Raw genomic sequence first — 72,089 nt, forward strand, 5'->3', positions numbered from 1 at the left:
AGTCACCAGCCCCAGGATTGGAAAGGGACCAAAGGCCTGGCTACACCACCATTTTTAACTACTTTGAAACATTCATTAATTGAAAGGTCAGCTTGCTTTCTTCTAGTCTAATGGTTTTACATTACTAGAGATCATGAAGCCTGAAAAAGCCCAGCCATGTTCATCCCTGTCAAATTAACATCAACTTGGCAGGATCGTATGTATGTGTATACAAATACATATATATACACCTGTATGCACACAGACACACACAGACACACACACATATATATGTATATATACCACAGCCCCATTCAGCAAACGAACATGATGTAGAAAAGAGATACCTATTAGCTGTGTGTAGTACCAAGGAATTCTGCCAAACCCTCCAGCACCTTTACTTTTGATTTTTCCTAATGCAGCCTGATTCACAAGCATCTATCACTCCCAGGCATCATAAATACTTCTTCACAAAATCGATGGTCTCTGATCTCCACAGCCACCACTGCCATCTTATTACCAGTTCAGAGGTAGACCCTTCAACAGGAACAAAACCTGTCCACTAGCTTTAGAAAATATACTGCAGACGGGAACGGGCAGCAGAGTTGCCTTAATGTGATATCCAAGGGTCGTCTGGCTTAGTGGAATCCTCAGCTGGCACAGAACCAGCAAAACTGCTTCCTTATTATATAAAAGGATTAATTTGTTTATCTTTAGCAATATAATTGTTGTTATACAAAATGAAGATTGTTCCTGTTCCCAGAGAGATTTCCCATGCTTTTTATGCATACATAAAAAAAAAAAAAACAAATTTTGCGATTATCAATTGACAAGAGGCGTGAAAGCTTGTTCATGAAAGAATTGAAAATACCAGAGCTGCTTTCAAAACTAGAAAGACAAATCAAACTTGCCTTAGTTAAAAAATTTACAATGTTTAAGATTAGTCATTTTAGAGAAATGTAGCATGTCAAATAAAAAATTAACATGATGAAAACAAAAATTAACATGATGAAAACATTAAAGGAAAAATATTGACAGCTGAAAAAATAAAAGGAAAATGTGAAGAGGTAAATGAGTGTATACCCAAAGGTTGCATGTGCAATTTTGCAATACATATACAAGGAGTAAAAAGTCAATGAGGATGAGCTGAAAAGTCCAAAATGTAATCACAAGTAAGGAAAAAGAATATATGAGGCATAAAACATCAGCTACAGAGCAGTACGGAGAAGATTAGAGAATGAAGTTGAGAGAGAGTGCAAAAAATGATAAGAAAATTAAGGGTAGAAAATGAAAAGCAGATTGCATGAGGGTTTGAGATAAATCAGAATTTTTTAAAGTACTTGGAGAAGAAGAGGTCAGCAAGGAGGAAAAGAGTAGGACCTCTCAGAAATGGGAAGTGTAATTTATTCACAGAAGAGGTAGTTACTGATATCAGTTTAAACAAATCTTACCAATTTTCAGAAAGAAGGATATGGAATGAATACTAGAAAAGAGTCATACATTTTGCATTTCTTGGGTTATAAAGAGAAAATAATGAAAAAACTTTTATCACTCAGTGGGAACTAATGAAGCAATTGTACACTGTGTTCAACTGGACTGTCTGGATCTGATTTAGAGTAGAGGTTTTTGGAACAGAGTCCATGGTTTGTACAGAACTAAGCACAATAACAACCTACTATAAATAAGTCATCAAGTTTGATCAAACTCTGGGAATAAATAAGATGCTGAAAAGTGTCAAAGTAGATAGGGGAAAACTTTCACTAGTATTAAAGCCTTTTGGGAATAATGTTTTAGTATCTGAAAACAGAAAGGTGTAAATAAATCCATAATCTATAATTTGACATATCATATATGTAATACATATAATAACATCTAAATATAAATTGCTAATTTTAAGTAATACTTGGTAAATTTAAGTAACACTTAGGGTATATGTCAGAAATTAATGAATCCAGTTATGCATGTGTAGGGATGAGATTAATAATACCATTATATATGTCTCAAAAAGCCTTATTAATCACTGCTTTGTGACACAGAGCCCAGAAAACATTATCAAGGTCAATGACAATAATTTATTTTAAAATATAAATAAATAATCTATTTTTTTTAGATTATTTTCATTATTATTAACTTCCTTAATATTAAAGACTTTACAAAAATATGGGGAATACCTTTATCTGCTACGAATTTCCATAATATGTTAGAAATTTGGCCTGAATGTAAAAAGAACCTCATTGCCTTTCAGGAGACAACATCGATAAGAGCAGTGAATGAAGAAGTCTACTCACTAACATTGATTAAGAGTGAACACCAAACAGCTGCTTCATTCAGCTGAGGAATTCAACTTTCTTTTTCCATATGTTTTTTGAAACAGCATGGAAAAATGATTTAGTATGACCAGAGAACAAGAAATAGCAATAATCTTGTCTAGGTACCTTTGCCAAACCAATAAATCCTTTTAGAAGGGATTTAACACCAGAAAGTCATCACAAGTAACTGGTAAAACGCTAAACCACCAATACCAAGGTAAGCCCAAGAACACTTCTGACATTCTGTATTGTATTTATGTTGTCTTTTTTTCTCATAGCATCCACAGAATTGGACAAGACCTACATGTAAATTATTTGTTTGTTGTTTCTGATACCTAAAGACCAGGGATAAAGAGATAAATAAAAGTGAATTTTAGCTATCACATAAAAAGTTTCATCATTTCTCCTTTGTTACATTCATCCTGAAAATATGAACTGACATAAATTAATCACAGGGGTTGATAATGTGTTTTTGTTTCTATATATCTTACTTCATCTGAAACCAGAAGATCCCATCGGCAATTTCTGAAGACACTTCTTCACTTCTAATTACTCCAACTTCTACTGAGTACACATTTCCTAACTGCTCCTAGGTTCTTCTATTCCAGTTCCTCTGAACCAACAGGGAAATATTTACCAAAAAGCAAATATAAAAAATTCTGAAAAAATAGATAATTCTAAATTTATGCAATTAACTAGGCCTTGGACAAATTATATTCTTCAGAAATGCTAAGCAAACTTAACTTTGTTCCAGTAGGCTGACTTTGGCAGAGTTACCCATGTATATAAAGAAATTATGACATCCTTGTGCCTTTTCTACATCAGTGGTTTTGAACTTTTATAATTCCTTCTCTTTCAACTCTCTATTCCCCTCCACCGATCCTTTACACCTTAAGGGCCACTCTGACCTCTCCTTACCACTGGGTCTCATATTCTTGTCCTTAGTATTTGTAATGGTGGTGCATCTCACCAAAGAGAAATGAAGCAGTGCTTTAGATCAGAGTGGTTTGGATCTTATGCATACTTTTTTTTTTTCCAGCTGATCTAAGTAAGAATAGTTCCTTTTGGAAAAATAACATTTTCAGAAAAGGTTTAATTGGTTACGTTACCAGTTTCAAACATTCTTAGATACAAAATTTAATTACTGAATTATAACATGAAAATAACGTGAAAGCAACAAGCTGCCTGAATAGCTGTAGTTTGTGGATATATCTGATCTATTTATATATTGACTGAATATATCAGAAGTGTCTCCCCAGAAGAAGATTTAGGGAATATATGTTCAGTGTGGTGGTGGAGTTATATTTGCAGGTTTGACAGCTGGATGAATGCAGCAGGGAAAAAGTATCAACATCTACTGTTTCTGATCTTTGCCCCACTTTCTTCATTTTTTCCGATTCCTTCACCTGTTAGCATTTTTGCCACATAGTAAGAACAAGCTGTGATTTCCATCACACGGACTCTAGTTTTTTGGTTTCCTCATATGCCTTTTTTTTATGCTCCTTCTTCCAATAATGTGAAGACACCTTTCCCAGTTCAGAAAAAAATAAGTCAAGATATTAAGGCTTACCCCCACTGAAATTCAGACCTCCGAATATATTTACTTTAAAATATATTCTAATATTTCTAACTTAAACATGTTAAGAATTTTTTTCTTAGCATTACCTTTCACACAAGATAGGATCAAATTCCACACTTACTTTGGTGATGTAATTCTTTTTACCTTAACAAAGCTATTTATTGCTCAGGGTATTCTGTCTGGCTTCCAGCTGCTGCTCCAAAAAGCCCAAATCTCCCACAGGAGAAAGCAAATATGTCAGCTCCATGTAGGTGTCTTACTTACTCTACAGCAGTCTAATGGCAAAAGACATTCTGGCTTAGACCTAGCACAGGATTAAGTTGTGTGTGCACCCATTCAGCTCTCTTCCACTCTAGGCTTTACCAGTTATACCAAGCCCACTGGCTCTTTCAACTGTGATGTGTTTTGAGACACCTGACAAGTGGAGACTGGCCCTCAGACTGAATCCCAGCTGCAGTCTCTTTAGATTTGTCATTTGGAAAGGAAAATGAAGGCTCGATCTCATATATGAGAAATCATCCTAAAAGGAAGAGTTCTTTTAGTTGTTCACTGGAAATAAATACAAAGCTTATATTATTCTTTTATCAATATTAATACACAGACAGCTTGTTCGTGATGTGTAAAGCAGACATTTATTTTAATTTTTTGAACAGTGGCAAAGTGTCTTGTAGGATGTAATAGTAAGGCCTCCTTCACAGAAGAAACTTTCTTTGACAAGACCCGGACAGATGATCTGCAGTTGTACATCTGGGATAATACAAAGGCGCAAGTGCTTATTCTACCACTGTGTTACCTGAGTTTGTATAACGATTCAAAGACATTTTGCATCCTAAAGCACATCCAGACTTCTTTATTTGGTGTTACAAGAAGACATACAACCTTTCTATTCAGTGAGGCAGTTCCTCACTTTCTGTGTTAAGTATTATCATACACTTTGCCTTTTTGCTCAATTATTTTAGTTTGCTAGCTTTTCATCTATTAGATGATTATTTCTAATGTCTAAATATTTTTTACGCATATATACAGGTACTGCCATTCATGTACTATGACAGATAGTTTCATTTACATTCACATAAATAGTTACTAAAATTATTGCTAGAAAATATATTTATTTGTGTGTATGTGCAGGTTTACATATATTGCAAAGATAATTAAAAAAACCCAAATACTTTAAATAAGATTTACTGGGGAATTTGTGGAAAAAAAATAATTCCTTGGTATATGATTTCCTTTTTTCTTCAGCTTGTGTTTGGTAAAAGTAAAAAGCTGAGACCAGGAAAAAGAGACTAGCCAGCAAGAACAGATACTTCTTGGAAGTGAGAAATGATAAATAGAAAGTGACAACTGTCAAATGATGAGTTAACCCTTCCAATGGAAATTAAAAACAGATAGTAAAATGTTTTGTAGCTATATTAACAAAAAGAGAAAAAATCATATTGCTCTGCAAGAAGAAGAGAACAGACATTAATGATGATCTGAGTAAAGTCCTCAGCTGAATGAATACTTTGCTCTGTTTCCAGTCTGGGTGATAACGTAGAACAGGTGGACATAAGGAATAAGAAAAGACGTGGATAAATTAGTATCTCCTTCCATCTGACTAGGAAAATCTTGACATACATGTTTATGGAACTGAATAATCCCTTTCCAAGAATACTGAAGGAGTTAGTACATGAAATTGCTAATTCAGAGGCAAGGATGCTTAATAAATCTATCATATCCAGTACCTGTGATGAGCAATATGAAATTGGATGTTTATCGTGAGGAGGAGCAAAGGCATCTTGGAGCTATAAAACGTGGAAAACAACTTGAACTTTACATCCAGTCATGGAACACATGTGGAAGAAAAGAGTTAGAATCATACAGGTAGAAGGCAAACGAGATTAAATGCAACAGTGGTGCACCTAAGGTAAATCATGTCACATTCACTGAACAATTTTCTTTGATAAACTTACTCTTGGAAAATGTGGTAGATGTAATCTACCTAGACTTCAGCAAAACAATTCATATGGTGCAATACAAGAAACTACAACTTAATCCAAAGAAGACAGGATTTAGAAGAACTCTTCAGTAGGTAAGAAACTGTCTAAACCAGCTATAACAGTTTGACAGGATAGTTTTGAAGTTATTACGTAGTTTTGTTCAGGATTCTGTGTTGGGAAAGATCTTTGGTAATGTTTCTCTAATAATTTTATGCAAAACTGGGGTTGTACTAACAACAAAAGGCAGAAAGGCCTCATCAATAGCAAACAGGAGATCAGTGAGGGAGAATGGGATGGGCAGGAGAACTTCAGCTGAATTTGAATGATATCAGAGAACCCATGCTGATGGTCTTACTGACTATTAAGGAGAAATCAGCTGAAGACATTGCAATCGATGGCCTCGCTGGACTTGTCAATGCAAGACAAAAGACATGCTCGGATTGAGGGACCAAGAGTTAAAAGATTATCAGACTAAAAGATCTTTGCTTTTTTAGTCAAGGAAAATTATTTTGACAGCCAAATATAAATCTACAAATATACCAGGAGGGTAAATATTAGAGAAGGAAAAGACAATATTGAGTCAACAGCAAATCTGATACATTTGTACAAACAGTTTTATATCAATTTCATGTAGTAGAAGGAGAATAGATTGGATGACAGAGGAGGTCTTAGGCACTATGTAAAACTCTTGTTCTAAACTTTTTTATTCCTTCATGGATGCAACTGTAAAGATATCCCAAATGAAATAAGTCATGATATCAACAAACTCCTCTATAACATAATAAATATTTAAACAAAAACCAGTCTTCTGGCTAAACATTTCTGTTAAAACATTTAAAACATACAATTAATTAATTATAAAATCACTACAAAAAGCATCTCTTTGCAGTTGTTGTTTTCTGACTTGGGGGGGTGAAAGAAAAAAAGAAAAAAAAGAAAATGAACAAGGGAAAATCCCCAAGAGTTAATCAGAAGGCAGGCTTTGTTTATTAGACTGATGATCAAATATCAGGTTACTGCATACACTTCCATCTCACAAAATTACAGCTTTTTAAATTATAATGGGTTAAATGTGATTATTTAAATGCAAGGAAAACAATTATTTAATAATAAATGAGTCCTCTGTTGTTACTGTGACATTGATTTTCTTCAGAGTTATGACAACGGAGTTCTCAAAGTAAGTGTTTTTTTCTTTAATCTTTAACTGTGTTATATTTTCAAATTTAAAGGCCGTCACCTCTCCAGTGACAGGAAATAAGAGGACACCATAAAATCTATGACAGAAAACCGTATTTGTATCTTATCTGATGTGGCAGAGTTATGCATGTACGTACCTGAGAATGGAAAGATGTGAGAAGGTAGGACTGAAAGAGGTGCTGATCTACTGGGAAGCCAAAAGAGCTGATGGATACAGTGTTCTTGACAAGTCACTTACAAGGAGTACTGTTATGTACGCAACACTACAGTAATATGTGACACTGTCCCTTAGCTGAAATATGTAACACCTGACTGTATGTCCCTGGAAGAGACTCCTTGGCTATAAATTCTAACGTTCTTCCAGCTATTACAGGCAGCTAAGTCACATAACAGCAATGCTGTTTTGTTATTTGCTATCAGTCATTCCAGAAGAAAGCACTTCCAGAATCTAGTTCACAAATGGTCTTCATATTTAGAGTGAAAATTTTTATGATAAAATTAAGTTGTAGTCTGCTAACATATTTGCTGTATGATAGTAGAAGTCTCAGGGCCTTGCTGGTGATATTGCTTAGGGATGCGTTCACCTGAATTTGAAGTCCCTGATTGCCACAGAATATGGCACACCAGTGGGCGTGCAAGGTATTAAGCAAGCAGAAATGTTGCTTCTGAGGATTCCTGTTATATCCAAGTTTTAAGCTTTATACTAGATTTGAAGGGGGAAAGGGACAAGAACAGGCTTGCTACAGAAAAGCCTAGCGGCGGCACACCAATGTGCAAGGGACAGTGTGCTCACGAGGTCTTTTGGTCTGCCATCTCAGTGAAGGCAGGGGATGGAGATCCATGTGGCAGTGAACACACAAGGTTACTGATGTGTTAGAAACCACGGGAGTGCCTGAGAATGGTCACACAGGAACTGAGGCTTCTCCCCCCAGAAACAGGGCAGGATCAACAGCCCAGCTGAAGTGCATCTACACCAATGCATGGAACATGGACAGCAAACAGTAGCAGCAGGAAGCCATTGTGCAGCAGGAAAACTATGATACAGTGGCCATCACACAAACATGGTGGGATGACTTGCACAAATGGACTGCTGCAATGGACAGCTATAAACTCTCCAGAAGGGACAAGCAAGGAAGGAGAAGTGGTGGGGTAGCCCTATATCTTAGGGAGCACTTTGATTGCCTAGAGCTTGATAATGGTGATGATAGGGTTGAGTGCTCATAGGTGAGAATCAGGGGGAAGGCCAACAAGGCAGATAATGGTGAGAGTCTGTTATAGACCACCCAACCACGATGAAAGGGCTGATGAAATATTCTATAAGCAGCTGTGGGAAGTCTCACGGTTGCTGGCCCTTGTTCTCATGTGGGACTTCAACCTACCAGATGCCTCCTGGAATTACAATACGGAAGAGAGGAAAAAGCCCAGGATGTTCCTGGAGTGTGTGGAAGATAACTTCCTGACACAGCTGGTGGGTGAGCCAACTAAGGAAGTTGCCCCACCGAACCCATTGTTCGCGAACAGGGAAGGACTTGTGGCTGATGTAATGGTAGGAGGATGCCTTGGGCATAGTGATCAGGAAATGATAGTTTTCATTTCCTGGAGAAAGAGGGGGGTTAGCAGAACTGCCACCTTGGACTTCCAGAGGGCAGACTTTGGCCTGTTTAGGAACATGGTTGATAGAGTCCCTTGGGAGGCAGTCCTGGAGGGCAAAGGACTCCAGGAAGGCTGGACACTCTTCAAAGAGGAAGTCTTAAAGGTGCAGGAGCAGGCTGTCCCCATGTGATGAAAGATTAGCCTGCAGGGAAGAAGAACAGTCTTGCTGAACAGAGACATTTGGCTGGAACTCAGGAAAAAAAGGAAAGTTTATGACCTTTGGAAGAAGAGGCAGGCTGCTCAGGATGACTACAAGGGTATCGTGCGGTTATGCAGAAAGAAAGTTTTAAGAGTCAAAGCCCAAGTAGAACTTAGCCTGCCTACTCCCATAAAAGACAATAAAAATGTCTTTATAAATACTTTAGCAACAAAAGGAGGGTGAAGGAGAATCTCCATCCTCTATAAGATGTGGGACAAAATTAGAGACAAAGGATGAGAAAAAGGCTCAGGTACTTAATGCCTTCTTTCCCTCAGTTTTTAACAGTAAGGGAAGTTGTTCTCTGGACACCCAGCCCCTTCACCTGGAAGACAGGGATGGGGAGCACAAGGAAATCCCCAAAACCCAAGGGGAAATGGTCAGTGACCTGCTACACCACATAGACACGCACAAGTCTATGAGGCTGGATGGGATACACCCAAGGGTGCTGAAGGAGCTAGTGGGTGTGCTTGCCAAGCCACTCTCCATCATCTGTCAGCAGTCCTGGCTAACTGGGGAGGTCCCAGATGACTGGAAGTTAGCTAATGTGAAACCCATATACAAGCAGGACCAGAAGGAGTATCCTGGGAGCTACAGGCCTGTCAGTCTGACCATGGTGCCGGGCAAGGTTATGGAGCAGCTCATTTTGAGTACCATCACATGGCATACACAGGACAACCAAGTGTTCAGGCCCAGCCAGCAGGGGCTGCTTATGATAGGCACATCCTGCTTGACCAATCTGACCTATGTCTATGGCACTGTTTCCCACAGGATCCTCCTGGAGAAACTGGCTGCTCGTGGTTTGGATGGGTGTCCTCTTTGCTGGGTAAGAACTTGGCTGGATGGCTGGGCCCAAAGAGTGCTGGTGAATGGAGTTAAATCCAGCTGGCAGCTGGTCACAAGTGGTGTCCCCCAAGGCTCAATATTGGGGCCAGTTCTGTTTAACATCTTTATCAATGATCTGGATGAGAGGATTGAGTGCTCCCTCAGTAACTTTGCAGATGACACCAAGCTGGGCAGGAGTGTCGATCTGGTTGAGGGTCGGAAGCATTTACAGAGGGATCTGGACAGATGGGATCGATGGGCTGAGGCCAACTGTATGAGGGTTAACAAGGCCAAGTGCCAGGTCCTGCTCTTGGGTCACAACCACCCCATGCAACACTACAGGCCTGGGGAAGAGTGGCTAGCAAACTGTCTGGCGGAAAAGGACCTTCGTGTGTTGGTTGACAGCCGTCTGAACATGAGCCAGCAGTGTGTCCAAGTGGCCAGGAATGCCAACAGCCTCCTGGTTTGTACTAGGAATAGTGTGGCCAGCAGGAGTAGGGAAGTTATCGTGCCCCTGTACTCAGCACTGGTGAGGTCATTCCTGGAGTACTGTGTTCAGGTTTGGGCCCCTCACTACAAGAAAGACACTGAGCTGCTGGAACGTGTCCAGAGAAGGGCAATGAAGCTGGTGAGGTGTCTAGAGAGCAAGTCTTATGAGGAGCGACTGAAGGAACTGGGGCTGTTTAGTCTGGAGACGAGGAGGCTGAGGGGGGACATTCTTGCTCTCTACAGCTACCTGAAAGGAGGTTGTAGTGAGGGAAGTGTTGGTCTCTTCTCCCAGGTAACTAGCGATAGGACAAGAGGCAATGGCCTCAAGTTGGTCAGGGGAGGTTTAGGTTACATATTAGGAAAAATTTCTTTACTGAAAGAGTGGTCAGACATTGCAATAGGCTGCCCAAGGAGGTGATGGAGTCCCCGTCCCTGGAGGTGTTTAAAAAATGTGTAGCTGTGGCACTTCAGGATATCGTTTAGTAGGCATGGTGGTGTTGGGTGAATGGCTGGACTTGATGATCTTAGAGGTCTTTTCCGACCTATGATTCTATGATTCTATAAAGATTGGCTGAGGGAACTGGGACTGTTTAGTCTGAAGAAAAGGCGGCTCAGGGGAGACCACACTACTCTCTACAGCTGTCAGAAAGGAGGTTATGGCAAGGTTGTCCTGGGTTTGGCCAGGACAGGGTTAATTTTCACCGGACTCCAGGAAGCGGCACAGCCAGGGGGTGGGGGCTGACCCCACCTGGCCAAACAGAGCCCGGTATTCCATACCATGTGACGTCATGCTGGGTTCCGGTGGGGGGGGGGGCGGCTCGGCGGGAACGCACTCGCGGCTTGGGGGGGTGCAGCGCCGGTCCTGTTTTCGGGAGAGCGGCTGTCTGGGTCGTTACAGTTCGTTGTTGTGTTTTCTCCTTATTTGTATCATTGTTGTTCCTGTTTCCCTCTGTTTGCTGTTCTGTTAAACTGCCCTTATCCCGACCCACCAGTTTCTGCCTTTTTCTTTCCATTCTCCTCCGCACGCCGGCGGGGGGAGGGGCGGCCGCGTGGTGCTTTTGTTGCCGGCGGCAGCCGAAACCGAAATATTAAATTGGCGCCCAGACGTGGAGCAGGGATAACGGCAGGGCTGAGCAGCGGGTGTTAAAACTGCTTTCATAGATTTTGTTAAAATTTATTATACGCATTTACTGTGTTAGTTAAAGTCGCCAGTAAAAATGTTTCTGACTTTGATCAAATATCTCTGCTACGTAAATCCTTACTTGCTGTATGTGTTTGCCGCCATGCTGTTTGTTACCTCGGGAAAGAAGATCAGGATGATGATTTTGCTGTACTATATGATATCGACTTATGATATGATAACATCACTATGCATGAAATTAGGCTTGTGTTTGCATGCGGCACTGCGGTCATTTCCGTACCTCGGGTCCTATGTCTTAGATTTTGTTAGTAATCAAACCCAATCTGTGGGGAAAATCGAAGGGGATACCTTCCCCCACTCTTTCGCCCCCCCTCTCTCCCTCAGGCTGGTCCTAAGGGCTTTTGAGAAGTTCGAGTACCTGTGGGATGCTCAGGCCAGCACTCTCCTTTTGTTCTGCCTCCTGAATGGGTTTCAGCTTTTGTTTAGGGTTGAACAAGTCGTTAAGAACATGGTGCAGAGACCTGCCCCGGGGCCGGATAGCTGTGAGTGGCTGGGTGTGTGGGACAGCATGGGCAGGTGTCTAGAGCAGTGGGCACCCCCGGTGTGTTTTAAACTCACCCCTGAGCAAATACAGAATCCGGACAAACTAGTAAAATATCTGCAAAAAGTGTGCTGCCACCCTGGGAACTCCAGAGAGACACAGATCACCTCAATGTGCTGGGGTCTGGCCCACGCTTACCGAGCTTCCGTGTTCAACACTGTTCAGCGCCTTAAAGGGGAAGGGGGGGGAAACGAAGCAGCAGGCACTGGCGCTGCCCCCCCAGCCGGCCCTGCAGCCCCTCCAGCCCAGCAGGCAGTCACAGCCCCCCCGACCGGCACCACGGCTGCTGCAGCCACAGCTGCAGGGTCTGCCTCGGTTTCCCCGGCGGGCACAGCAGCTGCTCCAGCCCCAGCTCCAGCTGCAGGCATCGCGGCTGAGCCCAATGACCAACCTGTGCCGGTAGCAGTCGCCCCCCTAAAACTAAAGAAAGACACAAAGAGAGCAGATCGCTCCAGGAGGGATGACGATGAGCCAGGGTCATCGCAGGAGATAGAGACAGAGGATCATCACCCGGTCCCTGTCCCTGGGCGAGCTGCGAGACATGCGGAAAGATTTCAGCCGCCACCCAGGCGAGCACATTGTCACCTGGCTGCTGCGGTGCTGGGATAATGGGGCCAGCAGCTTGGAATTAGAGGGCAAGGAAACCAAGCAGCTGGGATCCCTGGCCAGGGATGGGGGCATTGACAAGGCCATTGGGAAAAAGGAACAAGTCCTCAGCCTCTGGAGGAGACTTCTGTCAGGCGTGAGGGAGAGGTACCCCTTCAGTGACGATTTTGTATGTTATCCTGGCAAGTGGACCAATATGGAAAGGGGTATTCAGTACTTGAGGGAATTAGCTGTGCGGGAGCTGGTTTACTCTGACACAGACGATAAGCAGGTACCCACAGACCCAGATGAACTCCAGTGCTCACAATCCATGTGGAGGAAGTTTGTGCAGAGCGCACCCTCCTCACATGCCAACTCACTGGCAGTTGTAAACTGGAAAGGTAAAGATGCACCAACAGTGGATGAGGTGGCTGTCAGACTCCGCCAATACGAGGAAAGTCTCTCTTCCTCCCTTGTCTCAGCTGTGGAGAAACTGGTCAAGCGCCTAGACAGGAATATGTCCTACTCCCCACCTGTACGGGCCAGTGTCTCAGCTATTAGGGGCAGGCGTTTCTCTGCTCAGGAGAGGGAATACAGAGGCTATACACCCTGGGGCACCCTGTGGTTTTACCTGTGTCACCATGGAAAGGACATGAGGAAGTGGGATGGAAAACCCACCTCAAGTCTAGAGGCACGAGTCCGTGAGTTGCGAGGTAAAACAATCACAAAAGGGGATTCTGTTAGGAAAAATGCTGCTCCTGTTTCCAGAAGCCAGCTCTCCAGACCAGGTAGACAGTTTGACCTTGATTCTGATCCTCTGGAGGGGACCTCCAAGTCATTTTTACAGCAGGTGAGCAGCAAATTCTCTGACGAGGATTAGAGGGGCCCTGCCTCCAGCCAGGTGGAGGAAAGGGACAACCGTGTCTATTGGACGGTGTGGCACGTCAGATCCACAAGAGTATAAAGCTCTAGTGGACACTGGTGCACAATGTACTTTAATGCCATCAGAGTTCAAAGGGTCAGAGTCCATTTGCATTTCGGGAGTGACAGGGGGGTCCCAAGAGCTGAGTGTACTGGAGGCTGAAGTGAGCCTCACTGGGCAGGACTGGCAGAAGCACCCCATTGTAACTGGCCCCGAGGCTCCGTGCATCCTTGGGACAGACTATCTTAGGAGAGGCTATTTCAAGGACCCAAAGGGGTATCGGTGGGCTTTTGGCATAGCTGCTGTGGAGACGGAAGAAATTAAACAGCTGTCCATTTTGCCTGGTCTCTCGGAGGATCCTTCCGTTGTGGGGTTGCTGAGGGTTGAAGAACAACAGGTGCCAATCGTGACCACAACGGTGCACCGGCGACAGTATCGTACCAACCGAGACTCCCTTCTCCCCATTCATCAGCTGATCCGTCAACTGGAGAGTCAAGGAGTGATCAGCAAAACTCGCTCACCCTTTAATAGTCCCATATGGCCAGTGAGAAAATCTACTGGAGAGTGGAGACTGACAATAGACTACCGTGGCCTGAATGAAGTCACACCACCACTGAGTGCTGCCGTGCCAGACATGCTAGAACTTCAATATCAGCTGGAGTCAAAGGCAGCCAAGTGGTATGCGACAATTGACATCGCTAATGCATTCTTCTCCATCCCTTTGGCAGCAGAGTGCAGGCCACAGTTTGCTTTCACCTGGAGGGGCATCCAGTACACCTGGAATCGACTGCCCCAGGGGTGGAAACACAGTCCCACCATTTGCCATGGACTAATCCAGACTGCACTGGAAAAGGGTGAAGCTCCAGAACATCTGCAGTACATCGATGACATCATTGTACGGGGCGACACAGCAGAGGAGGTTTTTGAGAAAGGGGAGAAAATAATTCAGATCCTTCTGAAAGCCGGTTTCGCCATTAAGCGAAGTAAAGTCAAGGGACCTGCGCAAGAGATCCATTTTTTGGGAATAAAATGGCAGGATGGGCGCCGTCAAATCCCAATGGATGTCATCAACAAAATAGAAGCTATGTCTCCACCAACCAGCAAAAAGGAAGCACAGGCCTTCCTGGGTGTTGTGGGTTTTTGGAGGATACACATCCCAAATTACAGCCAGATTGTAAGTCCTCTGTACCACGTGACCCGGAAGAAGAATGATTTCGAATGGGGCCCTGAGCAACGACAGGCATTTGAACAGATTAAACGGGAGATAGTTCATGCCGTAGCCCTTGGTCCAGTCCGGTCAGGGCAAGATGTTAAAAACGTGCTCTACACCGCAGCCGGGGAGAATGGCCCAACCTGGAGTCTCTGGCAAAAAGCACCAGGGGAGACTCGAGGTCGACCCCTGGGGTTCTGGAGCCGGGGATACAAAGGATCCGAGGCCCGCTATACTCCCACTGAAAAAGAGATTCTGGCAGCATATGAAGGCGTTCAAGCTGCTTCAGAAGTGGTCATCACTGAAGCACAGCTCCTCCTAGCACCACGATTGCCGGTCCTGGGTTGGATGTTCAAAGAGAGGATCCCCTCTACGCATCATGCCACCGATGCTACGTGGAGTAAGTGGGTCGCTCTGATCACCCAGCGCTCCCGAATGGGAAACCCCAGTCGCCCAGGAATTCTGGAGGTCATCATGGACTGGCCAGAAGGCAAAGATTTTGGAGCATCGCCAGAGGAGGAGGTGACACGTGCTGAAGAGGCCCCACTGTATAACCAGCTGCCAGAAGATAAGAAACAGTATGCCCTGTTCACGGATGGGTCCTGTCGCATTGTGGGGAAGCAGCGGAGGTGGAAGGCTGCTGTATGGAGCCCTACATGACAAGTCGCAGAAACTGCCGAGGGAGAAGGTGAGTCCAGCCAGTTTGCAGAGGTGAAAGCCATCCAGCTGGCTTTAGACATTGCCAGTCGAGAGAAGTGGCCAGTGCTCTATCTTTACACTGACTCTTGGATGGTGGCCAATGCCTTGTCGGGGTGGCTGCAGCAATGGAAGAAGAACAACTGGCAGTGCAGAGGTAAACCTATGTGGGCTGCCCCATTGTGGCAAGATATTGCTGCCCGGCTGGAGCAGTTGGCTGTAAAAGTCCATCACGTGGACGCCCACGTCCCTAAGAGTCGGGCCACTGAAGAACATCAAAACAACCACCAGGTAGATCAGGCTGCTAAGATTGAAGTGGCTCAGGTGGATCTGGACTGGCAACATAAGGGTGAACTCTTTATAGCTCGGTGGGCCCATGACACCTCGGGCCACCACGGAAGAGATGCGACATACAGATGGGCTCGTGACCGAGGGGTGGACTTGACCATGGACACTATTGCACAGGTTATCCATGAATGTGAGACATGCACTGCAATCAAGCAAGCCAAGCGGGTAAAGCCTCAGTGGTATGGAGGACGATGGCTAAAATATAAATATGGGGAGGCTTGGCAGATTGACTATATCACACTGCCACAGACCCGCCAAGGCAAGCGCTATGTACTCACAATGGTGGAGGCCACCACCGGATGGCTGGAAACCTACCCTGTGCCCCATGCCACCACCCGGAATACCATCCTGGGCCTGGAAAAACAAGTCCTGTGGCGACATGGCACTCCCGAAAGAATCGAGTCAGACAATGGGACTCACTTTCGCAATAGCCTCATAGACACCTGGGCCAAAGAACACAGTATTGAGTGGGTGTATCACATCCCCTACCATGCACCAGCCTCTGGAAAGATCGAACGTTACAATGGGCTGCTAAAAACCACTTTGAGGGCAATGGGGGGTGGGACTTTCAAAAATTGGGATACTCATTTAGCAAAGGCCACCTGGTTGGTTAACACCAGAGGGTCCACCAACCGGGCTGGTCCTGCCCAGTCAAAACCTCAGCACCCAGTAGAAGGGGATAAAGTCCCTGTAGTGCACATGCGGAACATGTTAGGGAAGACGGTTTGGGTTAGTCCTGCCTCGGGCAAAGGCAAGCCCGTCCGCGGGATTGCCTTTGCTCAAGGACCTGGGTGTACCTGGTGGGTAATGCGGAAGGATGGGGAAGTCCGATGTGTACCTCATGGGGATTTAATTTTGGGCGAGAATAGTCCATAAATAAATTGTATAAAGTTAATTGTTAAATAACCCTGTCACTGTCTGTTATCACTGTTATAATTGTTATATTTTGTACCAGTAGTAGCATAGTAAGAATTCTCCAGATTAAAGAAGGATGGACTTTTTCGATGAAAACCTAGCAGAGCACAGCGATGATGGAACTGGACCTGGTTTTTCAACAACTGGCATCCAGCAACTTCATCAAGATCAACATCTTCTGCAGACTGTGGGCACGGGCTGCACCAGATGCATCAGCCATGAGCTCCGGATGCAGCAAGTGACCGCCCATCACCACACATCACCTCTCCTGCCACGGAAGACCATTACGACAGATGGAGCCCGAAGTCATGGATTAAATGAACTCAATGGACACTTTAAAGTGATGATCCATAGACTAAGGGAATGATATCTGGAGACAGGAGCAGTGGTGGTGATCAACTGGACAATGGGGGACCTGGGCATGACGTAGATGGTATGGAATAAGGGGTGGATAATGTCCTGGGTTTGGCCAGGACAGGGTTAATTTTCACCGGACTCCAGGAAGCGGCACAGCCAGGGGGTGGGGGCTGACCCCACCTGGCCAAACAGAGCCCGGTATTCCATACCATGTGACGTCACGCTGGGTTCCGGTGGGGGGGGGCAGCGCGGCGGGAACGCACTCGCGGCTTGCGGGGGTGCAGCGCCGGTCCTGTTTTCGGGAGAGCGGCTGTCTGGGTCGTTATGGTTCGTTGTTGTGTTTTCTCCTTATTTGTATCGTTGTTGTTCCTGTTTCCCTCTGTTTGCTGTTCTGTTAAACTGCCCTTATCCCGACCCACCAGTTTCTACCTTTTTCTTTCCATTCTCCTCCGCACGCCGGTGGGGGGAGGGGCGGCCGCGTGGTGCTTTTGTTGCCGGCGGCAGCCGAAACCGAAACAAAGGTGGATGTTGGTCTATTCTCCCACGTAACAGGCAATAGGACAAGGGCAAACAGCCTTGAGTTGCACCAGGGGAGGTTTAAATGGGATATCAGGAAATTTTTTTTTCACTGAAAGAGTTCCATTGTGAAGCGATGGAACAGGCTGCCCAGGGAAGTGGTTGAGTCCCTGTCCCTGGAGGTATTTAAAAGACGTGTAGATATGGAGCTTATGGAGATGATTTAGTGGTGGAATTGACAGTGTTATGTTAATGGTTGGACTCGATGATCTTGAAGGTCTCCTCCAACCTAAATGATTCTATGATTCTAAGTTACAAAGATGTAGCTGAAGGTACTCTCACGAAGCAAAAAACCTTCAAATGATAGGAAACATACTGGCCTATCACTGATAGATGCTATTTAACTGAAGTCTGCACAAGATGCCAGCAGACCCCATATTTCTTGACAATTTTGCTTCTAAAATAAGGAATACTTTCTTCCTCTTACTTCAGTTCAAATTTGCCCCTTCACCAGGCTGGCTCTAATATTTTTACCCAATTAGTTCTCAGTTGAAAATCTACATCTATAAATTTTGCCTCCACTGACCAGCTGAGGCATCCAGAGCAGCAACAGGAGACTAAGATTTTCTAAGTGAGTCAGACTTTTGATTGAATTTTTAGTTTGGTTACTGCTAAGACAGACAAGAAGCTACAAGGATAGATATTTCTGTTTCAGTTTTTATTACTATTATTTTTTATAAATATGTATTTTAATTTATTGGAAATGACATACAGATTTTATTTTAGTAGCGTTTTGGAAAAAATACTGATAGAATTAATTTCTACTTAAATATTCCTGTCTGGTTTCAAAAAAGAAACAAAAAAAGCAACCCATCATTTTCCTCAGTGTTGATTCATTCACAGTGTACCATAAGAGGAACATATGACTCAATATAATTGATCTAAATTAATACTGAAATTAACAAAGTTGGTGCTATTATAATTAAACTAGGTGTTTTGGTTTGGCCTGGGTAAATGCCAGGTGCCCACCAAAACCACTCTATCACTCCCCCTCCTCATCTGGGCAGGGGAGAGGAAATATGATGAAAGGCTGATGGGTTGAGACAAGGACAGAAAGAGATCACTCACCAATAACTGTCATGGACAAAACAGACTGAACTTGGGGAGAAAAGGGAGTTTAATTTATCACCAATCAAATCAGAGTAGGACAGTGAGAAATAAAACTAGATCTTAAAACACTTTCCCCCCGCCCCTCCATTCTTCCCATGCCCAGCTTCACTCCTGTTTCTCCATCTACTCACACCCAAGCGGCACAGCTGGACGGAAAATGGGGGTTATGGTCAGTTCATCACACGTTGTTTCTGCCGCTCCTTCCTCCTCAGGGGGAGGACTCCTCACACTCTTCCTCTGCTCCAGTGTGATGTCCCTGACACGGGAGATAGTTCTCCACAAACTTCTCCAACATGAGTCCTTCCCACGGCTGCAGCTCTTCACGAACCACCCCAGCATGGGTGACTTCCATGGGGTGCAGTCCTTCAGGAACAGGCTGCTCCAGCGTGGGTCCCCCAAGGGATCACAAGCCCTGCCAGCAAACCTGCTCTGGCATGGGCTCCTCTCTCCACAGGTCCGCAGGTCCTGGCAGGAACCTACTCCAGAACGGGCTTCCCACAGGGTCACAGCTTCCTTCAGGCATCCACCTGCTCCGGCATGGGGTCTCTTCCATGGGCTACAGTGGATATCTGCTCCACCATGGACCTCCATGGGCTGTAGGGGAACAACATGCCTCACCCTTTATCACGAGCTGCAAAGGAAGGCTCTCTGCTCCAGTGTCTCAAGCACCTCCTCCCCCCTCCTTCTTCACTGACCTTGGTGTCTGCAGAGTTCTTTCTTTCACATCTTCTCACTCCTCTCCTTACTGCCATCTCACGGCAGTTTTTTCTTCCCCTTCTTAAATATGTTATCGCAGAGGCGCTACCACCGTTGCTGATTGGCTTGGACTTGGCCAGTAGCAGGTCCATCTAAGAAACGGCTGGCATTGGCTTTATCAGACATGGGGGAAGCTTCTCACAGCTTCTCACAGAAGCCACGTCTATAGCTTCCCCACTACCAAAACCTTGCCACGCAAACTCATAACACTAGGATAGATAAGAATGACTGGGAACTAGATTGATGACTGCTAACATTGTGTATTTTATATCAACCTGTATTAGACAAGAAAATCTACTAGTAAGCTTGCCAGACACAAAGAGAACTGGTGAGGGTTTGGGGGTTTTTGTTTGTTCATTTTCTTTCGCTTTGTTTTTCAAAATGCAGGCTGTTTGTAGGACCAAACACCCATGAAGATAGTGGATGAATGTATCTCTCTGAAAGAAAAGATTATGGTCCAAAGGAACGTCAAATAATCTTAACGTATCCAACAATCTTAATTTAAAACCATCCCTGATGGGTTAATGTTATAGTGTGTGCCAAAGACAGCATGTATAAAAACTAAATGAAACTGGTTTGGTACTGTAAGAACAAAAACTGTTAAGGCATTCAGGGTATCGCACCAACGTTGATGGTGTGATTTACTGCTAGATAAAGTAAACAGGTTACAGATACAATTGCTTTAGATACCCATGTGCCACATACAGTGTCCTCTCTGAAAAACTAAATCAGAGAAGTGAGAAAAAGCTCTATTAAAATATTGGGGTTGGGTTTTGTTAACATTCTAGAAAAAAACCCTTTAGATTTACTACAGAAATAACCTTTTGGATTTTGAGGTACAGCACAGTCAGTAAAGAAGCTGGAGAAAGCTGTCAAGGGACAGAAATAGAAATATCCACCAAAATTAAGAACAAATTAGTGCTCTCATTGTAGAATCATAGAATCATTCAGGTTGGAAAAGACCTCTAAGATCATCAAGTCCAACTGTCAACCCAACACCACCATGCCTACTAAACTATGTCCCGAAGTGCCACATCTACAACTTTTTTGAACATCTCCAGGGATGGTGACTCCACCACTTCCCTGGGCAGTCTATTCCAATGCTTGACCACTCTTTCAGCAAAGAAATTTTTCCTAATATCCAATTTAAACCTCCCCTGATGCAACTTGAGGCCATTTCCTCTCGTCCTATCACCAGTTACTTGGGAGAATAGACCAATACCTACCTCGCTACAACCTCCTTTCAGACAGGCTCCTTCCAGGGCAGATCCCTCTACAGAGCCTTCCTACCCTCCAGCAGATCAACACTCCTGCCCAACTTGGTGTCATCTGCAAAGTTACTGAGGGAGCACTCAATCCCCTCATCCAGATCATTGATAAAGATGTTAAACAAGACTGGACCCAAAACTGAGCCCTGGGGGACACCATTTGTGACCAGCTGCCAGCTGAATTTAACACCATTCACCATAACTCCCTGTGCTAGGCCATTTAGCCAGTTCTTTATCCTGCAGAGAGGACACCCATCCAAACCAAGGGCAGCTAGTTTCTCCAGGAGGATACTGTGGGGAACAGTGTCAAAGGCCTTACTAAAGTCCAGATAGATAACACCCACAGCCTCTCACTCATCCACTAAACAGGTCACCAGGTCATAGCAGGAGATCAGGTTGGTCAAGCAGGACCTGCCTTTCATGGACCCATGCTGGCTGGGGCTGATCCCCTGCTTGTCCTTCACATGCCCGGTGAGTGCACTCAAGATCCATAATCTTCACTCCATAATCTTCCCCAGCACCGAGGTCAGGCTGACAGGCCTGTAGTTCCCAGGATACTCCTTCCGGCCCTTCTTGCAAATGGGTGTTACACTGGTGATCCTCCAGCCATCTGGGACCTCCCCCGCTAGGCAGGACTGCTGATAGATGATGGAGAGTGGCTTGGCCAGCTCCTCCGCCAGTTCCCTCAACACTCTTGGGTGGATCCCTTCTGGCCCTATAGACTTGTAAGTGTTCAGGTGGCATAGCAGATCATTAACTGCTTCTTCCTGGATTATGGGAGGTTTATTCTGCTCTCCTTCCCTAACTTCCAGCACTGGTGGCTGACTACCCTGGGAATAACCAGTCTGACTGTTAAAGGCTGAGGCAAAGCAGGCATTAAATATCTCAGACTTTTCCTCATCCTTGTTGGCAATATTCTGCCCCCCTCCCCCCGCATGCAGTAAGGCATGGAGATTTCTTGGCCCTCTTTTTTTTGTTGATGTATTCGTAAAAACATTTTTTGTTGTCCCTTACAACAGTGGCCAGCCAGTACTACTGACAAAGAAGTTGAGTATGAGCCAGACTTTTGAAGGAATCCTTCAGCAAGAATAAATTCACTATCACATTCACCTGAAATTGCTTCAGTGAAATTTCCCAAACAGAAAACATGGAAAAAGAATTGTGATGATCAGCCCAAGCCCTGTTCTTTGATGAGATAATTATGACAGAAGTGGAATCTGTACCCCTCTATTTTTTGCAGTAACATTCTAGAAAAACAAGTTCTAATGCTAGGCATACAGCCTGACAAAACTTACTGTTCAGCTTAGTCTCTGAAGTAGAAAAACTCCCTTTGACAACTAGGGCAATAAGAACAGCAAATATTTTTTTTTATTCTATTTGGAGGATTGAGTTCTTGATCAAAAACATGCAATTATTAGAGCAAGGGCACACGTCAGAGAGATCAACTCTGTTTACTTTCACATAAACCAAAAAAAAAAAACCCAAATAAATCACCATTTACATATAAGAAAATGTTCTTACCAGCTGTTGGATTATAAACAGTACTAGTCCTGAGCATTCATCCTAAAAACAGATGGTTTAATGGCATTAACACTTTTGTAAAACCAAGCAGCAATTTCATAATGGCTGAAATATTACATGCTACTTTTCAACTAGAGTGTATCATTCTCTATGTATTTTAAGTTACAACAGACCCAACTTGATGAAGTATGTAATTTGAAATTCTTAAGTTTGTAATTTGAATGATTACTTTGTCTCACTGTAAGCTGCTTAGGCTTTTTCATTTATAAAGCTGAAACATTTGGCTACACAAACATGGCATCAACATAACTTGTCATACAATCCGTTGTTTTTTAATCATCTTCTACTGATAATCTAAATGATGATTAGTCTTGTCTCAGTGATTTCTTTGCTCTTCTAATACACATTTGCATTAATCCCTACTACATATTTTGATTTATTCTTATTATTTTTTTAGAACTAGACCATATTAAAATACTTTTTAAAAACAAAAATGATTAGAAAATAACATTTTAAATGTACATGAAATTGTGAAAAAGATTTTGGGAATGCCAGATGTTACACTTAGTGGAGAAAGGCATATCTAAATGTCAAGTGAGGCCTAATCACATTAGCTGGAAGGGCTGAAATTAAAATCTTTGAAGGCTATAGAAGATTATATATTATAAATATTATGTTTTTACTGTACTATGTATACAATATATATAGTATCAGCTTGTCTCAACATGTACGGAAATTTCTTACTGTTTCCTCACCGTGCTGCTATCTTAAAGTTCTAGGACTTTCCAGAAATAATTCTGAGCGTTTTCTATTGTTTGACATTATGAGGTTGCTCAGCCTGGAGAGAAGACGACTCCAGGTAGACTGTATAGCCACCTTCCAGTACGTGAAGGAGGTCTAACAGAAAGCTGGAGAGGGACTTATTACAAAAGCATGTAGTGATAGGACGAGGACTAATGGCTTTAAACTGAAAGAGAGAAGGTTTAGATTAGACATAAGAAAGAAATTCCTTCCTATGAGGGTGGTGAGGCATTGGCACGGGTTGCCCAGAGAGGTTGTGGCTGCCCCCTCCGTGGAAGTGTTCAAGTCCAGGTTGGATGGGGCTTTGAGCAAACTGGTCCAGTGGAAGGCATCACTGCCCGTGGCAGGGGGTGTGGACTAGATGACCTTGAAGGTCCCTTCGCACCCAAAAACCATTCTACGACTTTGTGATCTCATGATTCTATGAGGAGGGACTGGCAAGGTTTTTCAGTGGCACTCCTCAAATGGCAGTAAAAATTGTCAGGAAATCTAACTAAGCGAGAGGCTCCAGGGTCTCAAAATAATTTAGAATATGCAAGCTTACTACTGGAGAAAAGAGAGTCAAATTATATGTCAGATAAAACTTGATGAAAACATGTCAGTGTGCAGCAGGTGCTAGCAAAGAATACTCTATGCCTCCCAAAAAATACATAACTTTAAACTAGGTCATTATGCACATGCTACATTTCAAGCTTGCCACAGAAAAAGAGTTAAGTGAGTCTTGTCTAGTTTGGCTAGCACGACTTTACTGGAACAGTCATAATGTGAATTATATGAAGAAATACTCTGTCTAGACAGAGATCTGCAGAGCTGCTGATCCAAGAAACTCCGTCTCTCTATGGACTCTCTCTATAGGGGCAGTATATCTGGACAAAACAGCTTTAAACACTCAAGTTACACTCATAAAGTCAAGTTACTCTCAGAGATAACAACAGTATTTGAAAGAATACAAAGGGCATGCAGGAGGACAGAAGCATACACAGAAACAGAGATTCATAACAAGAGTGAATGCAATACCTATAGTTCACCTGTAGGCCCCCTAGAAAATTAGCCTCTTTGGATTCTGGATTCAGCCAAGAACCAACAGTTCAGCTCATCTCTAAGCATTCAGATAACTTGATTATATGCATAGCCACCTTCACAGACTAATATTGTCAATCATCAGCACAATGGGGAAAAAACCCAAACCAACTAAAAACAAAACGAGTCTAAAATCGGTACATTTGCAAAAATGGAGAGACAAACATTTTTCTCTCTGAAGACCAAGATAGTGTGAAGCTTGAACTATGAGAAAGATAATGGAGAAAGTGGGCAATTTTATGCTGGAACTCCACAGGATGATGCAAAGCCAGTAAGCTTTGAGCTAGTTTTCAAAGAACAGGACTGAAGTCAGTTCACTTGTGACTGAAACAGATTTATACAGTCAATGACAGAAAAGATAAGATTAGGTGCAAAGCTGGTGAGGAGACTGTTGTGGTCATTAGAGATTAGAAAGCGAAGGTCAGAGGATTTATTTCAAAGAGGAATGTTCCAGAATAGATAATGAGACACGCAGTAAGAAATACAGGTATATTGCCGACTGCAGAAGCAGGAAATAAAGTGAAGGATCAGAAGAAATAGTTAGAAAGGGAGAGCAAGAAGGAGTATTTCATTTCTGAATGACTGTTTAGAAGAGCAAAGTCTTATTTAGGAGAGAAGACTGCAAATAAATCAGTGGAAAAGCACGCAAAGAGGTCAAATAAGGGATTTTAAAGGACTTCCTTAAAAGTTGTTTTTCCTAAAAATTGACCAACCTTGACAGTATTTTCATTTTCAAATTTTTTAGTCAATCCGCTAGAAGTAAATGGGTTGAAGTTCTGATTCTTACGAGTATAATCACAGGCACATAAAGATATGGAGGTGCTTGGTAGCTCCACTACTGGGCTGTGTTCTGAAATGGGTTTAAAATAAGCACACTTTCCCATTTTTTCCTACAAACTAAGCAGTTGATTGGTTTTTAAAAAGAGAGTAGCTTTTATGTCTTTAACTTTCCATACATACACTTTTTCTGGATTTCCTCAATTTCCTTTTGTTTTTTCTTTAAATAAGACATCTTTGAATGTGTGTCCTGGTTGACATCTGTATCTTCTAGTCATACCTGTCAGGGATAGTTTTCTTTAAGACAGGTGTCTCTTACACAAATATAAAATACTGAGAAAAAAAGTATAATGGGGAGCTTTGTTCCATTTTTAAAAACAGAGATTTAGAGTAATTTTCTAATCATTATTAATGCTTTAAATGTAAATACATACATACTGCCAAAAAATCTGATCAATGTCACTGGAAAAGAGGTGAATATGCCCATGTAGCTGGTAGACAAACAAGAACACTGAGTGATGAGGTGGGGAGGAGGAGGGGAATGAATGGCTGGAAGTTGGTCTATTCGTGTAGCGGCCATCTATGGAGCCAGCAGAAGAGCCAAAGGCACCCACAAACTTCACTCATAAGGCCAGAAGGTTTTGCAGAAGGATCCTGTCAGGAGCTCTGTTATTCTGGAACATTGTATCCTGTGCCAGATGCATATTTATACTTACCTACTAAGAGGTGCAATGTTCTTCATGTCATTTTTTACCCATATAAATTCACCCCCAATTCTTTCTTCCAATTAAGTGTGAGAAAACTGCTAGAATAAAAACCACTGGAGGAGAGGGGCATCTTCCTGCCAAGCTGACAAAATGCCTTCAATAATGACAAAGAAAGGGGAAATTCCTCTTTTCCACCTCCTTACCTTTCCTTCAAATAAACCGATTTCTCAGATACATTTGCCGTACTTCTGGAAGCTTTCTTTTCAAGCATCTTTTCCATACAGCAACTGAGATTTTCATTCCAGTTCTTTAAGCAAACTGTGGTAGAATACTACAATGCTCCTTTCACAGATCTTGCTGTTTTTTAGCAAGGGATAGACAACTTCTGTATTGTGTCCTCTGAAGCATACCAGTCTAGAGAGTCTTTGGAATTTATGAGTCAAACTTGGACATCCTGAAACTTCAGATATTCTCCCAATAAATTTTATTAGCAGGATGATTGCAGTCACTTTAGAAAAGTAAGAAAAGACATCAATCTATGCTGAATTTCCTTCCATTTTTTTCACCACATTCTTAACACTCCCGTTACAGCCAACTACCATAAAAGCCTAAACTTAAAATAGGCTAGATTTACAGTCACTGCTTTCATAAACTATAGAAACTAGTACAAAAATACCTCCATAAGCAGAAATCAAAAGCAGATTCAGAAGAAAAGAATCCATGAAGCTAACACAAATGCCTAGAACACATATCTGAGGAATGCTATGGCTTCAAACTTTTACTAGTGATAGAATAATCATGTAGAGTCTGGTGGTCATTCTTATTAATACATTAGCAGACAGTTCTTAAAGAAGGACTAGATAATAGTTGCACATCTCTTACATGCTAAGGAGGTACAAAATGGCCTTAATGTAAATTGGGATCTGTCCTGGGTTGTATGACCACCGATCCTTTAATTTTAGAGTTTTGGACAGATGAATGTAATATTCCATAGATAAATGGCCAGCAGTGACTTCGTAAGACTGCCAGTTAGAGTGTTCTTCCCCTGTGGAGTCCTCCCAGGGCAATGACCCTAATCTAAGAAAACATGTAAGTAGAGACTTAATTGTAATGTCAACAGAATTAGTCATGTGCTTAAAGTTAACCACATGCTTAAGGGTTCTGCTGACCAAGCATTGTATCAACTTATTGCTACTGCTCTTTAAAAGCAGTGGTCAGAATCTCTGGTTAAACCTACGCATGTACTGAGATTTTCTGGCTCCTGATCGGTCAAACAAAAGCACAGGAAAGCCTGTATGACTAACCAAATGCAGGTGATCTCTTGCTCTATAATTATTCCTAATCATTCCATTCCATTAAGTTCTTCATAAAACCCACCTCTTCCAGTTCAGTCACTGACACTTTGCATGTTTAGGTAACACCCAGGGTTCTCTTAGAAAGCAAAAAAAATTCAGCTGAATGTAACCTAAGTGCATACTAAAGTTTTAATTCAGCTGTTCTGTAGAAAGAAAAATCACAAAGGCAAAAAAATATTTAAAAAATTTAGATGTCTAGTCTTCCTGCTAAAAAAGATGAATTTTAAATCAGAATCATGTCCTCCAGATTTAGGTGTTTTAATAGAAATTAAAAGCTATTAGCAGGCAGGGCTGAGAATAATAAAGATTCCTATCATATGTTGTGGTGGAACAATCAGTACAAAGGTAAGTTACTGAGTCATAACAAAGACCATAGTATGACACTGGTAAGAAAGATAAAATATCCCAGGAAGCCAAAAAATGAATCAAGAAACAAAGATAAACGCTGTCATAGAAACTGCTCCTTTCAACTACTAAAAGTCCATAACATCTTTTGGACTACGTGTCTTCATTGGCTATGAAAAAAAAAAAAAATCTTACAAACTTAAAAAATTTCTAGAAACTATTCGAAGTGTGACATTTAAATATATCCCTTCACAAGACTTTGTGGCATACTCAATTATGGAAAAAACTCTTTAAAAACTTCTAACTTCTACTGCAAACAGGAACATGCACAGGCCATATCTTAGGAATATTACCAATAAAAGATTTACAGAATGATTACTGATAACCCACAAATTAGCAAAATACCTATTTAGTGTAGCAGCATGGGGGGGTGTGGAGAAAACCAAAACGTTAGTTATCCCAGGATGACGGAAAATTTTAAGGATTTAATTCTGCATATTAATGGCTAAACCAGAACACAGTATGACTCTAAAAAGTACATACTAGTCTCAGTCTGACTCTTGGAACTGTGCAAAGAGAAAAATACCTTAACACAGGACTAAGTATAATACTGAAGTGTGAAGATATTAATATACTTTCTATTACTGTTACTAAATGCATTTATTCAACATGTTTTATTTGGTTTCTGCTTAAATTATATTGATTGCAATAAGCATCATATTGTGCAATTCTTATCCCTGTATCATCACTAAATAATATAAGAGCAGCCCTGGGGTGCTCTACTCTTACATTATCTATTTTTTATTTTCTACATAAAAAATAAGAACAGAAATAATTTCCTTTTAACCTGTGTGTTTTATGCATTCATAGCAGGTATAATGGGGATTTTTTAAAACAAATATTATTTCTTAAGGTGCATCAGGCCAAGATGCTTAGAATTCAACTATATAAAAATAAGCTTCAGCACATAAAGAATATTCACTTATTCTTGGTATAAACTTTAGTAAAAGAAAACAATTTTCCATAGACAATATACCATCTGTCTCTAAACCATGTGAAAAGAAAAGCTTTTAAAATCCAGCCGCTGCTAATGTGACATGTTGAAACATTAATCACCCCCTAAGGCCAATATAATTGTAGCTCCATGTTAATTACCTAACAATTAACAGCAGTAATTTCCAAGGGGCAATCAATGAATTAGCCTGTGATTTTCCCACAGACTTCAGTCCCACACTGCCAGCCTGAATGCATTTCAAACTCTGAACCATGGTTCATCAATGACACTTCTGGTGTATGAAATAAAAAATCATTTGCACCCTCACTAATTAGGCTCGATTATATCCCTATGTGTATTACAAACTCTATTCACTTGCACAAAATCTCTGCCACAGGCATTTTTCTCCATTTAAAAATTCGTTTTCTATTAAATTAGAAGGTCACCTAGCAGGAAAATGTACTAATCAAGATTTTATCACTAACGAATTAAAGGGTTTTAATAAGCAATTTTAATTAAGTTATCCTAACAAGTGATAATGGCTATCTCCAACCTATCTGAATGTTCATGCAAATAGAGGTGTAGTATATGTAAAGTATGTATTCATAAACATGAAAAACATACTTTATATATGCATAAAAAGAATTACAAATTCAAATATTCCATGAAAATGTCCCTATGCTTCTTTTTCCCTACTATTTATTACATTTCTATACAAAATTTTACCTAAACTAAGGTTTCTGTCTGCGAGTTCCTTTAAGAGTCTTGTGACTTGCCCACCTAATCCTGTGGCAGACTCAAGTACAGCTTGGTTGAGTAGGATGTTATCACCTCCTACTGTTCAGACATAAACCTGCTCTTGATAGGAGTCAGTGTTAATCTGCTGATTATTAACCATTAATATAAATAGACCAAGTTGTTATCTGTTTAATTTGCTATTGATATATTAACTTTTATTCTTTTAACACTAAAAAATTAAACACTGGGTTTACATCAAGTATTATCATGATTTCCTTTAAGTATGTTTATGTTTTGTGAGAGTGAAGAAGGACAAATTTTGCAGCTAATCTGTTCAAGAAGCCAGAGTGGAAGGTATGAATACATTACACTTTCCCTCATTAGACTTAATCAGAATTCCAGTAGTATCACCTTTGTTTGTGCAGGGAACAAAAAGGTGAATCCAATGTGCTAAATTTGCATCTTTGGTTTCGAGAAAGATAGTTCCAATATTGCAACTGTATTTTATACAGTGACCTGTATTCCATGAAAGACAATGCACTCAAGTACAAAGCATCATCTACCCCATTTTCTCTCCCAATTACCTTCCCCCTCCCAGCCCTTCAGGAAAGGATGGTTCACTAGGGCAAACAGAAACTACTCACCTTCATGGTCCTCAGATGGTTCATTTAGGGGTTGGAGCTCTAAACCAGTGCAAATCCATGTCTGTTCTACAACAAATATGAAATGGGTGGTAGATAACACTTTCCATCTCAGTAGGCATATTTTAGGTTGTGGATAGCCACTCCTGGATTATCATCTTTTTTGGCAGATGCAGTACAAGGTTTCTCCAAGCAAGCAGAGATGTGTGTGCGGAGTAGCTCACACTAGTAGTAGTACTAGTGTTCCAGATTGACTGTCTAATGGTCCTTCAGCTGCTTTCTCTCTTTCCCTCTTCTCCCCAGATGCCATCTTTACTCATCTAGTCAAAGGGAGTGAGAGGAGCCCTCCCCCTGCTAAACCTAGTCAGCAGGTTCACTGTAATGAAAGTTTTGTTAAAAGTGAAATTCCTCTAAATTGAAAGCAACTTAAACAAAATTTGAGTGTAGTTGTCAAGAGCCTTTGTGCATAGAGCAGCTCAGAGTTTGCACCCATGTCTTTGCCATAAGCTGTGGGAATTGTTTTCATTGAGGAATGGGAGGCTTCTTTCATGTCTGCGGTGAAGAGCCAGGCTAGGCAAAATTTCAGCTCCATTGGGTCCTGCTCCCTATGTGCGAGGGAGAGACTCTCTTCAGGGGACCAACAGGAAGACTTGATTGCTATTCTCCTCTGGGGTAGTGTGAAACCATTTGGCCTAAATCCTGGGCTGTGCTCAAGAGATCTCTGACTAGGAGTTAGATCAAAATGTGTGCATGAAGCTCAGGCAGCAACAGTAGCGTAGTAGCCAGAAGGCTGCAGGCGCATAGACATTTGTGCAGAGCTCCAGCTTTGTTCCCTGTTCTCCCTACTACTCTGCAGTATAACAAGGGTTTTGCAGACATCTCAGCAAGAAAGGTCCCTTCTGAGGCTTATATTTCTCCAGCCTCAGAGTCATACCATGTCCACCTCCCTTTCAACTGAATACTGTTGGGATTGCAACCCACAACCCCCAGTTTTAATCTCATCGCTTGTTTTAAATGACTAACAACGTTCACTTGCTTCTGTGGTTTGACAGTGATTACTAGAAGATAGTGTTCCATACCACAAGTCTGAACTAAGCAAAGACCTTGGAGGTTTGTCACCTTCTCAGAATCACCCTTAAAAAGCTACCTGTTCTTTCTGAAGAGGTGAAATTGAGCTAGAAAAAAACATCATAAATCAACTATCCTACCCTGAATAGCAAGGCCTCACCTGAACCAGGATGATGCATATTTTTGTAATACTCTTTTCTTAAAAAACAACAATGGAGATTCCACAACCTTCCTCAGCAATCTACTCTAGTGTTTAGTTATTACATTCATTAGAAAGATTATCAAATTGCCCATTCTTTGTAGGAGAACACCCTTGCTGATTAGATATTGCCTCCTTCACTGACAAATCCTTCGAATCTTCTCAGTTTGCCCAGATAAATTCCTGAAGAAATAGACGACTTTACATTTGAGAAAACATTTCTAATCTCCATCTCCTTCTTCCTGGAAATGTGCACTTGCATATGAAACTCAGGTTTCCTATTTAAATAGTAATTTTCTTGCTGTCACATTTGTAGGCACATGTTTCCAAATTAAAAGTCCATGAATCTTAGCAGTGTAAAAGATAAAACACATAATAAGAACCTGCAATGTATTATTTTCAGAAATACAACATTTAAACCCATTCCTTGTCTTTCAGTGGGGGGACAACAGTCCTCATTTGTTTAAGGCTGAGTATACAAAAAAAAGTCTCTTCAAAGCTTTTTTTTCTTGCCACAAAATATAAGTATGACAGAAGACCTTATGCTATATCTGTATTTGCCGTTGGTAACAGTGTTCATGTCAGAGCTCAGGTTCCTCCAGCTAATAATAATCCATATTACAAATAAGATCAAAGTTTTCTCACTTGGTGAGAGACTTCCCTCAACAGGCAGGCTGTGATCGCTCACCAGTTAACCTGACTATGCAGAAATTAATCACTTTCTCTCATTCTATGATCTTCCTTAGTAGATTGGCAAAATTTTATTCCTAAATTTGGAAAAAAAAAGAAGTTTCAAGGAGCATACAAGACTGGCTAGTCCAGATTTAAGCTGTAGAGAATACCCAAAATAAGCTTCCTAGGGTTATGAACAAAACCAGTTTTAGATGTCCCAGGCTGCAGGTTTCTAATGCTTCCCTTTAGAAACTATTCTTCACTATAAAAGATTGCTTTAATATTCTTCTAATCTTGCTTTGTCTTAGTTTCATCATCCTCCATCTAACATGTGAAAAAGCAGGTAAGGTATAACACCTCAAATTCATAGATGTATGTTCAACCTTTTCTCCAGACATGCTGAGGCTGCAACTCTTCAGCTTAATCTTTTCCTTGTGTGCTGTTGAGTTTAAAAAATAATATGCCTAAGCCACACATATCCATTGAGTTATCAAGCACATTTAGGTCACTCCTAAAACAAAGGAGTCAAGGCAACCTTAACAGACTAAATAAAACAGGGCAAAAAGTGCATTACAGCTGCAACTGCTGTGAAGAGATAGAAGTAATATCACTTCTCCATCACATTCCAGGGGAAGGTTACCAAACAATTTGTTTCAAAGTAATTGTTGTCAAACATTGATCTCTTGAAAAGAAAACAAACAAGAAAGAAATTCTGAAACTAAATTTCCCATAGTACCACAATGCATCTCCTATTGCAGTTTACTCCATAGCTCCCACATCTAGACATTCACCACTGCAAAAGCTGAGCCTTCGAAGGTAAAGACAGCGCCAGAGCCAGCACACAGAATGTTCTAATATTTCTCCTCCAGGTTTACTGGAATTATGGGTGGATTTTCTGTTCAGTGGTAAACATGGGAACATAGCAGAGACAGGTGAAGCCACATTCAGGGTCCACACTCAGTATGGAAAAAGTGGGAGCTGCGGGGAAAGACGATCATCCTCTTTTGGGATGCATTTACTGGGAAAGATGGAACTGGAGGGGAGGACCAGTGGAGGATCCAGGAGTGATGTTAGCAGGCACTCAGACTGAAAGAGTGGTAGCTTAGGAGGGAAGATCTCTTAATTAACAGTAGATGTATGCCTGCTGAGCATACACACCCAGTCATACTGTGACCAATAGACTTCATATTACGCAATCTGGGAAGCACTTTCCAAGGCAGAAAAGAGGAACATGAGCAGAGAAAGAGTCCCAAGAGCAGTGAACATAATACCACTTATGGTGTCTGGAAATGTAGTTGGGAGGGAAAGAGATGTAAATAGTACTGTACAGGAGAAGAGCAATGGGCAACAAAGTTGAAAAAAATCACTCTTGGCGTTGTTTCTGTATAATTGTTACTTGATTCATATTAACAGTAAAAGAAAGCAGATTATAAAAAATGCCTTATCCCTAATAATAATAATAACAATAATAGTAATAATGGCCTTTCAAGGATGAAGAAACAACAGTGGAAGATGCCTAAGAATTTAGAAAGGGCATGATTTCAGTAAGTTTAGAAAAATATCCAAACTTTCTGAGATTTAAGCAAAAACAAAATTCAACCCATTTCCTCATTCTTAGAGAAAAGCTAACAAGTAGTAAGGTACTGACAAACAGAGCTATTGATTTTCACTGAATTATTTCTGGAAAATATCTGACATTATCACTACTATTTCCAAGTTTGATTCAAGACAATAATTCACCATTTTTGCTTTTAACTGGATCTTTATTAATCACAACCATGAGACTAAATAATTACTTTCATGTATTTGTCCCAGCAGAATCATTGACTAAATAATAAGGAAAACTTGGAGGGAACAAAGGAAATAAAAAACGAATTCCTTTATAAATTTCACATACCACTGAATTCCATAAACTGAAAGCATAATTTCTCTCTTCTCACTTGTCTCTCTGTCACTCTCTCTCTTTTTTTTCTTGTTTGAAAGCAGTGGAAGAAAAAAAATTTCCTTTTAACATCAAAAGATTTCTCCTTTCTGCTCTCCTTAGAAACATTTCTCAGGTCATTAAAGAATATTAGCACTCAATGATTTCTCGATGAAAAAGTCAATTCTTCATAAAGGAACATTTGCTTCCTACCAGTTTGCTTACCTAGGTGAAAGAAGAAACCAAGGAAAATCAGACCTTAGACAACAGAAAACCCTGTGTAGACTCCAACAGGCATGCATGTTGTGTATTTACTATAGGTGAATAGCGTACACTGAATGAAGAAGAAAACAGTCCGAAAGCTTTTTTTTCTTTTCTTTTTTCCCTCATCACCATTTATAATAATGTTCTATTGCAGTGCCTACAAAAATTATCACTATTTCTAGCACAAAATTTGTTACTGATTTTAGGTTTTGTGTAGATCTGTGTTTGTCTAGTTTGACGACATCATCCAAGAATGGTGATTTAATTATTTCAGCAATTGGTTTAAGATAGTTTAAATTCATTATTTCTCTCTTCAGTTTACCCTTGTAGGAATTTATTTTGCTTATGTTATTTTTACACTATTTCTGTGAAATTCAGGCAGACACTTTGTTGGGACTTCAGTTTGAAATGATGCCACTTATTACAAGCATATCCCACGTTCGCTGCCACTTCATTTAGCACAATTCTGTTACTAACTTCCTTACCCCTCAAATATTAACTTCCTTACCCCTCAAATGTGTTATTTTCACTGTACGTCTACTGAAAATCAGCCCTTGAGAACTTCGTGTCAATATCTCAAGAACATCAGCAGACACATTTTCCAACTAATTCAGTATTCCAGCAGTGAATATCCATATCCAAAGTCCGTATCTCGACTATGTAAATGAATTTAACTTTTGCCATTTGCAACACAGTACAAAATTGCGGTACTGGCATACAAAATTGAGGTACTGGTATCAAAAATTAGTTTTCAAAAAATCAACACATTTCTTCCAAACTTTTAATCATTGATTCAATTTCAAGTGTCCTTTGGACAGTTCTGGTTCTGTGCTTCTGGACAGGCTTCAAGGCAAAAATCAAATATTAATAAAGATCAGTGTTTTCCAGTGTGCACAAGTGCATTCTTGAGTACAGATTCATGTGTGTCAAAAAAAACTCCTATTACTCTCAGTGGGAAAGTAAAGGTGTGCAGGACATGATTTTCCTACACTGCAGCATTGTGAGAGATTTAGTATTTTTTTCCCCTTTCTATCTTGGGTCAGAACCCAGATTCTCCAAGTGTTTCATACAGAAAGCAAGTTTTGCAGAGCACCATAAAAGAGCTTTTAATGAGGACACTTCCCAGGACAGTGGGAGCCTTATACGCTAGAGCATGTTCTATTTTTCGCGCCATATTCCAGCAACTGCCCCACCTTACTTGGCTACTGGTTCTTCTTGTTTCTGTCTCCCTCCATCTCTTGTATTGCAGAAAAAAATTATTATTCATTATTTCAGTCTGAATTCCTAGGTCTTCTCCCTGGATGTGGAAGACTGATGTTCTAATCTTCATTTTATATCAAGTACGGAAGGACTCGCACATTTTAGGGTGCACCTTCTGCCACCCTGCCATTTTTGGTTCCCCCACCTTCCTGAAACCAATAGGTGGGGGATTTTGGTACATGTTTGTATTTATATATATATACATATACATGTATATATTCTAGTTCACACCTGGAACATTCCATTAAAAAGCAAATGCAATTAAAAGGTCTCTTAAACTGGAAAAAAATTAAAAACACATGAGAAAAACCCTGTGATAAAGTTTAGGTGGAAACACCACCACTCATTTCTCTGGAAAAATTATAGACCTACAGGAGAGTGGCAAGCAGTGAGTACCTGTGATGGAGGAAAGGAAAACCAACTTTTAACAGGAAGACAAGACAATTTAAAGAAAAATTCAGGAGAAAGCTCAAACCCACCGTAGGTTTAATAAAATCTCAGCATTGTCAAATGGCCAGAAGGAACTATCGCAAGGTAAGTTAAAGCTCTTTCTCAGGTTATTGAAGCCATCCTGCACCAAATAAAGTGTCATCTCTCAGGCAGTGACTGATCTTTATCCTTTTAAATTCCTTCTTAAAATCTACCTTTTGCCTCTCTCCCTACAAATCACTGCCATCTGGGAGTGGTTATCCTGGTGGCCACCTGTAAGTATTTAGGCCACTGTGAATAACTTATGTGTGCACCTGTAGTTACTGTTATTGCATCTTTCTCTTTTCATTCATTGCTCCAAGTTCAGTGGAGGCCCAAACCGTGAGGTGTGTGGGAGCTGGATGACTCTGCATAATTTTCTGCCTGTGCAGTACAACAAAGCACCAACCCCTTTGTGGAGTTACAGGTGTTATCTGAATATGCTTGTAATATGCAACGTGTATCCAACTTGGCAGGCACCAAACAGCGTGGCATATCTGCTGTGGAAACAGAGGGACAAGATACAGGTCTGTATAAGCAAGCATGCATGTGCATTCCTGGAAAACTGAAGAGACATGCTGCAAAGAGTCACTCTTATCACCTGAACTTCTGCTGGTTTTGGTCAGGTGGTTACAGAGCTCCAGCGTTCCCCGAGTGTATTACTCCTTCAGCAGAGAAAAAAGATTTTGTTTTTTTATTTGTTTGAAGCTCTGCACTCCCCTTAAGTCTGTCCTGCTACTTAATCCAGATCTTTCTTACTATGAAATCCACTTCACCATTCCATACCTTTATCTTTAGATACACTTTTTCACACCTGGTACTCATTTTCATACACTATTCTGCTGCTTCTCTGCTAACATAAGCTACACATTCTCATTCATACGTTTAGGGATGGTGTAAATGCCTGCTACAAGTTCCTGAAGTCTGCTCTGATTGAGACTTTTGGCTCACAGTCTCTCAGCAGTGTTCCCCCCCACTTTTTAAGACTGGCTTTGTTGTTACAAATCCAATCTCTTTTTTTAAATTTACTTTCCCACCACCTCCTCTATCACTGTGCATTTCTGTTACAGGCAAATCACAAACTGCTGGCTGCTACAGTAAATGTAGATGCTGGCTTGTCTGTAAATTAGATTTGTGTGTGTAAATCCTATGCTTGTTTACACACTGGAATGATGCCAAATATCCGTTCAGATGAAACAAAATATTTATGAATTGGGTAGACTGGAAACTTACATCTTTATAGGGTGTTCAGAGTGGATACAGGTATAATTTCCCTTGCCTTGCCCCACTTTTAATGAAACTTTTCTCATTAAGGACTATTAGAAATATTGCATTTGTAAAAGACGCAACATTTTAATTTATACTTGGTATTATTAAAGCGAAGATTTAAGACAATCCTTTATGAAACAAGTGATCTTAACTATTTTAATTCACATGAATTTAATTACATTGATTTTTAAAAGTAATTTAAATATTGCTTTAAAAGAAGTTGGGTTTTTGCTACCGTAATAAAATAACTTGTTTTATACAAGATACAGAAGAATATAATTTGATCGTTTCTTCTGTTAGCCTTTGTTACATAGATTTTTACATAATCATTACTCATAATGTTCTGACAGATAATGCTATTACTAGCGTTACCATCTTTGCTATTATTATAAAAAATCTTCTGGCTTTGTGAAAATTTTAATTTATTAAAATGTAATAAAAGCACATCTAACATGAACTATAATTTATGAAAATTTTAGATGTGCTGCTTGACATTCATGTCATCAGGCTTCAAAAATTTCACATCTGAAATGTGGAATTACACAGATTTATAAAGATCCTTTTTCAGCATGTTAACTGGCACTATCTTCTGTAGAATGTATATGTTTGGCTTTAAAGAGACAGGCACATGTAATTTTAATGTCAGCACCAGCATCACCAAAAAGTGCCCTGGCAATCAGTGGAAAGGTTTAATAGGTTTCCTGTCTTGTTCTTAATTTGCTGAAATTACAAAATCAATACTTTCAGTTGTAGCTGCAGCTACCCGTTTTACTGCTTTAAGATAAAGTCTACAAGAAAGTAACCTTCACTTTCAATTTGTACCACAGAACATCAGGGTGTTCTTGGCCACTAACTAGTCTTTCTTGTCTCAGCCAGTATGAGACATTCTAGATGGGTGATGTTGCCCTTCAAAGGGGAAAGATGCATTTTGTATTAAGCACAGCTCTCATCAATTACTTCTTTTGTTTATTTTTAACATCCCATTCTACTCTTTCCTAAAGTAACCTCTGCATGGATTGTTCATTGTTTCCCAGTTTCTTTGTGTTGTATTTTGAACTATACTACACAAGGAAGTGATTGTTCTTGAAATGGCCTAATCTTTATTTTACCTCCATCAGTCTCCCTTTCTTACAAAGGAGCATATTTTTCTGGTGCAGTTTAAAAAGGAAATTCTCCATAATTAATGACTTTTTTAATAGTGAACATGACTGCAGATGTAAAAAGGCTGTGAAAGGACCAAAGAGAGGACAACCAGATCAACTCACCCAGTAGAGAGGTCAAGCTGTTGTACAGAGCAAGAAGGAAAAAACAGTCCATAAATACTCTTCCATGGGCTGCTCTGCTACCCCTCCCGGCTCTTTAACTACAGAAATGATAAAATCTTATCCTTACACTTGCATAAGATCATCTAGTCTTCCAACTCAAGTCCAACCTTTCCAAAGAGTTTTCTATACTCAGAAACTAAAGTCGTAAGATACAGCTTTGACCCTCTTGTTCCTGTTTCCTAACCATTTAAAATGTTTATAGGTTTGGGGGTCTTTTCGGTTTCTGTTTTTCTACGATAACCCTCTTCCTGAAATCCTTTCAGTGTACAAGCCCTCTTCATCACATAGCTGAGCAATATCCTGGAGCTGTTATTACTGGAGAGGGGCCTTGGCTTGCATGGTCCCCTTCTAGTGAAGCAATAAAAAGAATGCTAAGCTGCCGCTCACAAAAGATTGCGGTATAAGATCTCTCAGTACCTTCCACCAATGCAAAACGTATTCACATGAGGGAAAAAGAGCTCTCAACACCTGCTACCCCAAATGTTAATGAATACGCACACACATGCACACACACATGTGTGCGTTACACTTCTTCCTTCTCAGCCATAGCAATTTCATGTTGAAAATATTATTCATAAACAGCACATGATGGAGTTAGGATACTGTAAACAGAGAGCAGTTGATCAGGAATGCAATACAGTTAATCACATCAGGAAAACAAAGCCTCCAAATGCCACAGCTCCCTTGCTTTACACACTGCATTTTTTTAACTAGCTGCTCAAGCTAAAAGCATGCTATTTATCTTGTAATGTACTCTCTATAGATGAAAATTCAGACTAGATCTAGAAACAATATTCCAAAAAAGGAAACAAAAGCATTTGTCTCCAAACATGCCAAGAGAAATGCCAAATGATTCAATGAAGATCACTTGTGTCACTTATGTTTGTTTTGATTGGTCCTCCAATGTTTACAGCACTCATCTCAGCAGGCTCAGAACCCCAAATCTATATTTAATTTAAAACATTGCACCATCACTCAAATCTTTCAGCAGCCTCACTACTGTCTAAAGAACAAGGACAGAAAGACCTGTTTACATGGAGCACTTTTTACGTGCTCCAAGGGATCGCAGATTAGTTTTAAATATATTACATCAGAATAAAAAAATGAAAGTTTTAAAACGTAACTGTGAAACAAAACACCACTACTAGTAAGATTTTTGTCTACATATCTGTCATTTTTCATATATCCTCTGTAAGAGATCATATTGCAAGACAAGACAAAATATTCAAAACCAGCTTTAAACTCTGCAAAATAAGATGAATCTTAGCAGCCTTAATTTTTATCTGAACCAATATGCTGATCAGCATAAGAAATGTAATGAGGATAGCCATTGTTACAGCACTGAAAGCTTTGTACAAATTCACATCAGTTTAGAGAGTGAAATAAAATAAAGTACATTTATCTCACAGACACACAGATTGGAGGGCCCAGTCCTGTGAGACGCAGAAATAAAAGTTTTACAAAAATAAACAACTGAAGGGAAGAAAACAAGTCACTGTTTAAGCATAAACAGGTACTGTTAAAATGTGCCTGCCTTGTCAAAGGGAATGAGCCCTCATTTTCTATTCACTCAGACAGAGCAGAATCCACTGGCCATGTTGCAAAAGCAGACCAGGTGCAAAAAGAGAGTTACTGATGTCGTACGCACCGTGTCAAACAACAGCAAACATTCCCGCTGTAACCATGATGGTAGCATGCACCAGTGCAACATTCTCACAGTGGTTTTCAATCCTTGTCAGGCTGCTGGTGTGAAAGTCTCTCCAACTAAAATTAGGGGTGTCTCCAGGGAAAGGAAGCTGAGGTAGAAGACGGTTTAGAAAGCTATACAAGGTTTATCTTCTGTTTACCACCCAAATTTTCCCAACGTGCCATGAGATTTACAGGGAAACCTGTTTGCTCCTTTGAAAATCTAGGAGATTTTGTACATTCACCCTATCTTGTCACTGCCTTGTGGGCAGCAGTGCAGCCCCCTTGGCATCGGCCAGCCCAGAAGTGATTCCCCTGTCCCTAGCTGGGCCCTCACAGATACAAAAATTTGTCAAAGCCCATCAGGAGTTCTGGCTGCAGATAATACCCACTGTGAAGCACAATCCCTCTTCGATGCCTCAGTCAGCCTTTATAGGACGTTCAACGTGAGGATGGTGGTGCGGAGGGGCCAATCTGGCCCTGCAGCAGCACCTACCTGCTGCGTTGCGGGCACATGCAGTTAACAAACCAGTCCAGCTCTTTTCTAAGCTAGGAGCAGAATAAGGCCAAATTTGCAGCACAAAGCCCCCCTTCCCACAGACAGCAAGAGAAAGCAGTGTTCAGGGAGGGGGTATCCACAGGTTTCAGCACTAAGCAGTCTCCAGCCTTTAAGAAAACGCAGAGGGAAGGAGACCTTGATGAAATTAGCTTCCTCTTGGAAAAAGGAGACAGTCTTGTACTACTTTTCCTCTTCTTACGAGAAACATTTGTCCGGTGTCTGTGTTTCTTTCAACCCTGTTGTGCTTCTCAGCAGACAGGGTAATCTGACCCAGAGGATTTTGGCTATCTAAGCTATGTTTAATCATTTGGCCCCATTACATCACTACAGAGGGCTCCTTTTAACAGATTTCCTGGTTCAGCAAACAAAAATTATTCAAACCTCAGTTTTAACTGAGCTTATTAAAGCTGGACTGTGTTTAATTTATAATAATTGTCAATAAAGTCTTTTATAGGAGATTTAACTCAGCGTATTTTAGATCTTGCCAATTTGAGACAGTTTCCATAAAAAGGAGAACAGCAATGTTACGGAGTGATAACTCAAAAATGGAAAAAAGGAATTATTTAGCATAAAAGGAATTATTTAGCATAGTAAAAGGAGGTATAACGAGGAGTAATGGGAGGAAATTAATAAAGGGAATATATCAGTAGGGGAAAAAGAAAAACCTGACCGTGAGTGAACCAATAGAAAAATCTCCCCAGAGAGCAGAGTGGCCCACTGCTAGGCAATTTTAAAATAACTGGCCAAAACATTACCAGATAAATGTACAGGCTGGAAACAATTCTGCACCGGTTCAGACAGAAGACTAGGTTACCATTCTGTCCTCTACTTCTAAATTTTATGAAAGTGAACAAGTAAATTGAGCTTTCTGATTGACAAATCTAGTGAAATTCAGAGTCCCAGCCTTTGAGATGTAATTGCACAGCTTTCATCTTTGCCAGCATCAGAAGAAGAGGTAAAAAAAAGGAGAGAAACGTAGTGGTTTTGATTTTTTTTAATTGACATTCAGTTTGTTGGTCAGAGTGATTACCTATATTTGTGTTATCCAGTAATAATTTGTTCCTTGACAGACTTCAAGACAACAAAAATTATTTGCACTAAAAAATGCTGCATAGCAACTTAAACCATGATTCTAAATTTTTTAATCAAACTTTTTTAACTGTAAACTAAAACAGAAAAGCCAAAACTTTCTTATGTATAGACCTCACAGTCATATAAAAATATGTTAATTTCTGAAAATTCAGAATCAAAACTAACATCCTTCTGAAATTTCTGGTTTGCAAAATACTACTTAAACCACTATGGTTACTTAACGGAAGCTAAATGAGGCAATACTAATATATTTGTGGAGTTTAATATTATTTTTAATTTCTTCTAAACATAATGAAAAACACACATTCACTTTTCAAGCTAATAGGAAATTTGCAGACATGAAGAAAACTATACCATACTCATTAGACAGCAATACCTGTTCAGTAAAAAGGATTAGACTGTTCTCCTGGTCTTGGTTTTTTCTGGATAGCACAAAACTTTTGAGCTATTCAGTGTCTGCATTGATACAGCAGGTAGCTTATTTAGCAGTCAACAGAAAATAATAATTGAAAGTGTGAATGAAAATACAAAATAAAAATCCTCTGAATAATGTCTGTGTACATTATGACTATCACATGTTTAGAAATAAATAAAATAATCAACAGACTTGTTTTTATTATCATTACATGAGAAAGCATTGCAACAATTTTTTTTAAATATTGCTATAAGATTTAAATAGTTTATACCTCATTCAGGATTTAAAAGTTATCTTTTTTTTTCTTTAAATATTAAGTCCTATCTTAACCCACAAATTTACAACAACATGCCATAAATCCTTACATCCAATTATTTTTTTACTGCATCTGCTGACACATAGTTAATTTCGGTCTGATCTACTGTGAAAACAGGGATCACAACAGCAGCTCTGACAGACTCGGACAAAGCCAACATTAACCTGCACAGCTGTAATTTTGTAGGATTAAACATGTTTTAGTGTATATTGATGATTTTTTGGCTTGACATGAGCACATTACAATCTTGGTGGGGCTTGAACATGTTTTTTTTTTTAATTCTTACTATGCAAGTCCAAGTGCTTATACTAAAACTTGTGCCCATCACAAACTTGCAGTGATATGTCCTCAATTTTTAAGAATCAAAAGCTGTATTTCTATATACAGCAGAGAACTTCAAAAACAAATGATTACAGAACTCCTCTATAAAACAGAACTACTTATGTTACATAAATATTGATGTTATTATTTAGCAGTTTTAAATGGCATATTTTGGCATGTAAATTTATGTTTTATAGTGTGATTAATATTGCTAAAAGATTAATACTTTGAGTGATATAAAGGGCTTCAGGATTATGATTTTTTATTAAAATAAAGGTATGGTGCATATCAGTTCTCTTTAAACATGTAAAATTAGGAAACTCATTTTTAGATCTTACTGGGTATTATTTCATATAGCATAGAACTACAAAATACTCTAAACTTCGTATGTAAATATACAGCTAAAAAAATCTAGTTACAAGGGGGAAAACAAATCATTCCAACTTTAAAGGTCATGTTGTTTGAGATCAGTGTGTTTTTGGTTAGGTACAAAATAGAATGATTTCCTAACAAGGTCCTTCCTAGCAGTGTTGCCAACTTTCAGGCTATAAATAAGAAACTGAAGTAACAAAACAAATGGTCATATTGCAACTAGAACTTTACGATTGCATCATAAAAATATTTAAGTTATTATCATTTTTACATTTAAAATCACTATTCAAATACGCCTGAGCATTTCAGAACAAAATAACTAAAAAAGATATTGAGGTTTAAATTTATGCACTCATCAGAAATGATTCAGAGCAACATTGTTTTTACATAATGCTGTGACTCACCATTTACTCTGAGGGATATCAACCGATTCACTTGTGTACAAAGTGTGGAGGGTGAAGTGGAAGTTAAAGGTACACTTCGTGCCTCTTCTGTCTCTAGCTGCCTTGATATGCTAATGAGGATAATGTCTTTGTGAATGTTTGTATAAACTTTAACATCCATTAACCGCTTCTACCTGTAGGTAACTAGGATCTCTGGAGATAAAGTATACTCTTCTATGGATTATGCTATGACAGTTACCACAATGCCAACCTCAATAAAATATACATTCAAAGAAAGAATTTTCTCCTTGAAGAACCTGCTTACTTAAAAATATGTAAATCTGCACTCCATTATGACATTCTTTAAATTCAATACTTTATTACTTCACTTATATCTAATGTCACGTCTTCAAAATTGAGGTAACTTATAACAAGCACATCATATAATTAGGCAAGGAAATTTTACATAATATTATATACATTTGATTTTAAATATTTATCTATCTGCAGAGAGATAAAATTGCATTTTAAAAATACCTCATATTTTAATAAACCAAGTAGACTATAATAGAGTAATTGCAGAAACAAAACATTCTAGAAAGCATCTTGCCTTCAGAATTTAAGAAAAAGGCAGTTTTGTAATACTTCTCCAACTTTCTCCCTTTCATTCCATTTTCTTAATTTGGTTCTGTTCACTTCCCTTTGCTTTTTGATTTCCTGCATTCACTCTCTTCTAATATATGTAATTATTAAAAATCAGATTTGTAAGCTACGTATTCCAGTACTTTTCCTTTCTAAAAATTAGGTACATGGGCAAAATCATATTATTACAAGTAACATCCTTCTGAAAACCAAAAAGCTCTTTCAGTGAGGTAGTGTTTCAGTGCCCAAGAAGGTAGATAAGGGGATTGTTCATAGGACAGCGTTGTCACTCCATACCACATCAACTGTTGAGAACAGAGAAACAGCAAGGCTAGAAATCAAAGCATTAGGAATTTGTCTCTTCTATTCTTCTTGAGATCTACTACTTATTAGAATTTTTTGATAATAAAGACAAAGTTTTATCCAAAAAATCAAAAAGGTGTCACAAATGTTTCCCCTCAGCTGCAGTAATTCTGTGCTGTGCAAAACAAGAATACACTCCAAATCTTATTTCTTTACCTATGACCATTTAGTACCTTATCTGTAGTTAGCAAACAACATGATTTTCCCATTTGATTATGTTTTGTTTTAACCACATGTATGTAAGTAAGTCTATATTGTCAATGCAGATTTTTGCAACTGAGCTTTTACCATTTCCATAGTACTATAAGATTCAGAAGGCAAACTGCACGCTCATTCTAACAAAGCAATATAACAGGGATGGAGGAGAGAAGCAATTTGGAGTCTACAGGAAGGTTACCATAAAATTTACATTTTCCATAAAATATAAGTAGCCACCATTTTGCTGTAATCCCAGAGCAGCAACGAAATGGTGGTGCAGGAGAAAACTACCCTCTCATTCAGACACATTTCATCATTGCTTCTATCCATCACTATCTTCTTTCACTAGCATGTTTATCATTTACTTTCTCCTTCTTTCAAGCAACATCCTAATTTTAGATTAAAAATCAATAGATATAACATAGTAAATAGTTAAGGTGTAATTACCGAACTAAGACTACATACTACAGCAAGTCTTCCCCCCCCCCCCTTCAAACTGCAAAAAAGTACAGCATTGTGTTTCTGTCACACACCGATGAACACATCTCTTGGAAGTGCTACTGTATGAAAGCTGTATCTTAGAGGTAGAACACATGGCATGGAGTATGAGTGCTGCATTGGTCAGTACGGTATTTTAATTATTATATGATGAAATATGCATAAGTAACACCTAAAGGACCAAAATGTCTTAAGCTAATTGTTTTTGATTGTAATGTGCAATGTTGCATTTTGTGAAGCATTGTATGTTTAAGCGAATATGCACCTAAGCATCCTCAGTTTAGAAAAGTATATTAAAGCGTCAGTTTTGCTAAGCAATGCCATCGTTTTTTCATTAATGTATGCTTTTCAGAAGGTGAGGAAAGGAGTGCCTACTTGTACATAAACAGAGAAAGAGTATTTGTAGATTAGTGCAGGTATATTCTGTGACACTGCGCTGTGCATACTCAAAGAATACATAAAGTTTATCCTGTAATCTCTACAGAAGTACTATGTGCTATAAACTTTTTTAACTAGGTCCTAAATTTATAAATTTGTAATAAATCAGAAAAGTAATTTCTGTAATATATTTTCTAATACCATACTTGAAGTTTATTACTATAAATACATAACGAAGTTACAATGGATGACTTTTTAAAATACAGTATATCATAGGAATTATTTTTTCAGCTAGAAGTTGAAGATTTTAGGTTCCAGTATAATGTTTTAACTAATAAATCACGTACCACAGAAATGTAGGTCATTTAAGCGATAATGGATACTGAATTAAACGGGTTTTAGGAAAACTTTTTGAAAACATCCTTAACGATGTAAAATTTGTTTGTACAAATCTGCAATTATGTACAAGTAAAACAAATGTCCTGTTTCCCTTAAGTACTGTCATTCTTTTACAATTCAAAGCAAAGAGTATTTAGGTAACACTGCCACCTATTGCTTAAACATTACAGTTACTGAAATCTGTTTTTTGTCACTCATCTTTGCTGTTTTGACTACTATGCTTTCACTATTTCTAATAACTGAATCATATGCAAAGATGCTTAACGAGTAATAAGTGTCTGCCTTCCACGTCATGGCTATAATTTATCAGGAATTAATAGAACCTTAACAAAAGAACACTTTAGTATCTATGAAAGTAAATTTCTAGAAAATACTAAAAAATTTCATTTAAAGCATAAAGTCCTTCCAGAAAAGGAACAAAGGAAGATTCTTCAGGCTAGAACATGACAAATCTTGCAAAATCCGAGTTATTGGTTAGATAAAAAGTATCTAATATAATCCAAAATAACATGATTCTTTCTAACATTTTGCAAGTGGCTAGACAAATACACAAATTATAAACGAACAACTGCAGTTCTTTCAGAGTCACAGAGATAAAGCATGGAAATAAGTCAATATAAGGTCAGATCTAATTCTCTTCACTAAACAATTCTGTTTTGAGGACAACCATCTAAAGATCACTAACTCCCTATCTGAACAAGCATCATACCATCAGAGTAACATTAGCCGGTCTGGAAAAAAATAAAAAAAGAGAAAAAAGAAGAAAAATATTTCCACTTCTATAAAAGCAAAAGTGAGAAACAGATATTTGACCACACTAAGTAAGGGAACTCATATGAATCAATCAGGAAGATAACTGCTTTAATGTAAAATAACACAAGTTATATAAATTTATATAAGTACTACCTAAGTTCATTTACAGCAATATGGAAAGATTACTTAGTCTGGAAGAAAATTTGTTGTTGAAAGGCCTTTTTATCCTCAGTGTATTACTCAGTCTGCATCTGTAAAATATGTTGACTTATTAACTACAGAGAAGTAGTCGTATATTTTATAAAATCCCTTATATTCTCTTGTATTATGAGAAGAAAGACTACAAATACATTGTTCTTGTGCCTAAAAATCACTATGCAGATTGCTGACTTGCACCTTATATTAATATATCTCACTATGAGTCCACTTGTATTTCTAAGATTTGTAAAATTATGAGATAGATGGATGTTTTCAAGAAGAGGAATAATAGAAAATGTTTCAAAAAACAAGTGATTTTTTGATTTTGGGTTTTTTTTAACTAAATACAATAATTTAATTCTCAAAGTATTTAAAACATGCATAGTAGCAGAGAGAGGTTTAGGGTTTTTAATAGCAGCATAAGGAAGCCATATGAGGGCTAAATTTCTCATCTGCTTAATATTTTTCCTATAACAACAACCGTATCCTTTCTAAAACAGAACCCAGAAAAAAAGACACAAACAAGAATCGGTTTTGTGGTTAGATACTTCCAATTTTTTCCCCACTCATATGGGCTTACCCTATGACATTTTTAACTGTTTCCCTGCTACTAGAGGGTTACCTTTCAAAACAGTCAGTTATTACAGTCAAGCAGTGTGAGAGCTAATATCAGAAAGTGTTTCAAAACCAACTGAATTCACAAAATAGCTACCCTCCTATTTTTATCTTTTCTGGTCTATTTCTTATTTCTACACTCTTAACTTCAATAGCAATACAAGATTCTTACACTGTCGTAAAGCTGAAAAAAGCCTGAACTTGTTTTTCTCTTTTTTTAGCACTTACAATAAAATGAATATTCAACACCTAGAAATGTTACATATTAAAGGAAAAAGTTGGATATTTTTCAGATTTCATTAAATGTTAATGTACCTAAAACAATTTTGCACCAGAGTATTCAACCTTAAACTCACTCAACCTAGTAGAGTAGAATGAATCATTAATGACCTAATTGGTAAACATTGATTTGTAATGTAATTACTTGTTTAATGCGGTATTTTACGTAAATATCGGAACAAGACCTAAAAGTATGGTACTTTTAATAAACTTACTTTAATGAAATACACCACTTGTTGTAGATATCCACATAAGAAAATATCTCCCTGTTTTCTCCTTTAACAAACTTTCTTTTGGAAACTATAATATGTTTCCTAAAAAAATATTTTTTGACTTCAAAAGTTTGCAGATATGTTTTCCCCACTCCTTTTACCACTTAAATTCTGACACAAAGGTTATATAAGAAAAAAAAAATTTTCATTTAAAAGAATGTTCACAATGGGTATAGAGAACAAGCAAATAAACAAGCAGAATATATTAAATCAAGCAGTAGGGAATACAATGTAGTGTCTAAAATCCAATAAATAGAGAAGCCACTCATGAATAATTTGCTAATTTTTACCTCCAAAATATAATTCACTTTTGCATTGGATCAATACTTTCTGTAGACAGTGTAAAACTGTTATCATTTTGGACTGTCCTATATAGGGAGATTAACAGATAGTCATGTGAATACTGAAATGCTTGTGAAAATGCTACTATGCCTTGCCTGTTAACATATGTGTGCTAAAATACACTTAGTTCAGACAAAGGTACAACTCAACGCAATGAATAAATGCAGAATAGGTGAAAAAGAGTATCTTCCTTAGTTATCTGCTATAATCGACTACACACCTCATGTTAGAATGTATGTTAAAATGCAAAGATAAGATGGTTATACTTCAACAGCTAACATCATAATTACTTTTATATCTTGGCTTTACTAGATCATTGCTTTAAATGAGCATCACAAAACCAATGGAGCTTTAGTCTCTATATTACATTTTCTTCATCATCATTTTCAATTTATTTTTTTCTTGCATGTCATCATTTTAATGTAAATCTTTCTTTTTCTTTTCAATAAAATGAAATGATTAAGTAATCCTGCTTTTTGCATGATTAAAGATGATGGATAAGCTTGGATGGATAAAAATCAAGGCTCCGAACAGAATCTGTGCACCTCACATGTCAGAATCCTTCCAGCTTGTTCAGTGCTAATGACAGGAAAAATTAGCATGTCTGTGAGTTGCCTAAAAAGAATAACAAGCTACTTTTAAGGACCTAACCATATCTCTACTCTAAATTTTAAACAGTTGTTTTCATAATTTTCTGTAATAAGCCCTGATGAATTGTTTTGAAACAGGTTAATAGAAAAATCTTTGTTTAGAGCAATAATAAATGTTCATTAAATCTATCAGTGACTACTACTGTGCTGTTTAATCACCACATTTGTTTCATCAGATATAACATTTTTAGAAAATAAAATACAAGGAATACAAGGACTGCTGAATATAGTACAAATCTGCTGAAAAACAATGACATATTTTTAACAGCCACTCAGATATGACTCAGTTCTATAGAACAGGGAAAAAGCCTCCAAAGTACCGATTTTTGCCAGTGTCTCTTTCCCTTCAAGAGCCCTATTCAGTATGTGTTCATCCATTTCTGACTGAGACAAGAAAACTAGAAAGGGTATATTACAATACAGCACATACGTACTGCCATCGCCTCTAGACATATGACCCAAAATGATGCTAAGAAGACTCTTTCTGACCTCCTGCTAACCAGCCTCTTGTGATTAATTCAGCGTGTCCTTGAAAGTATCTGCTAGAGATTCTTGGTTTGTTTTGGGTTTTTTTTATTGAAGAGTTTCTGAAGCCCACCTATAGTTTCACGGATGGATTTTTGTTTAGGGGTTTTTTTTATCAGAGGAAAAGCATTAATCTATGAGCAGAGGTCTGCAGTAACAGAAAAGCACCACCTGCCTAAGCATTCGCCAGATAGGACCATAAATACCACAACATTTTCTGACCTAAGTTTCGTAGACATCTGTATCATGGTAACACTGCATTTCCCTTCTTTGACAGATGAAACTACTATTCTTTGATTCCCCCCCCCCCTTTTTTTTCTGATTATGTTCTGGATGGCAAAATTTGGGCCACAAAATGCTAATTTCTAACCTAACACCATGACAGCAATCACAGCCATCACAAGGATGGAATAAAGAGAGCAATCTAACATCCAGGGATATGAATTTCTGATCAGTGGCTGGCAGACTGCCGTGAAAGCTTACAGTAATCCCATTGGACAGCTAGGGTTGATGAAGCCTGGGAACAGGCAGCCACAATGTAGGTAGTTCACAATTGCAAGCATTTGTCCATAATTTAAAGCTATATGAGAAGTGGAGAGTATTCATCTGAACAACAAGCTGTAATTTAACTAGAGTAACATTTACACAGTTTTTAACCCATTAAGTCCACCTCTTCTTATACTGACATTCCCTCTGTTTAATGCCTGTTGTAAACAAAAATCCTTCACTAAATGAACATTTAGTTTTAGCATTTGCAGAGCTCAGAATAATTCGGTAAGGTTAATTCTTTTTTAATATTTGGCAGAAAATAAAGTATTTATTCCTAAATCTAAAGTCCCGACCATGAAAAACCTTACTGAAGCGAGTGGTCCCCCTGAAGTCAAGGGGCCCAGTCCTGCCACCCCAGCTTGCACTGAGCAAAATCTAATTTATAGACCGATCATGTGATTAAGGCCCTTTTCAAAGCGATAATGCCTCAATCACGCAGTGACGTTCCCACCAGACGACAACCAGCCCCCGCTGAAGTCAAGGGTCTCTGCAAATAGCAGATATTAACACAGGCTTTGAGCTCTGCTGGGTGAAGGGGTTTCTCTATTGGGCTTTAAAGTTGTAGCCTGAATTGTAAAATGTTGCCTTCTGCTCAAAAGCCTTGAAATTCATCTTTTCACTTGACCCAAGCATGTTCCTCCTCCCTTTTCCGAATTCACCCATCATTAATTGTCATTCGTCTATTTTGTCACAAAGCCTTTGCTGCGTGCATAGCGCTGCTGCCAGGATTTACAAGGCCCAGATACAATGCCAAAGCTGCTCTCGGTGAAGAGGTGTCTACCCAGACACAGGAGTGCAGTGACAACCAGCGACATGTAAAAGTGGGAAGGTGAAACTGCCACCACCGCACACAGAGCTCAGCGCAACCATGGGCAAAGATTATCAGAGAAGTGATAGAAATATGCGAGAGACACACTTGCAAAGCTTCTCTGATTTTCTACAGAAGCTCCGCAGCAAAAGGGAAAGAGATTCACAGACACAATGCCCTCACCAGCCGCGGAAGCAGGGAAGCTGGACCCTTCTGCAGGCATGGAGAGTTGTGCCAGTGACAGGAATGGGGCAAGTTTCGAGAAACATTTCACACTTGTAAATTACTATTAATATGTGTAGAAATGGTAAAAGCCCAAACGTGCTAAGAAAGTGCCAAGTGCAACTGAAAATGTTAACACTCAAAGAGCAACAAGCCAAGGATCAGTTGACGAATATGAAACAAAAAGTTACATTCTTTTTTTTGTCTGTGTTTTAGAGAGGGACTTCTTCAAGTGTAGTACAATGACAGGCAAGTTCTGTGTGCCTTGCAGTACATCATTACAGTGATGTGGATGTTGTGGATCAGCTGTGGTGGTTTTAGACACAGAACTCCCTCTTTAAGAGTTTCATCTGTTTTGGAGATTCTACTGATTTGTGAGGTGGTTCTAAAAGGGAAAAGGGGAGGAGAATCAGGGAAATTACTACTGTAACCACCTGCAAATATTTATGGCCAAAATACAATAACTGCGGAGCGATGTGGGTTTTGCTCTTTTCTTTGTTCTTTCTTTTGTTCTTCCCTCAGTCCTTTCTCCTGCATTCCCCCTCCTTCCCCCTTCCCTAGTTTCCTCTTCATAGCCCCTTTGGTGTGTTTTCCTTCCAAATTAACTTTTTACTCCCATTTGTAAATACTGAATCTCCCTCCATCTGTTCCCTTTTTTGCGCTCTTTAAATACTTTCCCTCCTTTCTTATTCCAATTCTTTCTCTTTTTTTTTCAGGCTTTCCTCAGCTTTCTTTGTGACCTTTTTCTTGTCCCACTCTTTCATGATTGTCTTCGTTCCATGTGTCTGAGACAGACTTTCACTAAGTTTCTTTACTTTCAGCACAACTCAATGAAATACATCTACAATAGCTCTCTGATCTGAGGCTGGGTCCTCTTAGCTTGTTAACAGGAGCACTTCACTGTAATGCAGGCATATTACTCGTGATAGTACAGGGTGGAAGGGAGCAGGAGATGGACACTAGTAGCAGCTCATGCCTGAGCGCAGAGAGTTGACTTCACACCTTACCCTGTTTAGGAGGAGGGAGAGATTACCTCTCTTAATGGGTACCATTTGGGTACACATATGACTGCCAAGCCTGTTGTGGGCAAAATTCCTTGTCTACCCCCTCAAGGTGCATAATAATGCATCAGTTTACGTTGGAAACATCCACATCCATTTTCTCAAAAACCCCACCGTACTTGTAATCTACTACTAAACTGGTCCCGAACAAGATCACAACTGAGAGATGCTTACCAGAAGCCCCTTTGCCAGAATGGGTACCTGCTGGACTCTTCAGAGGGCAGTTAGACTGCATCTCTGTTCAGCTATTTTATCCTCCTTGCTATGCTGAGCAGACCTTTGGGAACTAAGGAGAGGCAATCTTGCCATACAACAGCAGGTTGTATTTACAACTGGATTTCTATACTTCTCATTACTTCCGAGATTCACATTTGCATGTGATTGTCCAACAGGCCTAACTGCACACTTTCAGGAATGTGCCTCAGAAAGTATAAGACATCAAATGGGAATGTATGAAGGTGTGCTGGATAAATACATCAATCAGAACAACACTATCCATTTCAAGTAGTCTAGAAATGACTGTGCTTTGTCCCTGACAAAATACGATAGAAGATTTGATGACTACCCTCGACAGATTTGCATGCAGTCTCACATTTGTTTCTTCCCCTCTACTGCACAATGCAGCAACAGAGTCAAGCTTTGGAGAAGTAGTGTAGGCATGAGGGAAAGGGGGAGGTATAGATATTAAGTCCAAGAGCGGCCCGCTAAGAGTGGACTCAAAGCATGGTTCAGAGGTTTCTTGCTTTTCTAAGCTGCATAGCAGTTCCTGAAAAAGCATTTCCATTTTGTGTCATCTGCATAGTATTTCAGATCTCCCTAGGTGTCGTTCAGCTGCCTTGGGGCATGGCTTCACAAACTCTTTCCCAATCCCACTGTGACTGGAGGATGTATCTATTAGCTGTTTAAGGAGAAAAAACCCAGACATTTGTTGGAACAGATTGCACAGTATAACTACAAGTAAATGCTCAAGTATCTTGACTATCATCAAACAGTATATGCAATTTATTACAAAAATATTTGTATATGCATAATTGCTGACAATTAATATTTGATGATTGGAAGAATAACAAATATGCACATACAGACACACATATATATGCCTAAAAATCTGAATTACACCATGCAAAAAAAACTCTTATAATAAAGGTAGGAATCCCAGTGCTGCTTCCAAGAGCCAATGTATCATCCCTGGTAGCAATCCAAAGGAGCTGCTGGCACAGAAGATTCAGGCATGTTTCTACACAGACACAAGAAAAAAGGGAGAAGCAAATAAAGGCTCAGACACTTCAGCAGTGACACCCAGCAGTGATACCTACTTTCTTTGAAACTTTCAATAAGTCTTGAAATCTTAGTTCTCTCTCTCTGTTCAATGAGGAAGATAATACTTCCTCTCCATTCCTCACAGCAATGTTGTCAGCCAAGATTCATTCACACTTGTGTAATGTGGTGATGGAAGAAATATAAATGTTTAGATAAATACGTACAGAGGAGACTGTTAGGCACACATGTAAAATGTCATCCTCCAAAACAATCCGCATGGCTAGCTTTTGGAATAGATGAGTGGGGACAAGTGGGGTTGAATGGCTGTTTGAACCCAATCCGAATCACAGGGGTTGCTATTGGCAACCACTGTAACACGTCTGCTATTAACCTTCCAAATGCCTACAGATCTGAAGAAAGTGTAACATTTGAAGACCATACTTGTCCTTCAATTACCCAAAGTCCTAACATGAAAAACAAGTTTTGATCTGATACTTTTCCACTTTTCACCATCTATTTTTTTTTGAATCCAACTCTAAAGGATTCTGTAAAAGTACAATCTGCAATCAGAAAATGTAAAAAGCCATTTCAGAAACCACTGAGCAAGAATTTTTATGTTCCTGGCTATACTGTAGGTTCTCCTATCACTGCATTAAAGGCAAATTTTCTACTTATTAGCAAACAGCTTCCTCTTCAAAACATTCCCATGAAATAGGGAAGGTAAAACTCAAATAAAGGTAGCTTGCCTCAGATTACACAACCTTTCTTCATTGCCTGATGGCAAATCAATTTACTGGCAAAAAAAAATGGCATATTAGCATTCGTTTTAATCAGGGTTTCTGATTATCATACAGTCTCCAGGCACATAATGAGATGTTCACTTTGTCTGTTTTTTTGGACAAACTACTACCACAATCTATCCTGTCTTTTACGACTTCCATTTTCAGTACTGCTATTGTAGTTTTCTTCCAATTATTTTAAGCCTGACAAGATTTCTAGCAAACATTACCAAAAGGCAAAAAAGCAGGAACTAAAGAATTGTAAACACTCTTGATGCAATTCCTAGGCCACTTCAGTGGATGCAGCTAGACTGAAATGAACAGTGTACACTCAGTCATGCCCACAGTGACTTCCAACGTAAGTTTCCGAGTACAAAACGATCCATTTCCCTAAGTACACATTTTAGCCTTTTTCCCATATAGGAAGTTTAGTTCTTTCACATGTATTTTTGGTCTGCAATTCAAATGCCACAGCTGCAGACCTTTTTGTCAAAGGCATACTTCTTTAATAAACACAGAATAAATAAAGAGCTGAATTATCAAATAAATGTGTACAAGGATACCTGGCTGCATGTATCCTTATGAAGTACGTACACACAATGCTTATTAAAACATGAGGAAAAAATCACCTGCACCCCCACAACATGAACCCAATTTTTATGACGTCCTTTGTCTAAGACCCTTGAAAAGCAACATATATACAGCCTTTTCAAAAATTCATTAAACCAATAGTTTCCTTTACTTTACTTGTATTTCTTTTAAAATTATATCTGACTTGCAAATTCACATAATCTTTTAATGCAAATTTAGCTATCCATAAGTGACACCCTTACATGTTCGCAAAGCTCTACAAGCCAGAAACATCACTCAGAGAAAGGGAGATGGAGAAGAGGAAGCAAGAGGTTTAAACACATCTTAGGAACTGAACATTTTGTTGCGCAGCAGAAAATTTGCTGAAGACCCTGCTAAACCCGAAACATTAGATCCTTGTGCAGCATGTTTTATATTATAGTTCTTCAAACTACAGTCAACAAATATACACAGAAAATTCTGTTATGAACTGTACTAATATGCGATATCCCACAATCTTACCACCTGTTTTCTCTTTCTGTGCCATTTCTCTGACATCTGGGAAAGTAACAGGAGGCTGATAATATTAGCAGAATCAGTTGCATAATTGTGCAGTTATCACCCATGTTAGGAAAACACATTTTGTTCCTATTCTAGGTCAAGTCATTATGAAAATTTGTACGCATGACTAGCAGAATAATTTGTAGAATGTTGTTTGCCCTGACATTTTGCTATCACAGTACCTCTAAAAAGGAGGGCATTTAAGCCTGTTAAACTTCACAATTACATTTCAGCTCCTGGGTGCCACTGGACAGGTCATGAGAAGCAGACAGACGAGTGGTGAGTTTGTATTTCAACACTCGCAAAGGAAGTGTTCCCGAAGCTGTTGTCTTCTTGGTAGGTGTTCAAATGACCTTTCAACAGTGGATTGGCACAAAGTAATGGTCAATAACAGCGGTTTGCTGTAGGGAAGCCTTCCACTCTATCACCATGGTTTCCAGAGCTGAGAGCCCCTTAAAAGTAATTTTCAGCAAATGGGACAAAATCAGGAATTGGATGTAAATATTCTCTGTCCAGTATGTTAAATCCATGTGAGAGATTCCACAGCTCTACTTTACAGCTGAGACCGACACGGCTATCCTGGGTTGTACTTTTAAGTTTAAATAAGCACTCTGAAAATGCACATGTTTTTACACTATTAAATGGTATCTAGAGTGTTATTGTACATTATTATAAACAAAATACTGGAATGTCACAGCTGACTAAATTCCTATCAATTATGATCTTAATTTTTACACACATTTAATACTTATCTCATTTCAGAGTTTTCTATACTGAGAAATTTTCTTTTAAAGAAAAATGGTTTATACAGTTCACTTCCTGCCATAATCAAGGTCTTTCTAACCTGATATCTGAAGGTTATGCTTCAGTGAATAATTCAGTAGGTTAGTGAAACTGTGGCGGCAAAGAAAGTGCTAATCTTAGATGGAAGCTGTGAGGGATATTAAGAAACAATTGCAAAAAGTGACATATTTAATAGAGAAAGATTACTCTGTGCTACATCTATTTAATTTGAATTGAATAAATTTTGCCAGTATTTTATGAGATGCAGTCTGCAAATTATGTGAAACTTCATAGTGTCACTGAAGTCTAGAGGAAAGAATAAAGGGTTTTTTTCCCCCTCAACCATTTTATGAGTATTGTGATTTTTGAGGACTTCTCACTCTTTCAAAAGAAATTTCAAAGGAGCTGAAGAATCATTCACTGCAGGACTTTATTAATTTGAATTAAGAAAGAAGAAAGGGTAGTAAAAGGTGATAGTACTGAAAGATAAATAACAAGAGGCAATAGAAGGATCTTGTGTAATGAGACTTCTTGAAATAACTGAATTCCTTCTAGACTGTGACTGAGTGAGGCCAGATATGTTCTCAATCTTTCAGGGAAAATTTAGTTGATCTAGCCGAGACAAGTCTGAAAGTATGAGTAAATGTAAGTGTGAAAAATGATAGGGGGCAGTTTTTGCCCTTAATCGCTAAACAGATCCTTAATGCAAACCCAGTCCTGACAAAAATAATTTAAGTCTATGTTCATGTGATACCTTGTATGAGTAAGTGGAATAGGAATATGATGCTATTACTAAAAATATTAACCTCATCCTATGTTATTGTAGAGATAGAGATTATTTAAAACAAAAAAACAAAATGCTTTTCTATCACTTCCAAAAATAAATTTATACTTTTTGTCCTCTATTACTGATTTTGTTCTATCATCTGCCAAAGTATTAACAAATTAGGCAACTGGGATACCCTCCTGTCATATTCCTCAAAAAAATAGAATCATTTGCAACATCTGGTAGAAGATAACTGAAAACTTAATTACATAGCAAACCTTTAAAGAAAAGCAGAAAATGTTATAATTTCTGTATGCCAAGAAACACCTTGAAAGGATAAAACGATTCAAAGTGCTGTGGAAAAAAAAGAAAAAAACATACATATGAAGATATGCATTGCAACAGCTTATAAATGCAATTATATATTGAGTCTACATTTTACTAATTATGGTATTAAAAATATCTAAGTAGAGGCCTTGCCCAAAATTTTGGTCAGAAAACTCCCTTTCAAGGAATTTTGAATTTTTTCCCTGCACCTCCACCCCACCGGAAGTTATTCTGTTGCTCAATGCAAATAGCCTGAAAGCTATAGGTTTATTACTTTTCTTTTTTTAATTGGAGGATTCCAATTTTTTTTTTAGAGTACTTATACTGTTTTATTTTTTAAGTAGATGATAGACAAATATAAAATAACTCCTGAATACTTCGGGAAGGTGCCAACCACAGCAACTCACTGTACATTTTGAAGTTAAATTTGGTCCTGAATGTGGATTGTTTCATATTTTCTTTTTCTCTAAGTGATCACATTATTCAAAACTGTAAGGAGACAATAAGTCCTTCCCCCCCACCCCTCTCCCCTCCAAGTGCAAGAATGGTAAAATCATTAGACGTCCACACCACTGGCAAAATTGTTGTCTCTGACCTGCGTGGTGGATCCAATATTCCCAAAGGGACTTCTGTGTTATGTGAATAAAGAGACAAATTTCACTAATATTATGAAACATAATAATTTCACTACACATTCACTGGTACTGTTAACACTCTAATTTCTACTTTTCCCATTCATAATCTCTTTTGTCTGCTCCAAACAGCCAGAAAGGACAAAACCACAGATTTGCTGTGCACTTCAGGGAAAAAAACAATTCTCTTGTATGCATGATTAACCTTATACTGAACAAATTCTTGTATGAGCAGGAATGGAAATAGGATATGGAGCATTTCACCTCTGCTATAGGTTACCAGATGAAGTCTGGTTCAGGTCACTGGTAACCTAAAGATATTACAGTCTAATGGCCAGTTTGTGACCCACATGCAATGAGCTGGAATTATTTAAATTCATGGAAATACATTTCTGTATCAAAAAAAAAAAAAAAAAAAAAAGAAAGAAAAAGCACACAGGACAAGTAACGTTCCTGGTAACATTAACAGCAAACAGTAACTACTGAACTGTAGTAGAGATTGGACTATCTTTTCACTTCAAATGGTGGTCGTATGAGAAAGCCACAGCAAGAAAGCAGTTGAAGTGTAAGAAAGACAGAAAAAGAGGCAGAGAGGGGATGCTGTGTTTGTCTATGTATCGTCTGATATGTGTACAAAGAGAAGACTTCAGTTTCAAGGCCTGTCAGTTCAGCACCTTTCACAAGTACAAAATGTCATGTACTACATACTGATGAAATAAAAGACAAAGGTGTCAAAGGAACCATTAGACTATATTCTAGCAATGATCAGAGAATCAACAGCTTCCCTTCTGGATTGACACTATGTTAAACTCCACCAGCATATTTGGCCTGAACCTCTCCTTACCTGCCCCAGTTTTCTACCATGGGTAGAACTTAATTTATCACAATAACCTCACACTCTGTCAAGTGGAAGAGAAATGAAATACAGATGTATTTCCCTTCTAAGTTATCTTTTGGCTTTTTTTCCATAGACAATATGGTTGTGTACATTCACATGTATTAAGAAGCTTACTGTTTCTTCTGTTACCAAAAATAATGGGTGTCTATTTACTCACCTTATAGATGCAGTGGACAACCACAGTAGGTAGAACAACACCTTGCACCAAGAGGGCTGCTCATAGCTGGGAAAGCAATGTGTGAAAATACCATCCTTCAAACTTCGCATCGTCCTGCATATTTGGCTCACAATGTATTTCTTGCATCAATGGACTCTTCTGTGAGTACAGATAATTATGGAAGAGCTCCGCATCTCAGCTGTCATGAAGTTACCTCAGAGATACCAGAATGTAGTATGCTCTTATATATTCTTTCCACACTTGCTAACACATGTTGAGAAATCTCTGAGACCAAATATTCGAAAGATGTTCATAGCAGTGCTTCTGACTTGAAATGTCAGAAACGACTTGAAATGACTTCTCAGAATTACATTCCTATTAAAACCCTCTAGCTTTATTACTGAACTTGAATAATCAGCATGGAGGAATGTCTTTTTATTTTTGGCCATTACAGTGGTATTTACAACCATAACTGCTGCTGCAGTAGTGTCCATTTGGTGAGTTAGGCTACCATATCCAATCAAAATTAGACTAAATGGATCTGAAAAGTTTAGATACTTGTTTTCCTTACAAATATTTTTACTAGTTCACAAACCTTCAACAGCTTTGATTATTTAACAAATATAGGCTAATTGCCTACAGGTCTCCCTGTATTACACCACTTCCATAAATACGGTTACTGGTCTTCAAAGAGCAGCGAGTTAGCTTTTACAGGACCTAAAGTGAAATAATATGTAGCTTACTCTTTCCCAGATGCACCTTTTTGCTGGCAGGAGATTTCCCCAATCCTTTCCAGAAGCACAGCTATAATGCACAGCTATAATGATGGTTGACTGCTGTGCGGAGCCTCCCGCTGCTGACCAGCACGTGTTCCTGGTGGAACAGCAGCTTCCCACCCTCACAAGGGGTTACTACTCTTAGGCTTATGTCTTCAGCACGACACCCTAAAAGACTGTTCAATTTTAATTACATCAGGTAATGAAAACCTTCTAACAAACATTATTTAGACAGATGCTATTCCAAAGGCTCTGTAGCATAAATGGCTTTGAAAACAAGAACAGAAAGAAAGAAAAAAAAAGTTAAAACTAATCCCTTCCTACTGTGTTAGTCACCATTACACACAGTAGGAATGGCTTGTAACTCCTACTATATTGCTTCACCATGAGGTACATCTCACTGATAACTTTTTACCCTTTGTTATGTTTGTGTACAGAACATACCTACTTCTTTCTCTAAAATTAATATTCAAAATCAACATGCACTGTAGCATGAGTGCACAGTACCAGTGACAGTCACATGTGAAATGGCTCACATGGCCTAGCCTAGTCTTACTAGTAATTTACTTAGTCACACCACAAGCATCCCAGTTTCACAGATTTCTTCACACGTGGTCATTTTTGTGGGGGCTTAGGTAGCTTTTCCGAATTTTTTTTCTCATTTTCTATAGCTTTTTCAGCCATCATCCTGAAGGCAAAAGGCTCTAAAACCCCCTTTCCTTTTCTTAAGCTTACAGGACACTTTAAAGTAAAAGAAGAAAAGGACAGAGGACAGAGACAGGCACGCTCCTGTTGATAAAATGTCGTTTCAGAAGTCCATCTGTGCTTCTGACCTACAGCAGGTCAGCAACTTTGCCTGAAGTTTAAAAAAAGTCTAGAAAGAAACGTGGAGGTTGAAAAGGATCACTCTCATTCTTAGAGCTGATCAGCTCAAAAATTGGTGTTAAATTTCAGCTTTTCTTGTTGTTGTCATAAACAGAGAGATGCAGTTGCAGTAACACTTCAGAAGAGAAACACCTAAGTAGAAACAGAACCATGTAGAATTTCTAGATGAAAATTACTCAGCTATATTTATATTCTGAAGAAATAAATGTTCTAGCTTTGTCACTTGGACAAGAATTTACAAATAATCCTTTGAATGCTCTAGTAACGCTGAGCAATGCTGGAGGGTGTAGGAGGCAGACACAATTTGGCACATCCAGCACATGGATACACATTAGATGGGTATTTCCAAATAATCTAATTTTTACCAATTGGTTTTACCAATCACAAGTAGGCAGGAAGACATCTAATTAAGAAGTGTATTTATACCATCATAAAAGCCACCTCGGTAAAACAGTGACAGTAACTTCTTCAGCCAAACATCATTTTTGCATGGTCTCACTCCACACCTCTCTACATTCATAAGACATAATAAAGTCTAAGGTAACCAAAACTTTGTCTTCTGCAATGGAAATCAGACTTTAACCACCTCAGACTGAGACTATGCTGTGTTGCAGGCTGAAGACACCCACCGAGATCCCACACATACTATCATTATTGTTACCTGAAAGGTGCTGCTGGTTCATCAGCCCTTCGGTTCCCAAACCTAAAGTGCAAAGGAGAAGCAATCCTTGGTATAGAATAACCTCTGGGATTCTTGAAACACGCCACAGGATTTAAATACTTTTTCCAATTACATGTCAAAAATCACCCAGACTCTTTTGGGAATGTCAGATTACCGGTCTCACGCTGGATCCAGCATCAATAATCTGATTTACACAGGGTGTAAAATACATAGGAATTTGTTAGACAAAAGTACATTTCACCTTTAATGAAGAAAAAAACGGGAAGCCAGTACAACCTCTGGGGAAGAGATATCAACGCTGCTCCCACTAACCAGGTACATTTACTACCTGCTGAACCCTGAGACCCCTGAAGGAGCTCACTACAGCCAAGAAATCAGGTGTAGCAAAGGTTTAGATAGTGCCAAGAGATCTTTTGCCACCGCTGTGCCCCATAGGGAAGGGAAAGGACATGCTTGGCCAGTTCAAGTATCCCACCCTTCGCAAAGAGCCAAGGTCTAAAAGGACATCCATGGTTGTGAATCTGAGTAACGAAACACAGGCACTTCCACTCAAATAGTGGTCGCCCTGAATCTGCAGAGGGTCAACCCTAAGGGCAAGCACACTTGTTCATCTGCCACACCTGACTTTTCGTTATTTTTTTTCTCTGCCTTTCAGTGTTTAGTGGTAGCCACCACTGGGGGTCTCGACCCTTTAAAAAGAGGTTGTGATAACTGGATGCTAAAGACGGGTAGGAGGGTGTTGAGCTCCCACTTCAATAAGCTGTCCAAGAGGAACACAAACAGAAAAGGAGTTTTCTGAAAGCTAAACACTGTCCTGTCTCTCAGTTTTGGGTACTGAACACTGGACCAACTGAGCTTTACACAGATGATAATCAAATCCTTAATCTCCACTTCTCTCTGAATAATGTGTTGGCACTGTGTACACACCAGGCATCGCTCTGTGCTTTACCACTTCATTCGGGAGAACAACAACTGAGAAGACATGGCTTTTTCTTCCTGCCTTTTATATACACACGCCTACAAAGGCAGAAATACACACACGCACCCGTATAAACAAATAAGCGCCACATAAAAAATCACAGTAAGGCTCACAATCAAACAGGAAATTTGCAAATGCTCTCAGTGTAACACGCAGGCTAACTAGACACACAACAAAAGACTTCTGAACCTTTATCAAATACAAATTAACAGGAATACATTTGAATCGTTCAGATGAACATTGCCTTTCAAATGGGTCCGTGACTGTTTCCTCCTTAGCATAAGGACGGGAAAAATATTGTTGCAGCTCCACCTCGTGGAAAACGGGGAAAAATACAGGGGGGAAGCACAGTCCCGGGGGACCGCGACAACCCCCCCGGGGAGCGAGGGCCCGGCAGCGGGCGGAGGCAGCGGGGCGGCCCCGGGGGGCGGCGGCCCCGGGGGGCGGCAGCCCCGACCCCCCCCCCCTCGGCCGCTCGCACCCGGACCCTGCGTCGAGGGGTCTGTTTCAACCCTACAGGACGCTCTGGTTTGGAGCCGGAAGACGAGGGGTTTTTTGTTTTTATTTATTTCGCAGGTGAGGCAGCTTTGTCAGAAAACAGCACCTTATGACGCTGGCAGGGTCATCCATCAAAACGAGAGATAAAGCTGCCAAAATTATTTATGTTTTTAATCAAAGGGAGTCTGAATTTTCATACACGTTCAGAATTTTCCTATGACCTCTGCCAAATTAAAGGTGCGGGGATTTACTGTGTACGCACTTTGCTGCAGCACCCCTTTGCGCTTCTGTAATATATTTAATTGCTTCAAAGTCAGCATTGTACGGGTAGCCAGACGTGAGTGAATCCGGGAGACAGTTACCGAAACCTCTGCGTCACTCAGTTTCTTTACCTTTGCCTGACATTCCCAAGTTGACAAACCATGAGAAACACGACGTCACACAAACCCATCACCTCTTTGCAGCAGACATCGAAGGTAAGAACTGTAAGGCAGGAAAAAACAGAAGAAAACCGCCAAATACTTTCAATGTGTATAGGTGTTACACTCTATAGCAGTTCTCTTTTCTGAATGGCAGTGAATACAATTGAATGTTCTTAACTGAAACCCTTGATAATTTTATTTTTATTATTCACTTTTTGAATTTTTTCTTGTTGTTTCTTTCACGAGCAGCCTGTGTTTCATTGTGGCCCACTAAAAGCATCCATCTCTTAAAAAGGGAGAGCACTCTGTTCAGGCCTACTGTGCAAGCAACATCTTTTGCTTCTGTGTTTTTACCAAGTTGCTCCAGTACTCTGCTCTGTGTGTGACAGCCAGAACTGACTTTACATTTTACAGGGCTCTAAACTGCTGGCACTGAATAACAGGGCTTGAACAGCCAACGCTTCAGCCCTGCTGCCAGAGGGGCAATCTGACACTGAGCTGTTTCCTTCTGCTGTAGGAGGCAACATGAGAGACCTGCAAACACAAGAGGTATTAATGGACAACAGACTGCAGATGAGTAGGCTTATACTGCTTCTGCTTAAGTATAGTGTATCTGCAGACTAACTTTAATTTAAAGCAGTAGTATAAATAATTTCATCACACAAATAGTTTCGTTCATTCTGAAATATGTGTTCTGCATAATAAAGAGAATAATTGAAATTTTGTGCACATTCTTATAAAAATGCTTGGTACTATATGGGGTAAAAATGAAAATAAAAAACCTTACTGCAAGTGGTTTAAATATTGAAAATATTTAGTCAGATGTAGAAATTGAAGCTTGCAAGTATTCCTGTTGCAGATAATGGGATAGTTCACAGACCTCAGTTCAGCACATGAATGTATATTTACAGAACTGTGGCTCCACATAGGCAACAGAGCGAAGTGATCCATCCACCAGAATTATTTATATCAATATTTGTATCTATTTTGGTTTGTTTCTCCTGAGAATGTAAATATTTTTTTCCCAAAGAAGAAACCTGAAAGGTGCGTAATGATTTCACTAAATTCATGTTAACTATACAGGGTAAATTAAGCAGAAAACATAAAGGCCAAACACTGTGCACAGTAATTAAGCTCAATATTACAGGGTTGTACTGTAACAATTATAGCCAGCATTGCATGCACACTCTGATAATTCACTTAAATTGCCTTCAGAACATGCCAAGAAAATCTCCTTCACTCAGACAGCAAAAATTATTAAAAAAAAAAAAAAGACAGAAAGAAGAAAAAGCAAATTTGTACTTTTCATTTTGAAAACTATCGTTTTTCCTTTCCCTATCTTGTCTCTTCTGGAAAAAATAAGCCCTAAATATAAATAGAGCATTTGCTGTTGTCTTTCTACTAAAGCTTTTAAATTTAAGGAATAATAGATGCCTGTCTAGACAACCCTAAAATTGTTTTAGTTACTGATGTATGGATGACTGATAAATGTCATCTTTTCTGCCTGCAGTGCATTTTGCATCCAGTCTAGTGACATTTGTCTATGGCTGACCTGAGTCTGCATTTTTCATTTGCATTAAGCATTTAAATTTTACAACTCTGCAGCTTCAGGATTCACTATTTACCGGAAAATACACCACCATTCCCTCCTCCCCCTCCACCTCAAAGGAGAGATGCTTTCTTTGCTTGTCACATGGCCATTTTTAATTAAACCAGCAGGGGAGATTCTAATCAGACAAAGGCAATGGAATTTGCTTCATACCTTTCTAAGTGAAATAATTATTAATTCCCTAGTTTCTCATACAGATAAAATGAAATGTGGAGCATGGGCAGCGAAAGGAGGTTTTCATTTAAATATGGACAGTTTCTTTGAAACAATGCAAAAAATATTTAGGTATTTCATAGTAAATGACAAATACATGGAGATGTAAGAAATTAATAGGTTTAGCACTTGCTTTTAAAATATGCTTTATGCTATTAATGTCTTTAGGCGTGTGATTGCAGGACGGTAGAATTTCCTCATATAGAGATTTCCATTGCAAAACAGATCACTGTATTTTTACACACTTCTGCTGCAACGTTTGTTGCTGCCTACTATGTAATACAGATGGTTCCAATTCTTTACTGTGTGTGAACCGTACTCTCCAAGCCACCATCACCCAAACAAGGCATGATTTTTGCAATATGTCACTTCAGAGGACTGAAATCAACTGGAAGTCTTTGCAACCTAGAAGCAATCCCCCTGATTTTGAGCATGGCTTGTTTTGTAAAGACCATGCCAATCTAGGATTACAGCAAGATTTTGCTGTTCACAGTTACTGCAGGCTTTTAAACTTCGGGCTTCTTAAAAAGTCCACAGAAATTATTGTTTTCTGTTAACATTTTTGGTAACAAGACTACAACCCTTTCCATTATAAACATTCAATATAGTTTTTTCATTGCAGGTTTTTCCTGCCGGCACTTTCACAAATGTTACCAAGGTAAAAGATGGAGGAACTGCTTTGCTTTGTTGTTGAACTAACTACAAAATGGCTTGGGTGGAAGTAAGGGATACCTAAAGCACGTGTCCAACTTTACATACATGAATAGTGCCATTGAGGCGAATGGATTTGCATACTTACCATTAAGGGTGCACATAAGTAGTTCACAACAGAGTTTTTGTTCTACTAATAAAGCTACATCACGGTATCTTCCCTACTACAAAACCCTTGGGGAAACATTTTGCCCTGCTGACTGGCACCAGCACAGTTCCTCACAGCTTTGCGAAACTCTCACTCCTATATACCATTTCCTTTGACAGAATTATGAAAAGGTTTCTCTTTGGTGTGAGCCTATCAGGACTGTTCAGCTGATACAAGCAAAGGCAACTATTTAATCTGTGCCTTCCCTACTTCTGGCAGAAGAGCATCAATGTAAGACAGAAGCAGGGGCATATATAAACATCTGTGTTAGCCAAAGCTCACCCTACCTGGTAGACGACTCCCTGTAGTTCCCTTGGTCTAGGAAAATTTTCTCTTGGCAGTTTTTTGTGAAGCTATATCTCATTTGCTCTCCATTTGACAGAGCTGGCTTTAATATTTTCACCTCTCCAGCACAAAGCAGCACAGAAAACCATCAGCCATCAAACACCCCCAGCAATCACAGCTACAGTGGGAAGTAAGAGTTTGGGGCATGTATTTTTCTCACAACCACTGCTGCTAAAAACACAGCTAGATCCTAGCAAACGGAACAAAGAGGAAATGATTGCTGTACATTTTTAACAAGCATAGAGGGTACAATTTTAAAATGGGACTTTTCACCAGGTCTAGTCAAATGCCACCCCTATCTCTGAAAAAAAAAAGGTTCTTCTGAAATAGTATCAAGAAAGCATATGCTCTGAGCTCAGAGGAAGCTGTAGCAAAAGGGAAACAGAAAACAGTTAACCTCCACCTTGTATATAAATCAGTGCAACAGATGTAAAAGTAAGTGTACATTTGGAACCTACTGACCCAGAACACCAGCGCTGAACCTTTGTTTTCTCTCCTCTGCAATACGACTCCATCCCACGATTTTTGCTCACGAGGCACAGAAGACAGAATGCTTTTGTTCTTTTGCAAGATTCACTGAGAGAAATATTTCTGCCTTGTCTTCTAATGCATCTCCTTTCCTCAGGAGAGGTGAGGAAAGGTTTCATCATAGCACAACATCCAGTATACAGGCAATATAAGCCACCTGGTATTCTCAAATGCAGGGATCAGGTATTGTCGGACTTGAGGGGAAAAAAAAACCCCACACAATAACATAAAATCACTCTAGGGTTGGCCTAAGTAGTCTCTCATCAACATTCAGCAGCAGTGCAACAGCAAACAGGAGAAAAAAAAACACCCCACAGACACATGAGAAAGGGAAAAGATAAAAGGAGTCCTGAATGAAGAAAATTGTGTTAGTTCTTAACTGAGCTGTGGATCAAGAATGGGAAAGAGGCTCTGACATGGCCTGCAGCTCTTCGTTTATAAGAACATCCTTCCAGTGATCTGAACCAACATCAGATCACCACTCTGGCTCCTGTGCAAACTTAGGAGATACAAAGTGCAAATTTATGTGAAAGGGCTTGTTATCCAAGGCTAGGAACAGATTTTATTTCAACGCTTCATGTGGAATCTTTAAATTCAATGCTAGGAAACACACTGAAGGTTTGCATGTTTCTCAGGAATGAAGCTCTCTTACAAGAGCTCACATATACTACACATCAAGGTCCCAATCCTGCAGTTAAGCCTCTGTGAGCAGTGCTTTCTATTGCATCCCAAATTCAGGAATATAGAGACCTATGAAAAGATGAACAGCACAGCAAATCACACTGATTTGGTTTCTAGAGCAGCAGGTCTGCATTAAAAAGAAAAATAAAAATATCAAATACTTATAAATACATATATACTTTAGTTTTATACGTAATTACTTATAAATACATGTATATTCTAATCAACAGAAAATTGGAAAAACTCTTACAAGCCTTCCTTTATTTGTTTTTGTTAGGTAGGCCTTCTCAAATTCTTATTTGCTTTTTAAAGGACTGAGTAGGCATTTTTCTTTGAGAGTCTGATCAACACTACATTGCCAAGTAAAACTCTTTCATTAAAAAAAAAAATTGAAAGTTGTCTTCCTGTAACGTAAACATTCTCTCTCCGTAAGAGCAGACCATTATCAGAAGGCTTAGGTTTTAGGATCGAGCTTACATGAGACGGAGAAAATTTCTTAAAGAACAGTTGTGTTAAAATGAAAGTGAAAACACCTATATTGCTTTAAGAATGTGATTTTATATCACTGACACAGGCTGAAAATCATCCTTCTGAAACTGCTTGTGTTACATCAGTATAAAACTGATCCGACTTTGACTATTCAAGCTTTTTCAGAAGAAACAGAATAAACGTGTGTCCTCCTATAGAGGGGCAGATTATTCTCTTTCCTTGTGCTTTTTTGTTGTTCTGCCTGCTGAATGAGACAATTATTAGGACTGTACTCTACAAATATCTCTGTTTATCATTTTTATTTGTATATTTGTCTATTTTTAAGCCATCCTTCTAGCTCACTCACCTTTATAATAACAATAGGGTTTGTTTGACACCTACAGGGAGATTCTTCATGAATTTCTGCATACCATACCTCCATTTATGTATATAACATGGTATTTAAATACAGAAATAATGCCATACTATATTGGAGAAGATTGCATCCACCAAATGCTTGCCTGGGAGGAGGCTAGATAGATGGAAGTTTGGAAATGACATTAAAGGAAGGACAGGTTGGAAATTGCTTGATAGAGAGAAGAACTGAAAAAGTCTGTATCCTATAGGAATAAGGAGGAATATGGGTCAGTGATGAGAATTCAATTGCCATAATAAAAGAGATGGAAATGAAAAAGCACAACTTTCATGCAGGGGCAATAATTGCCTTTGCATCCAATGGCTAGTGCTCAAAATAAAAAACAAAGCTATAAAAGCAGAAAAATAACACGAAAAATATTAATGAACAGTTGGGTCCCACTGCATGCAACTGCTCTCTCTGTGTCCATTCTGCCTCTGCAAATCTCTGTCTGTGCCCAAACAGATTTCTGGATCTGGTCCACATAGTTTTGATAACCTACTTCTAACAGTGCTAATATTTAGTAGACATCTGCACTCAACTGTTGCTTATATTCAGGGATATTCAAGGGCTGTGGCAATGGCATGGATTATATGTTCTGGGCTTGCAAATGGGGAAACTGAGGCCTACAGAAGGCAGAATTTGCATATGGTCCCACAGGGACTCAGTGACAGGGAGGAAAATCTGCTGTGGGAGCCTCCTGAACAGAGGACGATCTTAAACCCTCTCTCTAGTGACCAGCCAGGTCCGTGGCTCCATATGTGAAGCCCAGAGGAGGTTTTTCTGCCCTAAGACAGAAAGCAGCACGCAAGAGCACTTCCCGGATGAGGAGGCACAGTGTCCCTTGGCTCTGGTGGGCGAAGGGTTGCCCCTCACAAGCTGTGAGGTTTCACACAATTCCTACCTACGACTGAGTGTCTTCACCCTTCCCTCCTGTTTGACCCCACCGTTAGCTGTGTCCTGTAACATAGGCTCTCATGTAGCATGGTCTCTACAGCCAAAGCAGTGAAAACTTCAGAGTTCTGGCTAGAAACACGATTTAGCTCTATATCTATTAAGTCCTAGCTCCAGACGCTGTTCTTTTCTCCCAAAGACATTCCTATGCATCCCCGACTATCAGCTGCATGACTGTAACACATCTCTGTCTTCAAGAGTGTGTCACTCCTGCCCTCGTATGAATCAGATGTATAAAACATGAGTCTTCCTTCTCAGCATGGGAAACTGTTGGTACAGACTCCATTACAATACAGCATCAGTTGCAACCCTTTTCATGTTCATCATATAAAGTTCATACCTTCATAGCTTCCTGACATACCTATTTTGTAGGCTGAAATTACTTGAGTGTGAGTTCTTCCTAAAATGAAAGTATTTAGGCTGTAAAAGTTTTCCAGCCATTTCCAAGTGTTAGCAGAAAGACACATAAACAGGAAAAAAAAGTCCTGTAAACCTAAATTTTAAAGAGATTCAGAAACAAGATAGTTCTTGATGAAAGATAAATTTTGGCCTAAGTGAGGAACAGCATATAGATTAGTCCCCAGACTGCAAATTTATAAAAAGAAATTAAGATATTCATTAGCCTTCTAAAATTGTATATTAGTCATACTGGGAGGGGAAGGAGGTGCACAAATTTGAAAAAAACCTACAATGCATAAAATATTTACACTAATGAATCTTCCATGTTACCTTATAAAAGTCAATAAAGGATGCTTTACTATTTAAAAGATGATAAAGCAAGCTATATAGAATGAGATTCACCCCTCATGTGAGATCACGATAGTAATTTTTTCGTTACAATAAATCTCCTCCTTTCCAAGGGATGTAGTTAAGGTCTTCCACAAAGTTTTAAGATGTAATTTTTATGTGAAACTGCTGACTTTGGAGTTTCCAGTTTCAAAAATCTTGACGAGATTAAAGAGGTTAAAGAAATTAAAGGTCTTAAAGGTTGTTTGGAGGCTTTGGGTAGGTCGGTCAGGGAAAAGGTATTAAATTGCTGTCTTGGGCTAATTCCTGTGGCTTCGTTCTCAGTTGTCTTTTATCTCTTATTGTCAAATGTGCTTCATCATAAAAAGCAAGAGGGATATAAATTGCTGTCAAGTTGGAAAATATTTGCAGTTGTTTTTCACTGGTATAAACAGCTGAATGAATTTCAATACAGCTGGGTACCAGTCCCCTCTCTCTATCTGCAAGAGCCCCTAGCAAGGTATGCATTGCACTAAACTTCTGCTTATTTTGGACACACTGTAAAAAGCAAGGACGAAGGTCAAGTGGCTGTAGTTAGCCAGAAAATGGGATTGCCTATTAGAACTATACTTTCTTGGATTATTGCTTCCACGGTACTTAGTTTCCTTTTTGAAACAAGTCAGTAGCATCTGCCTATCCCTTTAATTTTTACGTGGACTGGTTCTGCCTGCTAGTAGCACATTCCAGTTTGTAGCAGTCCAGAAAACCTAAAAGCCTAATTCCAGGTGACTCCAGAATCCCTCATGTATGATTTTCATCAACAATGCACACTCAGTTCTGTTGTGTTGGGGAGGCTTTATTTCTGATGTTTTTTTAATGCGATAATATCAGCTTGCTTTCTCTCCCCTCAGTTTAACACGACAGTCAAGGAACTCTATTTTCGCCCCCCAGGATATGGGAAAATCAAGTTGCTTGATCCCAGCAAAGGAGGATGAATTAGTGCCATGGCAGTAAAGTCAATGGGAAGCTTTACACCGGCTTCAGTGGGGTCTGGATCCCACATCTTACCTCTGTCTAGGTTCTTCAATATCGTTGACAGCATTGCATGGTAAGTAGCAAAGCCTTCAAGTAGCATTTAAAAGAAATAAGATTTGATTATATTTCGTTCAGTGAGAACTATGCAGCCTTCTTACAACTCAAATACGAGTTAATGTCACTTCACAGAAAAAAGAAGGAAAGCAGATCATTCGAATTACAAGATTGTTGATGGATTAATTTGTGACAGAAGAAAGTGAAAGTGAGGTGGTGACAAGGGGATTAGTTAACAAGATGCAGTAGGAGTGCTAGGAGAGCTGCTCTTGCTTTACAAGTACACCAGACTTTTTGAAGATATTGCTAGCATGACAGATAAAGGGAATGTAGCTGCATTATATATTTAAATTTTCCAAAGGCGTTTGAAAAGATACTGCACAAATGGCTTATTTTGAAAATAAAAGCCCATGTGATGAAGAAGAAGCCTCACAATGAATTAAAATATAAGAAGAAAGGAGGGAGACGAAAGGAATAATAAACATAATACACTTAAAATGGAAGGTATTCTCCTGAGAAGTATCACAGAGCTCTGCAGGCTTAAAGCAAGACACCTGCACCTTGTTATTTAATCTATGTAATGCTTTGCTTACAGACTCTTATTTCACTGAATTGATTAAAATACTTTAAGGGAATGCTGATGTAAAAATACATTTTTACCTTATTTGTAATATATATTTATACATTTATATTTATATTTATATTTACATTTATATTTACATTTATTCATATATTTATATTTAAAGTATGATGTTCCTTCCATGACATCACAGAGATGGAAAAAGAGATTAGCAGTAGCCTTATCATTACAAAACTCACATGTTATGGGGTTAATTGTTATACAAATCCTTTACCTCTTCAGATACAAAAATGTCTTTTCTGTAGTACCTTTGTTATGGCTCCTCTTACATCGATCACCTGGAACCTCTAGAAAAGAAGTGCCTAGTGGAGTCCATAACCCAGAGGTGTTTCTTCTTAATTAGTTTCTCATTTCAGCCTTTGCGAATCACTGGCTCACCATCTTCATGCACTATTGTGCTATGAGATATCCATGCACAGAACTTACATGGCTCCATTAACCTTGTTCCTGCAATTTTATAATTACACTCATAGGAAGTGAGAAGCACCAATATATCATTTTTAAGGACAAGGAAAAAGAGGCAGAGAGAAACTTAAAGGGTTGGCCCCTTAAAAGTAAGGGAATGTAGTATCGCAAAATTTAGGTCATCACCTAA

This window comes from Opisthocomus hoazin, chromosome 3, assembly GCF_030867145.1.
Source record: "Opisthocomus hoazin isolate bOpiHoa1 chromosome 3, bOpiHoa1.hap1, whole genome shotgun sequence".
Classification (NCBI taxonomy): Eukaryota; Metazoa; Chordata; class Aves; order Opisthocomiformes; family Opisthocomidae; genus Opisthocomus; species Opisthocomus hoazin.